Consider the following 60,948-nt stretch of genomic DNA (forward strand, 5'->3'; position numbering starts at 1 on the left):
CAACGCATTTATCGAAACCATTACGAACCTGGGGCGAGAAAACGATCGAGGCTGGAAAGATACAAAAATGCTTCATTCATCGTTTTAAATAAATACTCTTGGTCTTAAATAGCATAAGCTTTATATTTTTTGTTTTGTGTTCTCACAAAAGTATTTTCAAGAAGGTGATAGGGTTTTCTTTCTTTTGTTGTTCCTTCTCACTTTCTTTATTTTCTTTTTTTTTTCGCAAGCCTGCAGTCTCGCCAGTTCAGAGATGCTCGCTGCAATCTTTCGTCGCCGGATCACGACTCAGAATAAATGCACGCGGCACAAACGGTGCATCGTAAGGTCGCAATAATATGTGCGGCATGATAGACCACCACAAACAGTGTGTGAATTCACTCTGACTAGGGGCAGACGGCCACGACTGACGCGATTCGGCCCAGTTCGGGGTCATTTCTATCGGCAGAGTCAGCTGCCGTCGGGCTCGTGCCGTCAGGAGGGATACGCTCACTTTTTTTTGCGTATTGTCAATTCATTACATCACGCTGAGGAATAGAAACACAGTTGTGGCTACCAAAGCTTGAAGAATCATTACGCTATCTTCAATGGAGCCTTCAACACGTTGTGAGAAAAAAAGCTCAGCTAAAATTCCTCTTTACTTTTCGTAGTTTTATCGTGTGATCCAGACGAAATAAATAAATTAGTTAGCTCAGCAATAAAATTCCCGCCAGGCCATTGGTAAAAGGGAGCCGCAAGCTATACGACTAAATACGCTCTATATACGTAAGAGGCCTAATTTTTTATCGCACTACTTACTTTATCAGTTTCACTTGCATCATTATTTCATAGAGTGAGAGGAAGAAAACAAGAGATGAAAGACAGAGAAGTCAACCAGAGTAAGTGTCCGATTGGGCTACTCTGCACAGGGAGATGTGGTAAGGGCAGAAAAGATTGCAAAACAATGAAAGATAAAAAAAGGAACGCGTCAGTTTGCACACGCTATAGTTTTTCGACCAGTCCCGTTTCTTTTTAACAACACGCTGACAGTTGTAATGCGTTTTGGGCCAACGTCGACTGAGACCAGAGCCCAAGAATCCTGGCTTCCGTAATGTGAGCAGTGCGCTCTACTATGTTTGATTGCACCCTATTATTTCATATGTGTTAGTAGCTCCGTATTAAACATTTCTGATGGTTTAAATTGGTGTCTAAAAAGCTGCAGTTTCAGTCCGATGCACGCAAAAAAAAATCTCTCCGTTGCATCATCAAGCAGCCGTCCTTCAAGTGCGTATGGTTGATATCATGAAGCGATATCAAAGAAAAGGCGTTCCGGCAATAAAGCAAATTTCATATGCGTTCTTAAGCTTCACTATAGAAAGCTTCAAAGCCGCACTTTCTGCAATAATCATGCGCAAAAAAAATCATTTCCAATAATACAAAGTAAATGAATACGCATGCACAAAGCACTTGGAATGGATTCCAAGGGAAGGAAAGCGTAGCAGAGGGCAGCAGAAAGTTAGGTGGGCGGATGAGATTAAGAAGTTTGCAGGGACAACAGGGCCACAATTAGTACATGATCGGGGTAGTTGGAGAAGTATGGGAGAGGCCTTTGCCCTGCAGTGGGCATAACCAGGCTGATGATGATGATGATGATGATGATGATGATGATGAAGCACAAAGAAATGCCAAGTATTCATACAGGTGCACGTGCGAAATACATTTCACATGCTTCAGCTGCAGTTTGTCGACCATCTTCATCGTCATAAAATCCGCAGTATCTGAATTAAATACTTGTGCCTTCCTGTGGTCGCGGAAAAGTACATCATTTTCGAAGCTGCTGTCACAGGTGGTTAAAAAAAATTAAAATATGGGGTTTACGTGCCAAAACCACTTTCTGATTATGAGGCACGCCGTAGTGGAGGACTCTGGAAATTTCGACCACCTGGAGTTCTTTAATGTGCACCTAAATCTAAGCACATGGGTGTTTTCGCATTTCGCCCCCATCGAAATGCGGCCGCCGCGGCCGGGATCTGATCCCGCGAACAAAAATGCATTCGAAATTTCTTAAAATTAGAGAAGCAGCCCATATAATTAAATAATTTCCTCTGGATTAGTTTTACCACAGACTAAGATCTGAAAATGATGCACTGTAGTAATCATACAAGTAATTGTGCAAATTCGATTATTAACTTTCTAAGCAAAACAGCCATGTGATTGCTGCCGATAGATCGAAGACTAGAAGCGCACCATCCGAGTACATAGCCGTTTCAGGAAATAAAATAAAGAACATGGCACTGCTAATTTCACAGAAAGGTGCAACTGAACAGCTGAAGACGGCAACTGTTCTGCTTTTAGTAGGCGTCCGTTTATGAGCGACGTGACTCAATTGCGTCTCACTGCCTGGCGAGCATGAAGCTAGCGCGATTGCGGCTTAATAGTGACGGTCGCTTGGTGCTCGCCCGACGTTGAGGCGCAAGGCAGTCACGACACTCATGAATGAGCATCGACTAAGAAGCCCTCGTACCGCTTCACTGTCCTCGTGGACAGTTCAGGACAGGGCATTTTAAAGGACATTTTAAATGTTTGGGAGTAGTGGAAATCCGTTTTTTTAAAGGACGTGACCTGTTTTCCTTTTCCAAACGGAAAAACTCAGGCTTAATACTTTATCACGCATCTTACTGCTTGAAAGAGTATATTTTTTATCCCTGCTTTAGAGGACTCAGTATACGACCATACAATTTGCAAATGTCAAGGCATAGTGACGGACACAAAGTCATTTTATTAATTTCAAATTGCGCCTGTCAGCCTGGCAAGAAAAGCTGAAAGAAGTTAGGAGACTTCGCTGCTTGAAATTTCTTAACAAGAAATATCTGAAGAGTGAGAGCCTAGAGGAGATGTTAAAAAAAAAATAAAGCAGCACATCGTCGAGCACATGTTACACAAAAATACTGCATCACGCATCAAAGCAACATCTTCTCAACGAATATATATCTCTTATATGGGCCAAAAGTAATTAAATAAGATAATATTTATTTCATAATTATTAAGGTAATATTTTGTGTGTGTTGTGTCGTTTAACGGCGATTTACCTCGCAGCACGTCAACTAAAATCAAACTTCATGCAGATGACTGTCTGTTATACAAATTTATTAATCCACTGATGACCAACCCCGTTTTGCGCAGTCCCTCATGTCTTTCTGCGCCGGGAGCGAAACGTGGCAAATTAACATCTACTGTATTAGACAGTCGTGATGTCATTTGCCAATATATAGAGCCCTCGCTCGTTCAATTATTCTCTGGATGGCATCCAACTTAAGAGAGTGTCTGAATATAAATACTTAGATGTCGTTTTAACATAAAATATTTTTGGTCTAAACTCATCGAATATCTAAATAGGAAAGTCCTAAAAAATTAGGTTATTTCCGCCACACTTTACTTAAGACCCCTCGCGATACTAAACTGCTATTACATAAAACGTTAATTCGTGCTGCTCTAGAATATGTATCTGTCGTTTGGTTCCCCCCCAACAATGTGAAATCAGCTCACTCAATAACGTTTCATCTATCCGTTTCATTTGCCAAAATTACAGCCGCAGTTTCTCACCAACACAGGCTCAACAATATTTGCATTGAGTCATTACTTTCACGTTATTACAATGAAGTCTTAAGACATTTATATGCAATTATTAGGTTGTACTCGCAGCTCCCACGCCTTGAACCTGTTTATGCCCGTACTAAGACAATTAAAATAGCGTTTTTTTTTCACGTGCAATAGAGCTTTGGAATTCTCCACCCGGTAACATTCGTTCACTATCACTAACATATTTTATAGCTACCACTGGTAAGCACCTGGCTAGCAACTAAAACACTTCTTTTTAATCGTTCATCTTTTTGTGTATGTATGCGTTTTTAATGTAATATAATGTATGATGTTCGATTTCCTTCTATAGCCATATATTGGGCTGCAGTATAAATAAATAAATAAGTAAGGGCGGAAAGGAACGACATGGACAAGACAGGCACTCTGTCCTGTCCACATAGTTTCTTTCCGCCATTATTCCACGCAGTGTCACAACATGATGCACCAACTGGTCCAACAGTCAACGCTTCTCTCTTAATTGGTCTATTAAAGCAAGACATTAAACAAATAACTCATGTTGCTTTTGAATAATTCTCGAAATCACGTGTCACTATGAGCGACGTCACTGTCATGTACATAGGCGCAATCGCGCGATATATGTCGACTCTCTGGCTAGGAGCACGGCGCCCGCGAGTAGAGCAAAAGGCGTTTAAGCTGTATTCGCGACACGTAGGTGTGTAATAGGAGGCACGATCGTTAGTGTGCATTGTGTGCACTACGTTTGTCAGTTCAACATGGCCAGACCTACTGGCGAGAAGCCCCTTAAGCAGGGGAGCCAGGAAGCCGCGGAATAACCTCATACATACCCTAGCTGTACTGGCAGCTTAACCGCCGTTCAACTTAACCGTGGTTAACTGATTCAATATAGCCGAGCAAATCGGCGGCAAGGAAAGCGATGGGTCTTGGTTGGTGTTGAGAAGCTATTGGTGCGCCCACGGAGGTGTAAATGCCTGATTGTTCGGCGCAGTCTTCAGTCCTCTTGTCAGTTTGTGAGGTCAATGGCCTCTTACCTTTGTGGCTAGCTTTGCTACCCGGCAGAGCTCAGGCAAAGTTTCAGGACGTGGCAGGGTCCATGGGGGGGGGGGGGGGGGACGTTCTCTCAGAATTGAGGGCAGTTAGCTGGACATAGGCAAGCGAGCTGGAACGTGGCCCAGACTTGCAGCGCTGTATTTCAGGCCTTTCATAGCACTTTCAAACTGCTGCAGTGACTTTCTGCATGTGTCTCGCAGTGCGAAATAAAGACGCATAAAAAGTTTGAATCGCAAGCTGCAGAAAATTGCTCTCAAGCTGCTCTTTCACGACAGCCCTGTCGCTTCGCACTGTGCGCACAAGCCACTCGCATTCCAGGAATAGCTGATACATTGACATTGCATTCATTAAATTCCGGCAAGATGCCGATGGTGCGAAAGACAGTATTTGGGAAATATGAAGCTTACTTTGTAATGGTTCGACAAATAACTGGCTGGTCTTAACAAATGAAAATAAATTCTAGAATATTACGTGCCAAAACCATTATTTGAACGGAATCTGTCGAATTAACCCTATCATATGTACTCGAACAATAATTTCTTCTAATTACAGCCATTCGCAAAGTTTCATTAACGCTTCGTGAATAGCTTTATGCGGATTTGGGTGTCCGTGATGTTTGCTTGTTTTTAGAATCCCAGTGTGTACCATAAGTACAACTCAACATCTGGGTGCCCGGTGATCTGGAACGTTAACACCTCTACTTTCTCATTAAAGTAAGTATCTCTTCACTGAACTGAATTCTGAGGTTTTACGGGCCAAAATCACGATTTGAATATGAGGCACACCGTAGTGGTGGACTATGGATTAATTTTTGCCACCTAGGGATTGTTAATGTGCCCCTAATGCACGGCACATGGCCGTTTTTGCATTTCACTTTCGTCGAAATGCGACCACGGTGCCGGGATTCGAATTCGCGGTCTCGTGCTTATAGCAGCGCAACGTCATACCACTAAACCGCTTCGGCGCATAATGACATGATCTCTCGCTAACTGCTGTGGTAGTTACACTAGAATATGGAATAACGCCCCCTTCCATCCCTATATGAGGGACTACAATTTTTATTCTGATTCCATACCGGGCTCTAAAAAAAAAAAAGAACACAAGAGATTTCGCAATCACTCCACTACGGCGCTTTAAGCCCTGCAACCCAGTTTTCCTTCCCTTGTCCCGAGCATTGGGGCACGTTAAAGATTCCCTGGCGGTCAAAATTAGTCCGGAGTCCCCCGCTATACGGCGAGCCTCATAAGCACATCGTGGTTTTGGCACGTAAAATTCGAGAGTTTCATACGCACTGTTGTTCATTGCCAGTTTCAATGTGTATAAAAGTTAGCTCGATATACGGAACACTTTCAGTATTAGTAGACAACTAATATTCAACTACGATCATCTAACTCGCATGTCGCTGTTTATTGAGTACAATTTGCTGAACAATTGGCCTTAAGTTTGACTTGGAGTTTGCAACAAATATATTGTCAAGTTTTAGTGAAACCTATGGCACAGTTTTGGTACGCTCCGGTTCTTCACTGTTGTAGCGCCTTATGCAACGCTAATGTGTCGCTGTCGTTCCATTTCCAACTCCTTACTGTGTATAGTGATAAACGCATAGTCACACGATCCCGCGGCCATGCAGCAATTTTTATTCGACGCAGCTACCATGCTAAACTTGTTTTGCTTACCTTTACAGTGGCAGTGTTTAGGCTACCATGGTTATCTTTAAGTCCTAGCTTACCTTCATGAACACTGACCCATTGCAAGTTGCGGAGCACGCATTTGCACCATGCATAAACGCGAAACCGCATGCTTACCCTCTTATTCATAGAAAAAGCGCTTAATTATGTCTAGCAGCAGCACTCACACGGCATCTCAGGTTCTCCTGCCTACCTTGCATCTTAGTAGTAGTAGCCGTGACCCCGCTAACACCAAAGAAAGCCTCGCATATATAAACTGATTCCCATAGCGCTTGGGTTCCGCAAAATTTTTTTCTTTTTTTTTTCCTGGTGGATACTCTAAAGTAGTCTGTGGTTTACTTTTGTGGTTAGAGTTTACCAGCAATGGCCTGCCAAGCAATCGAAAGTTCCACCGACGACGCACTTTTTTTCTATAGGCTGCACATGACAGATCCAGTTCAAACACGATAAAAGAAAATTAAGCAGCGTAGATGTGCTGAATGTAATCATTGTTAGTTACCATCAACTTGGTGTTCTACAGAACACGATGCGCATATAGGTCTGAAAGTGAGCAGTGACTTCGCTTTCGTCGTGACTTCGCGTACGGTCTCAAATAATGACAATTAAGTTTATTTTTCGCTTCAGTATAGAGTGTAATGATACGAAGGGGCGTGCAGAAAAAGCTGCCATTTCGACAGGTTCACATAAATACGTTTCACAGCACTGACATAAACACAATAAACCTATAACCTTTGAGAAAATATAAAAATATTACGCGAATAACAAAAGAAAGTTGCCTACAAAGAATACAAGCTTATACAATCTTACAGGAATACATAAAATACAATCATACAGCTTGTATATTCCTACACATACAAATGCAATCTTGTACAGAGACGCAAAAGAAAAAAAGCACGAGATGCACAAATTATGCAAATATATTTCTGCTCGACACAGAGCAAGAACGAAAACAAAGCAAACATATCGCTCTTGTCAAAAAGAAAAAAAGAAGACATCAGAACAAGAACATTTTTCAGGAAAAAAGAAAAATGGAAAGAACTTCGTCTAGTTTTAAGTTGAAATGACTGCGGTTAGCTTCAAAGGCAGTGTTCTCCAATTCAATCACTTCGAATATATTTAGTTATCTTGACAGGTTATCTCGAAGAGTTGTAACCAGCAAACCTTTCTTTACCAGCCGTGGTTGCTTGGTGGCTCTGACGTTTAGCTGCTAAGCACGAGGTCGTGGGATCGAATCCCGGCAGCGGCAGCCGCATCTCGATCGGGGCGAAATGCGAAAGCGCCGGTGTACCATACAGAACCACAGGTGGTCAAAATGAATCCGAGTCCTCCACTAGTTCGACGTGCATCATAGTCATATCGTGGGTTTGGCGCGTAACTCCCCAGAACGTAATTGAATTTAAAACCTTTCCAAACAGGCATGGGCAAAAAGGTACGTCTTTTAAAGAAAGCGTAGAGGATTCACAAACAATGGATTGTTTATTCTGCAAACGGCAGAACGCATCGGGGAAAAGTGAAATTACACTTACAAAGCCAGTCGACCTATAACACACACAAAAAGAAGCAAACTACGAAGATCCGTGGCATCCGTATCACACCTTGGCACCTGCAAGGGAAATACACGATACCTACAAAGGTAGATACCGTGCGGAGGTACCGTGTTCGTGGGGATATTGTTGCTAGAACATAACTTCAAGAAATTGAACATGCTCTCAGGAACGGAGGAAGCCTAAAAGCAGTGAAGAAGAAACTAGGAATTGGCAAGAATCAGATGTATGCGTTAAGAGACAAAGCCGGCAATATCATTACTAATATGGATGAGATAGTTCAAGTGGCTGAGGAGTTCTATAGAGATTTATACAGTACTAGTGGCACCCACGACGATAATGGAAGAGAGAATAGTCTAGAGGAATTCGAAATCCCACAGGTAACGATGGAAGAAGTAAAGAAAGCCTTGGGAGCTATGCAATGGGGGAAGGCAGCTGGGGAGGATCAGGTAACAGCAGATTTGTTGAAGGACGGTGGGCAGATTGTTCTAGAAAAACTGGCCACCCTGTATACACAATGCCTCATGACCTCGAGCGTACCGGAATCTTAGAAAGACGCTAACATAATCCTATTCCATAAGAAAGGGGACGCCAAAGACTTGAAAAATTATAGACCGATCAGCTTACTGTCCGTTGCCTACAAGGTATTTACTAAGGTAATTGCAAATAGAATCAGGAACACCTTAGACTTCCGTCAAACAAAGGACCAGGCAGGATTCCGTAAAGGCTACTCAACAATAGACCATATCCACGTTATCAATCAAGTAATAGAGAAATGTGCGGAATATAACCAACCCTTATATATAGCTTTCATTGATTACGAGAAAGCGTTTGATTCAGTCGAAACCTCAGCAGTCATGGAGGCATTGCGGAATCACGGTGTAGACGGGCCGTATGTAAAAATACTGAAAGATATCTATAGCGGCACCACAGACACCGTAGTCCTCCATAAAGAAAGCAACAAAATCCCAAAGAAGAAAGGCGTCAGCCAGGGAGATACGATCTCTCCAATGCTATTCACAGCGTGATTACAGGAGGTATTCAGAGACCTGGATTGGGAAGAATTGGGGATAAGAGTAAATGGAGAATACCTTAGTAACTTGCGCTTCGCTGATGATATTGCCTTGCTTAGTAACTCAGAGGACCAACTGCAATCAATGCATGCTCACTGACCTGGAGAGGCAAAGCCGAAGGGTGGGTCTGAAAATTAATCTGCAGAAAACTAAAGTAATATTTAACAGTCTCGAAAGAGAACAGCAATTTACAATAGGTAGCGAGGCACTGGAAGTTGTAAGGGAATACATCTACTTAGGGCAGGTAGTGACGGCGGATCTGGATCATGAGACGGAAATAATCAGAAGAATAAGAATGGGCTGGGGTGCGTTTGGCAGGCATTCTCAGATCATGAACAGCAGGTTGCCATTATCCCTCAAGAGAAAAGTGTATAATAGCTGTGTCTTACCAGTACTCACGTACGGGGCAGAAACCTGGAGGCTTACGAAAAGAGTTCTACTTAAACTGAGGACCACGCAACGAGCTATGGAAAGAAGAATGATGGGTGTAACGTTAAGGGATAAGAAAAGAGCAGATTGGGTAAGGGAACAAACGCGAGTTAATGACATCTTAGCTGAAATCAAGAAAAAGAAATGGGCATGGGCAGCACATGTAATCAGGGGGAAGATAACCGATGGTCATTAAGGGTTACGGACTGGATTCCAAGGGAAGGGAAGCGTAGCAGGGGGCGGCAGAAAGTTAGGTGGGTAGATGAGTTAGGAAGTTTGCAGGGATAACATGGCCACAATTAGTACATGACCGGGGTAGTTGAAGAAGTATGGGAGAGGCCTTTGACCTGCAGTGGGCTTAACCAGGCTGATGATGATGATGATGACGATGACGACGATGATGACGAAGACGCCGTCGACGATGACGACGATGACGAGGACGATGACGACGATCTTCGCATTTGTATATTCTATTGTATCTTCGCATTCCGAATGTACACGGGTGAGTCAAATGAAAGTGAGCTAACCCACCTCGCGCAATAATGGTCGTGTTCATTATCTTCGAGGAATGCGCATAGCATACAGGCGTCTCTCATTTACAAAAGTGACATGCAGGTGTGAGGATAAATGTTCTTTAATGCTCTCATACACTGGGTTGAACATGGTTGCGTCCCACAATAGACACTCCGAAAGTTGAACAGCGGGGTTTCGTGAGGATTTTGACAGCTGAAGGTGTTTCCCAAAAAAGAAATTAGTTGCCGTATGGCTGCCGTCTACGTTGAACAGTGCATTTCACTGGCCACTGTGAAGCGTTGGAGAAAACGGCTTCGAGAAGGACGTGAAGTTGCAAAGACGATTCAAGACCGGGCCAAAGCCGCCGTGCAATCACCTCCAACACAACTGCAAAGGTTGATGAGCTGATCAGACAAGAACGGAGGATAAGCATCGATAAACTGGCCGAGCGTGTGAACGTCAGTCACGGTTCGGTTCATACTATAATTCATGAACATCTTGGTTGTCTACCCTTGTGTGCGCAATGGATTCCAATATTATAGGAGCCACCAGCAGAAGACGGAGAGGTTCGGCGCTGCCTTGGCTCATCTAATCCGGTATCTCAATGAGCCTGACGACTTGTTGTCTGCAATAATGACCGGGGACGAATCATGGTGCCACTACTATACGAGCCTGAAACACGACGTCAAAGCTTACATTGCAAAAATTCGAATTCACCACCCCCTAAGAAAGCAAAGGCCGTCATTTCTGCTGGAAAGGTGCTGACTTTTTTTTTATATCGTCAGGGGTCATTACTGATTGAATTTGCTAAACCTGGAGAGACTATCAACCGTTTCCGATATTGTGAAACACCGGATCGGCTGCGTATCACAATCAAGAGCAAACGATGCGGAACATAGACGAATGGGGTCATCTTGCTCCACGACAATGCCCGTCACCACGTCGCTGATGTGGTTAACACAAAGCTGGCAAAGTTCAAGTGGCAAACGCTGCAACATTCGCTATACAGCCCAGACCTGTCGCCCTGCGACTTCCACGTTTTTGGGCAATTAAGAAACGAGCTCAAGGGAATCAGATTTGTGTCGGACGATGACGTGAAAGAGAAAGCTACCGACTTTTTAAGCAGCAACCCGAGAAGCTTTATGAGACGGGAATCACACCACTCGTCAGTCAGTGGTACAAATGTCTAAATGCTCATGGAGACAACTTTTAAATAAAGTACCCGCTTTGTTATATATTCGCATTGGCTCACTTTCATTTGACTCGACCTCGTATTAAATAGAGAGAAAACATGGAAGCATTGATATCAGTTATTTTGGGCACAATTTTCGAGACATACGAATATATTCTTTTGTGATAAAAAATACATATTTTACTTGTCTGGACAGTGCGTATAGCATTCAAGAATTCGTTTGCAGCATCTTTAAAGCCTACCCTTCCTCCTTTTATCATTCGCCTCTTTCTCTACTTTCTTTTAGTTCTTTTAGTTTTCTGCTCACTACTAAGCATTTTTAGTCATTTGTAATCAATTGTGGTCATTACAAGTAGTCGTTAGACATGTTGGTCATATATCATAGTCATTAGTTGTCATTATTAGTCATTACTGGTACACTAAGCATTTTTAGTCATTTCTAATGAATTGTAGTCGTTACAAGTTGTCATTAAACATATTGGCCATTTCGTAGTCATTACTAGTAATTTCACTCACTATTAGTCACTACTGCTCACTACTAAGCATTTTTAGTCATTTGTAATCAATTGTTCATTACGAGCCGTCGTTAGAATGTTGGTCACATCTTAGTCATCAGTAGTCATTACAAGTCATTTCAGTCATTATATTCATTACTGGACATTTCTAGTCATTTCTAAACAATTGTGGTCATTACTAGCCGTCGTTAGACATAGTAATCATTTCGGAGTAATTAGTAGTCATTACAAGTAATTAGTAATCATTATTACTCATTACTAGTCTTTATAAACATCTACCAATCTCTATTCACTCAATTATCATTCACTATCACTATCAATCATTTTTCATTCTTTATATCTTTCTTTAATCTGTCTTCATATGGCGTGATGACGCTTCGGCGGACACTCCGGCGGTCAGGTCTGCTGAAACAAACTTCACCATGAACCTAGAAAGGCTTTCGCCTTAAGAACGACGGCACGGCACCGACTCTCAACTGATATTTTAGTGAAGATACGTTTAACATATATATAGGTACCTGTTCAAAAGCCATGACATGCTCTAGATGCTGCGATACATCAAGGCAACTGTGGCGAACTGATGTACAATCAAGTGTGACAAAGGTAACGAAGTTCCTTGTCATGAAGATCGATAGACGGTTCACTGATATACGCTTTGTCCTTAATCTTTATATTGTAAGACTCAGCGATTTCTCTTGTCAATTGGCTCGCGTGTTTATAGATGGCATTAGCTTTCATTTTAAAGCCAAACTTTTTTGCCTCTTCCTTCCACTTTCCCACTGCTGCTGCTGCTGTCGTGCACACCGCCTCGGGGGGTTGTTCAGAGCGTGTATATAGATGGCAAACGTGAGTAAGAGAGGAAATGTGACGGGAGAAACTCGTTTTCACCCCACCGCGTTGAATGTGCACAATGCCCTCTGGAGCTCCCTAGCCGTCGCCACATTAGCCGCTTGACAGCTGTATACCCGTGACTCCCCTCAGAAGCATTGCAGAAACTGCAGCGCTTCCCTTTCTACTAACGTGCGAGGCCAGACGGGAAGATGAGAAGAAGGAGAGGGAGGAGAAGAGGCAGTTCCCATATAAGAGACGGGGAAGGTGATGTGAGAAGGCAAGGAAAACCCACTACTATACGACAGCGGTTGCGGGGAAACAGGAAAAGCTTAAGTTCAAGGTACGGTACAGTATGTTGCTGCTATTTCTGAAAAATAAACACCATGCAAATATGTCATGCGGGCAATTTATGCAGGGCGCGCAGAAGCAGAACCGCATTAATTAAAACGCACCGCAGGGTCCAGGAGACACTACGAAAGCGCTCGACCGTCAAATCAACACTTCTGTGCCTGCCGCGTCGGCTTTGCGGCTATGGCATTGCTACAGGTCGTGGGTTTGATCCCAATCGCGACAGTCGCATTTCGACGGGGGCTAAATAGAAAACGCACGTGCACTTAGATTTTGGGACACGTTAAAGGAGATCACGGTGTCAAAATTAATCCTCAGTTCGCCACTACGGCGTGCCTCATAATCCGAGTGTGGTTTTGGCACGTAAAGCCCCATAATCCAATTCGTTTAATACTTCTGCGACAATGCGATGTGCCATGTGAGGCAATGACAACGCTCAACCCTCTCAGAGGTTATAAAATATGGCGCACAACCACGCCTCAAGCAAACACCTCTCCCTGCGTGTTCTGTGTACTACGCAGACAAACAGCAGCGGTGCACGCAAGGGAACGTTTAACATCAACTCACCACTCTCGTATTAGCCTAAACGTTGAAGAAATTAAGCTTTAGCCGTCGACATCACCGCTAATTATCGGCAATCAAAGCATCCAGCACGGAAAGTTTCGCTTACGTCAATTCTCTCAGCGCATGGGATCTGCATATTTTTTTTTCCTTTTTACTTAGTCGCTCTGTTGTAAACATTTCGTTTTTACTTTATACTATCTACTATTATTTACGCCTATTCTTTTATCGCCACCCCTCCCCCACTGCTGACCGCTGTTCAGATGTCAGCAGACTGCGCTAGACAGCTACTGCGGTCAATAGCAATTTCCTTCCCTTTCTATCTACGTGTTTATAGACATAAAGCTACATTTACCATTTCAAGCCTAGAACTTTCCTTTAGCGGGCCTGTATTTTGAAGAAAGCTAGAAAAAGAAAAAAGAAAGTAGACACTTGGAAGAAAGAGAAACAAAACTAGTTGACGATCAACGTCAGTCAAGCTTGCGTCCATTTCAGCCTCAATCTGTCTTTATTATAACAAGTGTGTTCCGCCGAGGTGGTGAGCACCGCAGGCCATCTAACGAGATGGTTTTCGAAGCAGCAGCCCGCACTCACATGAGAGCCACGTCGAAAGCGGCAGTGACAAACTACTTTCCATACTACAGCCACCATCAGCAGCACTGACCATTTTACATAAAGAAAGCTTGGAACGAGCCACTGTTGAAAGTTTCAGCGGGGAGAAGACCACTACGCACAGCAACAAATCAACAATGGTGCCAGGCACAACTCGTCCTGAAAAGAAGGGCGGAGGGGGCATTTCCCTCAACTACAGCATATCGCCTGTCTCAACGTCGCACCAGGCACAGCATAGTAACTCTATGAGGCACAGACCGGAGCTTGCTGTGATGGCGTAGAGCAGTCTCTTCTCTTCCCTTTTTCCAAAAATTGAGGTGCTTTACTAAACATGACTGAATGGCGTGGCCTGGTGGAAGAATCTGAACTATACGCAAGATGGCAGCCGTGATACCTTCGCCATAAGTAGCTTAAATTCTACACGGAGTTAGTAACACATTTTTATGCCTCGCAGTTTTTTCTAATATGAACTTGCTTACTGTGATATGTTGCGAGGGGATGAGTTAAGTTATTAAAGACACATAGCACATACCCTTTTTTTTCTTTTGCAGTTCACATTTCTGTGTACTATGCAAGTCCCTATGCAACGCTAATGTCACTACACGTTGCAATCTCAACTCCTTATTGTCTACCAATCATTACCACACTATATGGTGCGGCCATGCAAAAAATTTTATTCGGCGCAGCTACCATTGCAAACGCGTTTCGCTTAAGTGCGCCAGTGTTTACCTTTCCATTGTTACTTTCAAATATTATAGTGCACCTTCATGAACAGTGACCACTTGCGAAATCTAGCGTGCAATAGGACCTGGAACTGGAAACCACGCCCCTCCCCACGTTTTCATAAAAACCGGACTTGGTTCAGTCTAACGGCACGCATTCGGCATCTCGGGCTGTTTGCATTACCTTAACTTATTAAAAACACTGGCTGCGCTAACACACACGCAAAATTATATGAGCCTATTCCAATAAAGCATTGCAACTGCCTTCTTTTTTTTACTTGGCGGAGACCCTGAAATGCTTGGTTTTGTCTGACACAATGAGCCTTTGTGGATTACCCGCCGTAATGTTATTCCCAGCGCGTTCCTGCTGCGCTATCACTTTGCTCGCGGCATTTTATGGTTGTCATCGCTGCGTCGTGAGCCCCAGTCTCGAAAACAGTACAGTTTTGAGACCAAAAGCAGAAAGTATTTTTTACAGCGAATCTGTATGTGGCTGGGTTCTGATAAAGATGTATCAGTGGGCAAGAGCCGTGTGGATTCAGAATTTCTCCCCATACGTGGGCCGATACCGAAGATAGTGCAATACCGGGTCGACCCGCGGCGGAGGTGAAGCAGGCTTTAAGCACTGCGCCAACTTGCAAAATTAGGTTCAATATCTTAGGTGCAAATACAACCCGTATCAGATGTTATGCTGATAAGAACAGATTGGAAATTTCGGTACAAGTAGCATGACGTCATATAGCAGAGTGCCCAGGCCTGCTATAAGTTGGCCCACTTGCAAACTTCAAGTTGGCCCATCCCCGAATTTCAACTTGACCCATCCCCAAATTTCAGTTGGCCCGCCTCCAAACTTCAAGTTGATCCAACCCCAAATTTCAAGTTTGTTTAGTCCCGTGGGTAAGACACTGGGCTTCCGAGCGTGGAGTCGTAGGTTGGAAACTCATTACCGCCAGCGTTCTTCCTTTCGAACATATGTTTTTTTATACATTAACTGGCTGTATATATAGCGATTACCGAGGCGAAGTTAGGATACAGGCGAGAACTTGCGCGGCCATAGAATGCGTGCATAACACCCGCTTCCGAGAGCGATGTATGGGGATTGTAATTGAAGGAAAAGAGTCACTGGTTTCTGCCTTCCATGTGGGGGCACGGCTGAGTGACTAGGGAGTGACTAGGGAGGTGAGAGAGGGGCAGGATGCAAGCATCAGCATGTCCGTGACGAGTGTGTACGCTGGCGGCTGTTGAGTCCGGCTAAAAAGCGTGGCAAGTTCAGCTGAGCCAGCAAACTCCACAGCAGGTCCTCCACTGTTGAAGCCGGAAGGCCTAGTCATTTGCAGGTGCCTAGTCGGTGGTAGGGTGATGTGGCTTCGCGGCAATCCACTCTCCCGTGACCCAACACCTGGCGCGGCAGTAGGTCCCCCTTTCACCCGCATTCTCCGTCGAGGCGCGCACGTGACTGACGTGGCGTCGCAGCCAATGGGACTATAGGTGCCGTTTCGCTGCTACAGGCACCGGCTTTCGCGTTCAATCAACCATTTGATGCTCTCGCATCAATAAATCACGAGGAGGTCGATCATTTCGCAAAAATAATAGAATACAGGGGCAGCAGGCAAGAAATAGGAATTAGATCTCCTGGAAACTGTAGCTGAGCTTAACATACTGAGCTATCTAGCTACTACATAAGCAGTAGTCACCAGCTATTTAGGTATGGATGTTTAAAAAAGATGCAAGCAAGTTGACAGGTACGGCTACCTCAGTGCCGTGTTATTGCTGTCGGTAATGTTTATTGAATATTTCGCGCGAATTACTGAAAGTGGTTTTCGGTGAAGGATTACGTCATGCCCCGCAAGAAGTCCTGCTGATGGTTGCGAACAGATGGAAAGCTTGGCATCCGACGGCGCTGAACGCAACCCCACGATGGAGCCTATTGGACAAGCGCAGGTTGCCTGTGGGGAATAAAATCCAAAAGAAAAAAAGTGAAACGATGATCATGCACTTAGGTTTAAGTGTACATCAATGGGTGCCAGGTAGCGAAAATTAATACGCTGCAAGGACTATATCCCTGATGTGTCTCATAGCGAAGGTTGGACTGGAGACGTTATTTGTATTCAGCCCTCACAGTTCGCGTCCTTGTGTGGGCGGTCCCGTCAACCGGATAGTCAGAATAAGAGCAAGCAATTTGCCTAACTAACACCTTTCATGTCGCAAAACACCTGCGGGCTCTATGGCGTCCTGTGTAGGAAATCCTACCCTCCCATCGGAAATGATTCTGTGCAGAAAATGTCACGCTCAGCTTGTCCCTCGTCGAAGCGTATGGGTTTTCGATAGAGTTTCCTTCAAAAATTTCTAGAGGGAGCATGGAGGTTCAGTTAGCATGGGAATGATGGGCGGTATACTCGTGGCTTTGTCTAACTGGCTTCAAACGGTGTCGTGGCTAGGTAACTTGATCATGATCAACGAAAAATTGCATTTTAAACTCAACAAGTCGTAACGATTATGCATGTGCCAAGAGACATTGCCTTTATGTGCTTAGAAAGTTATGATTGCTTGAAAATTCAGAAAGACAAAGCTTAGTAATTATACCACAAGAATTTATGTAGCCACAAGCTGGAAGTTTAAACAAATCAACATACTGTCTATTTTAAGGGAAAGATCGCAACGCCAGAGTTTTGTCTAATACCTCTACAGTTTTCGTAGAAAACTCATGTTATCAGTCTTGCCGCGCGACACAATGGCTGGAAGAGCGCAGGCGTTCCCATAATTCTGTCAGCTGTATCGAGCTGTACGTAACAGCCACGGCACAGCAATAATGATTAGCGTGCAAAATCAATATACAAATTAACGAACATCTCTAAGAGACCTTACAAGGCGCAGCACAAAGATCCAGCTGGAAGTAGAATGTCAGTTGGCTTCTTTCTCGTTGGCTGCCGACTCCGAAGACGAGGGTTCTTCCTCCTCCTCCTCCTCTTCTTCGTCTCCGGAGCTCTCGAGAAGCGGCGTGGTCTCGTCTTTCCGGCCACCGGCAGTGCTCTTGGCGCCGTCCGCGTTGCCGCTCGTCTCCTTGGCACGCTGCTCACCACCGGCTGAGCAGGACGCCCTGTCGCAGCCACGCAACTCAGGCCGCCGCATGAACAGGTAGCCGATAGAATACGTGATCTGCGAGATATAGCCCCAGGTACCTTAGAGTGACTCAGGGATTGTGGAAGCACGACATTCACAAACTGAAACACACAGCTAGTCAACACAGGACTTGAGAAAAGTAGCACCTTGTTCATTTATTTGCAGTACACTCAGGGTAAGATACAAAACAGAGCGGAAGGGCTACGTATAGACAATAAATGTAATATATATATATATATATATATATATATATATATATATATATATATGCACATTACAAATACAAGGTAAACAACAATAAAAACAATGTCCCCTCACTAACTACATTTCATGAGCAACATTTCTGCAAAACACAAGTAAATAACGGTAGCTGTATTAGTACATAATTTCGAAGAATCAATGTTACAAGGATAATAAAAGTCACAGAATGCGTCATTCAACAATATGGCCCAAATATTATAGTTGTGGTCAGTTAAAGGCAGTTTTAAGTAAAGCGGGATTACTTGCTTATACTAAATATTGGTGCTGGCAGACAGCTCCAATCGTTGAATGTTCTCGGTAAAAATGACTGCGAGTGTATCTGTGTGTTAGAGTGCGGCACGTACACTTTGTACACGTGATCTCGACGGTAGGAGGTGAATGGGGCTGTATTATATGCTGACCGGAGCGCTGCGTTTTGGTAACACATATTATGAAATAAATATAGTCTTGATTGTTTCGTGTGGGTTGAAAGAGAAATTATGTTTAAAGTGGCCTTCATTTGTGGTACGCGTACCGTGCGATTGTAAGTAGTTAATATAGATAGAGCGGAACGATCCTGAACGCTTTGAAGGTGGTTTGGCATGATGAGGGGCGAACATTTGTTGTGCTTAACAAAAGTTTAGGTGCTATGAAGGGGGAAGTTTCTGCGAAGGTACCCTGGTGTGCGATTAGATTTTGACGTTATAAGGTCGATGTGTTGTTTCCTGGGCAGGTTATGGGATATATTGGTGCCGATGTATATGTATAGCTTAATTCTTACTTCCTCTAAAAGAAGGTTATCAAGTAAGCAGGTAGGGCAAGCTTCATTCCCGCGGGAGATTCGCATCGATTTGCATTTCTTAACGTAAAGTTCAATTTTCTATTTACGAGACCAGGTCATCCTGAAAATAGAACACGTCAGAGTCATTAGTAATTTTACGATATATTACGCAGTCACTTGCGAAAAGACAAAGCTTAGATGAGATGTTATTAGGCAGGTCATTAATGTAAATCAGGAAATAAGAGGGGTCCAAGTACTGACACTTGTGAGACGCCGGATGTAACGAGTGTAAAGGATGAGTTAACTTCATTACCATTTACGAATTTCACTCGGAACGTTAGGAAGGCCTTAATCCAATTGAACGCATTAGGGTCAATATTTCGTGCACTTAGTTTAGATAGCAGTAACGGGTGGCGTACTTTGTCAAACGCTATAGCAAAATCAAGAAATATACAGTCATTTATAAATCGTGCGTCTAGACTGGAATGCCAATCGATAGTAAAGCAAAGGAGCTGAGTGTTGCAGGAGAACATCTTTGCGAGAACCGTTTGGCTGGAAGTAAATAAGTTGTTAGATTCGAGGTAACTCATAACCTGGGAGTAAATAACATGCTGCACTATTTTGTGCGGAACTGATGTCAAGGAGATGTGCCTCTAATTAAAGGATTAAGGGTCTCAAGAGATTTATGAATTGGAATTATCTATTAGAAAAATATAACTTCAATAAGATAGAGCAAAATTGATTAGTATTGCGTAAGAAAGTGTTAACTCCATCTACTACAGCACGATTTTAGTTCTAATTTATTTCATCATCAGCACCAGCAGCCTATCTTTATGTCCACTGCAGGACGAAGGCCTCTCCCTGCGATCTCCAATTACCCCTGTACTGCACCAACTGATTCCAACTTGTTTATAGTTGCTTTAATGTCGCTAAAATTAAATACTGTGGGATCCATCTGAGAGTAGATAGTTATTAGGTCTTATTTTGGGAAGAGGAGTAACATGTGAGTACGGTGAAAGGGCTTGAGAAAACTTGCCATTCAGCACTTCAGCGCATGCTTGCCAAGTTTGCATATACGTTTTTGATTGGAATGGTTGATAGCGCCGAGTACAATGGCTGCGGTGTCGAGGAAACTACAGAACATCCATTGTGCTACTGCCCATCTTTTGAAAATGAGAGACATGACCTCTGCACAGCTCTCAACCAGTTAGGTAGAAAACCGTTCCCCTTGAACAAGATCTTGGGACCATTGCCTCGCATATGGCAGCTACAAAAGGCCACAAAAGCGCTGCTGCGATATTCGAAAGCTACAGGATTAAGTCAGCGTCTGTGATCCGGACTGAGTGACCGAACGATATCCCCAATGGATTTTATTTTATTTTAATCTCAAACTCAAAGGCGCTGTCCAGCATTTCGAATTTCACTCCTCAACCACAGCGCCAGTACGTTGATTAATATTATGTCACAAATTTCAATGTGTATTTTGGGTTTGCCTTTGCGGTTTTTGTGCAGAAAAAGTTCACAACGCTCACTAAGTTGAACCTCTCTACTTTTCTTTGTTTAAGTAATCAATAGTAAGAATTAAAATATAGCTACGAGCTATTGACGCTGTCGAAATTTTACGACGTCACAGGAGCTCCAGCTACTTCTAGCACGCCTATTTTACGGTAGCACTGTCGACGTTTTTGGCATTCCAGCACTGTAACTTGCCAACCCAAATGAACGTTCCGCTTTTTTCTTTTTCGTTGCGTAGGCCACGGTGTTGCTATTCTTACACCGTGACGTACGCTGAAGCGGCTTGGTCGAGAATTGCCACAATAGTGCATGCTATTTCAAGCAGGACTTGGGCTGCCACCTGCAGCGAGTGATGGCGAAAAACGTACACGCTCACGGGTTCCTTAATAGCGATCGAGCTTTAGATTAGGGGGGCGCGAGCATTGAGGCCCCCCAAATCTTAAACTCTCTATTATCTGTGTGAGATTTGTATCTGCTATAGTGGAATGCACGGCAGAGATAAGACACTCTTGTTCACTGTTCTAGTTTTGAATATCACCGCGAACGCTTAATTGAACGGCACCGTAAGGTTCGCAAATACCCAGTTAGCTGACACCACACATTGTATTAACAGGTATCTAGGCTCTCTCCCTTGTAAACATTGCAGAGCCTATCCATAGAACAAACAGACCTTGTGGGAGGGCCACACCACTTTTCACTTTCAAAAACACATAAATTGCCACCGAACAAGCGTCCCGGCATCGGGAGAAGTACAGGCCACTCCCTTATACGAACGTTCGAATAAAGTATGGCGGTCGCTTCTGTTCCAGCACATCAAGAACCTGCTGGGCCAGGAGGCCTAAGCCTAAGCCTAGGCCCGGGCTGTGTACCTAATAGTTAAATTAAAAATTAAATTCTGGGAGTTTTACATGCCAAAACCACGATTTGATTATGAGGCATACCGTAGTAAGTGACACCGGAATAATTTAGACCATCAGGGGTTATTTAACCCTTTACTGCACCTTGTTGCATTTACGCAACATTCTGATGAACGGCGTTGAAAACCGAAGCAAAGTCAGTTTGGAGGTGCCTGTACACGTTGTTGCATATCCGCAACATTGGTCTGTTAAACGCGGCACCTTGTGCTGCAATCTGTGCTAATTCTTCGCATCTTCTACCAAAACAAACGTGGCGGAGGCTGCGCGCGCCCGCGAGCAGTGATATAGGTAAGTTTTACAAATTGTAAATGCATTTCTCCATAAGACAAAGCGCAAAAAAAGTTATTGCGCTATGCTCCACATCCTTCTGACTCTGTAGGTTCAAAAAAACATTGTAATTTCGCAATAGTTTGATCTATACCGCTCTGCGCTATATGGACACTGCAGGAGAATGTTCGCCATCGCCGTGGTGTTGCGCATGAAGTGCGATAAGATCGCGTCCCGTGCGCCGTATTCAGTGGGTGCGAGGGAAAGCGTGCGAGGGTGAGAAAGTTGGTGGCTTCATGCGCGCCGTCATCACGCGCGCGATAGGGGAGTATAGATGTATCCACTGCTCTATCCGAGCCGCAGCTGCGCTTGGCTGAGTGCATACGCGGCCCTCTCGCCGTATACGTTGGAGGTAATCTGGGCTGGAGTGATGACTGGTGGCTTCAACGAGGCCGCGTAAACTCAAGTTTTGACGACGCGGTGAAGCGAGAGTCTGCTCCCCGCTGTCGGCGCTCTTCGTCGCGCCAGCGCAACGAGCACTTGCGGTCATCGAGCGAGATTTGCCCATGTTAGCCAGTGCGCGCGTGCCGTGCTCGTTAACTGAACTAGGAAGCGAATGCCTGTAATATATATGCGGCCGATAAAGCTGAGAACCTTAATTACTTCGTGTAGTTGTCTAATATTTTACTATCGCTATGAACGCTATCACGGAACTGAGACTTCTTTTGTCGTAAGGTACATCGGCAAGCACCTCGCATTTCGCGTGATGTAATGTGAGCTGTTATAAATGAGACAGAAACAGCGAGTACAGTAACCTTAACGGCGCGCACATAGATAAGCAAAGCGAATGCCAAGAGAACGATCGGTTACGGGGAAAGCCAGTTGGCGAAAGCACAGTCGGAATAAATTGAACTAATGGAGCCCGTATTGAACTAAATACAACAAGGAAAGCTGCGATCACGTTGTAAGTGTGCGCATGCAGGCGCTACGATGTCAACAAACGTACACTTCATTTACACGGTGCACTCTCCGTATTCACCGCCCAAGCTCGTCGCGAGGGCATGGCCGCGGTGACATGCCTCTAGCTGCGTGAGCTGCCTGTGTGACCATAGGTTAGGCATTTTATCCATCGGCATCGAGCAATCGCTAACGTCACAATATATCTGCCAAGGACCAAAAAAATTTATTAGTCCATAAAATTTGCAGCTCCACGTCACGTTTCGTCATCTTGATGAAAACGCAAAATGACATTTCGCAAAACTTCCGTTTCCCGGCACAAATTTCAAGGCAAGTGAGCTCGCCACAGCCAATCAGAGAGTCAACATGGCGGATAATGGCGGCCGTGCAGCCGCCATGCGTGTCGAGAATAGCACCCCAAGGCCGATAGGCCGCTTCGCAAATCGTGAAAACCGCCCGTCGTTCTGCTATGATGACTAGAAGTCATAGTTCTGCTCTCACAGGAGTGAATGCAACTGTGGTTAACCACCTATATTTTGACAATTTCAACCACTTTTGAAAAGAAAAGCTCGTATAATAAGTTTGCGTTGTTCTATAGACCTTCATTACATTTGTGCCGAGTTTTCCCCAAAGTACACGTGGCTGGCTGCATGGGCCCCGGCGTCGTTATTCTGTCGATAGACGAGACAATCCAATTCATAGAAAACGAGGGCAGCGCCACTTTTCTCACTACAAACGAAAGCTTATATGCGCATATTAAGTTAGAAAAAAAAAACTTATAGAAAAAGTGTACTGAATTTCAGTACTAATAAAAAGACCAGGAACCGCGTAAACTGGTAGAATGCCACGTGACAGGTCACTTATACATCTTCATGCTTTTGCCGCGTGGGACGCCAAAGTAACGCGATAGCGTTAAGGGTCTTTCAGCGAAAAATCATTCCGAAGCCCAACCAGGCATGCCCTCCGCGTGGCGCAGAGAAGTTACTGAACTAACTGAGTTTCTCAAAGTAAGATGCATCACAAAAATCGTAACGTACAACCTAAACGCAACCTACAGACATGATATCGTCGGATTGTAATTTTTATATAACAGAAAACGTAATTCTGTCACGCGGAAACTCAAACACATAAACCCATTTTCCAGCGTTTCTGCCATTCATAGGGCGGCGCGCTGCGCTCGGTTCCTTCCAACTGCACCGTCCAGATGGCGCTCGCCTCCGAGCATCCGTGGCCCAGCGTTTCCTGGTAAAAATTATGGTTACATAAGCTGCAGTTGCCGGGAAGCGTGAGAAGCTGTCATGGATCTTTTCATTTCATTTCATTTATTATATATTCTTCAAGACCACAAGGTATTACAGAGGGGAGTGGGGTAAAAAAAAGTTACAAGACAAAGAAAACAAAGAAGGCAGCAAGTGATGTAGTCATAGACATGTGAAGCCCGAAACGATGGTGTCGATTGTGCCCGTACGAAATTGTGCGTGGTCTTCAATAGCAATCCACGCGCCGGGAAGGTTTGAATGCTATCTTTGAATGCTATCGCGTTCCACTCTTAAAGGCGAAACTTAAGCGTCCTCCAATTTTTGAAATGCCCACGTTGAAGTCTCCAGCGATGGTCACAGGTGTACTGTCATCACGGCTAACCCATGGAAAGTGTGTGGTCATGAACTTCTCGATATACACTTGGGTGTGCCTGGAGATATATACGCAGTGGATATCTCTATTTCCGTCTTTCGTTTGTATGGCATATATATCGCCACAGACGATGCCATTGTCCTCTTGCGAATCAAGGGCGTATGGTTGTACATGCATTTTGTCCTTTGCGTATATGTCCTTTGCGTACGGGAGAGGCAAACCTGCTTGATAATTCAGTGGTGTGCCTTACCTGAACTGAAAACCAGCGTACCCATATATCTCCTATATTTAAGTCATATTACCCCAAAAGTTTCATCACGTTGAGGTCGACACTGAATTCACTTCGTTGCTTCGAGGTTTTCAGCATAAATGTCCCGGGAAGTCGAAAGCACTTCGTTAAATCGAAAATTTTGTCAAATCAGGGTCGTTAAATTGTAGTTTGACTGCATTTTAATCCAGTATAAATCGAGGCTTCTTTGACTACTACAATTGTCTACTGGAAATTCTCCCCGCCATATATATTATGCTATGTGTATGTGCATTTTTGAAACGTATATCAGAGGAATGCACGCGGCACTGCTTATTCCGAGAGATGGCTTCTCTGCGTAACAATATGCTTCAATATGGCGGAGTCTTGCACAGCTCGGCGCCCAGGCCCATACAAGCACATATATAGTTACAACGTGCCCACAAACCGTAATCACTATTGGATGCAACGTGGCGACTTCGATTGCTTGGCTGCTCGTCACATTACACTATAGAGAAGTGACAGGAGCGAAATTTGCGAACTTATTCAACTTGCACTGCTTATTCTTCTACCTCTTTGCAAGCAAATAACAAATATTGTATCGCTTGGCTGGTTGTCGCGTTCACAAAATAAATGTTCACTTACATTTTTTTTTTCCTTCTAACCGGCTAGACAAAAGTGCCTCTCGCAACTCGCCTTCCTTTTACGATGAGTCTATCGATCATTTATGTATACCACTGTCTTTCGGTTGAAGACTTAGGGAAGATAATGCAGCCATGACTTCGAACGTCGTCCTTACAAAAATGGTAACCCTGCTACAGTTCTTATTTGCGCGAATGCCTTTGAATGTGCAGTCAAGGCCGCGTGATTGAGCTACCGTGGCGCAGTGAATGCTTTCGTATAAGCCCTCGTAACTTCATTCTGACACAATCCCGTCTTCCCTATTTATGTCCTCACTCTGCTCTTCCCCATTGCAGGGTGGGAAACGAAGCGCAACCTGCTTGACCTCTCTGTGGCTTTGCTCTTCTATCTCATGTCAACCCGGATGAGTGTGATACTAGAACGAACACAGTTAAAATGCCACCATTTTGTCAGACCTCTGGGCTTCTCTATCACGTCTAAATGAATGCAAGAAAACTTTCAGACAGCCTAGCTTCCATATGCATGGTGCTAGGTTAAACAACGGTGAGGCACGTGCAGCATGCGGAGTAAGCGTTGCTGATCGCATTTGCGGCTATCTAGAATAAACGAGCAAAGTTGCGTTGAAACGAATCATAAGTAAAGGTAATCACAGTCTTAAATTGTTCGATACATTAGTATTATCAAAAAGTTTCAAGACTGGCTCTTTTTTGAAGAAAGTAATTTATTTATACGCGCTCAAACAATTTCACCTTCGAAGTAATCCCCTTGCTCAGCAATACGGCGCCCTCAGCGTTCCTGCCCCTTTCCGAGTATGTCCTGGAAGTCTCTTTTACGAACGAGTCGATTCGAGCTCGATCTAAGCAATCGTGTCAAAAATGCAACCTTTGAGCTGGGATTTAAAATTTTTAAATGGAGTAAAAGCGGGATCGTGAAACCTGACGAACGACCTGTCTTTCAAGGACGAAACTTAGGTGCACGCGTGTACGACCCTGAGACAAAGCAATAGTCGTCGGAGTGAAAAAGCCCTACGTTTTCGCAACCGACGAAAGGCTAGACATGTGCGCAGCTCGACAAAGTGAATGCTCATTATTTTTTTCCGCATTCACTGTATTGCGCATCAGGAATTCATCCCGAATGGTTAGACTATGAATAGCGAGTTTTACTACCCAACTATAGGGCGTCTGAGCGAGGTCATTCGCAGAGAGCGGCCAATCAATGTATACCCCGTTTCATATGCCTGGTGCAACGCTGTGGAAGCTACGCAAGTAGTTCGGTCACCAAAATGTATCATTTCGCGCGTTCCTCCTATGATTCGCTTCGCGCCAGCGTCATGTGCTCCCGCGAGCATGCACATGTGACATGCTGAGTATTAGCTGCCGCGATGGGCTGCTAATAATAAACACGAAAAGAAAAACAAGGAAAATCAAATTTAGTTTTAAAAGAAACGTGTTTAGCAATCGTATAAGTAAATGGTTTGTTTGTTTTCAAAGGCTGAATTTTTTTCATTCAGAACTGATAGCCTATATAAAGAACATTTTCGCAAATATCGGTCAAGAAACACCGAACTATTTCTAAGCGCGAACGCAAACGTCGCAAAAAATGGTCTCCAATCTACGCTGTGAAGGTGGTTGGACAGCGAAACTGTAAACGACAACTATAACGATTACCCATTGAGTCGTAGGTTGAAATCATTCACGCGGCGACATTCACTTGTACTTTAACTAATTATTAGCCTAAGACGTTTCGACGGCCTGCAACTTGGCTTGCGCCGCTACTTCGTGCATCTACAAAGAGTGGACCAGAGAGAAGAGAAATTCGCCGCGCCTCGTATGCTCTTCAGGAGTCCTCAATATACGTGGGATTTCCACAGCCCATTCACAGCACAAATCAGTTGCTTCGCGGGTTCTTCTTTTACGTGCGAAAGTGTAGTTACGTCACTCTCTGCTTCGTATGCTACAGTCAAGCTGCCGTCGCCGCGGCAGCTTGCGCAACAGTAATCTTTACCGGGAAACGAATGCGGGGAGCGCTATACGTGCTTCGCATTGCATGTAGGCGGAGGAGCACCTTATCATCAATTATGTGGTTCGTATGCTTGTTTTGAGCTTGTTCTTTCTTGAACCATATGCTGTTCTCTATGCTGTACGCATGATTCCAAAGAATGTATGCACTGTTCTCTTCACTTTGCTGGGTGATTGTAGCCTCTGCCTCACGGGGGTATTATCGAGCCATTGCATTTGGGGGTATGAGGCATAGATGATGGTATTTTCCTGTCGACGTTACGCCACGAAGAAATCCCGGGATCCTAGACATAGACAGTTTCGCTGTAAACGTATCTCTAGCCTCCACAGCGTTGCAGCCGATGTATGAAACGGAGTACTATAGGCAACGCCTCCTAGATAGCACAAGGCCGGTGCACTTCGATCCGTGACGTCATGCTACCTCGTCCGATTGGATTGGACAAACTTTAATAAAGGTCCTGCAGTCGGACCTTGTCCGACTGCCATAGAACCTAATGGAGACGCTCCCGACTAAGCCACGGTGATTTTGACGTCACCGCTTTCGTCGTGCCGGGCTTGGCAATGGAAATATTGATTCAAGTAGCTTGGTGTCATAAAGCAGAGAGCACAGGTCTGCTATTTAGGAGGTGCTGGTATAGGGCGCAGGAGGAGCTCGACCTGCACGACGATAATGCACCCTGTTGCAGAACACTCCGAACACACGAGTTTCTCGCCGGAAACAACCTGGTTTGTTTTCCACATTCGCCCTAGTCGTCAGATTTGACTCCCGTTTATTTCGCTCCCTTCCCGAAATTAACATCAACAACAACAAAAAGCCCAGCTCAAATGCGCTTTTTTTACACGAGATAGCTCAGATCAAGATCGAATCCTTCCGAAAAAGAGACTTCCAAGACATACTTACGAAGTGGCAGGAACGCTGGGAGCGCCGTATTGCTGGGCTAGGGGATTACTTCGAAAGTGAAAGTGTTTGAATGCACACAAATAAATTAATTTTTTTTTTTCAAACACAGCCAGTCCCGAAACATTTTGATACCACCTTATTTCGTTATAGCACAAGAACAGTGTAGTGCTGTTATCAATCAAAAATAGCCACACCAAAAACGTACTTGGACTCACCACAAAGGCAAACACCAATATCAGCAAAAGGCTAGCATTGGTGCTCCCAATTGTCTTGAGGAATAAGCTGCCAAATGAAGACCCAAACAAGGCACTGTAAAGAGACGTTTATGGAAGAGACAGTGCAGTGCTTATACTGCTCAAACGATTCCCATTGCATTAGCACATAAAACTCTGTTGCAGAAAAGATTGTATTGATGGATGAATTGTTGAAAAACCATTAGGTTCAGGAAGCAAACTTACGTTGAAGGCAGAACCATCGCATACGGCTTCATGTGGCTTTGCGTGGAAGTTTTATTGCCTTGATTACATGACCTAGGTAGTGCTTCGCATCCAGGTTCGCAGGTAGTCAACCTAAAGAGGGAATTAATCATGCAAAGTATGTATCGCATGCTGCCCTGCCCCCCCCCCCCCCCCCCACACACACACACACGCACGCACTTTTATTTTATTTTTCAATTTATTTTGCGGGGAGGTCTTCTTTCAGCGTTGTGCTTTGTGAGCCCCTTCTGTATCTTCAACTCAATAAAATATGATTCTGATGAGCCCAAAGCAGGATTCACGCGGTAACATTCTATTTGTCGTCCCCAATGCTCGCTCCACCAGCTTTAGCTCTTTAGAAATAATTCCTGCGATGTTGTACAAACACTGCCGTTTCGATAACATCCTGGAGTCTAACACTGTTCTCTTTGTTCTTTCTATCTCGTTCTTTCCTGCCTTTTTTTTTTCAATTCTGGGGGGCAGTCGATCACAAAGTGGCGATAAGACTTCTTCAGGCAACATTCTATCTTTGGTTCACTCCTCTCGCAGCTCTGTAACCTTGAGACAAAGACATACCTTGTCGAGAAATTCTTAAACGCCCCGTTTGTGAACAACTGCAATTAGGGGCAAATAAAAAAATGCGAAAAGAAGAGGAAGGCGCTCACGTTCTTTCCGTAGAGCTGGTTTTCAGACCATAGAGAAAGCGGCCAGAAATCCAGTAACGACTGTGCCAAATAAAAGCTACACTGTTATGACGGTCAGTATGCCGCACGCTACTTGGACAGTGTGCGCGTCCGCGTGACACACATTGATTGTTTCCCAAGAGAATTCATCGACCTTAGCTACCGTTGCTATAGGCGAAAATACGAGAGCGGTCGTCTCGAAATCAATGAAAAGCCCAAAATATAAACGTAGAGCACTCTGCGTTGCGCGCATACGTCAGCTTGCTTTGAGGGCCGTTAATTCAACACAAGCGTCTTTCAAGTCCCTCCCGGCAAAATCAAATCTCTTTCTTTTCGTCACACTCTTCTTGTGGAAAACATAAGCGACTTTAAAGGTGTTTAATAATTCAAGTTTCCCGCCAAGGCATAACTTGGAAACGAAACTGCGGTTCGGACCAACAAAAACAAAAATATATCACGAAAGACACGTGTACGCGTGGCCAATGGCGTGGCAGAAATAATGGCGTTCTCGGGTCAAGTTTGTCCCTATATGTAGTTAGTGCTAGCAACACTGGCAACTTTCCCGACTTTCCATCAGCTGGCAAGATGGCCGACTGGAAGGAAAGAATCTTGCACTACGGTAAACGACTAGAGAAAAATCAGAGCGATGAAAAGGCGAGTTCCAGCTTATTTTGTACCGGTTGTCTTACTCTGTGTTTTCTAAGTCTCTAGGCGTTGCTTTAGGTGTGCTTCAGCTGCAGAATTTTGTGGGGAAAAACGTTTAAGCTGCGACCACAACAGGCAGCCTTCGCCGCAGTTCTAGCGGTAATAAACAAGAGACGTCAGCTATCGGCTTGCTAGTACATTACTCCAAGACGTGGGGGAACAACAGAATAAAGAAAGCGAAAGCAAAGGAGTCGGCCTCTCGAAGCCTGCCAGAGTGCCGCCGGTCGGTGGCGGGATCAAGCGAAACCGTACTGCTTAATATCGCGTCGTACAACGACGTGGAAAAAGTGAGACAATCTGCGCGCTGTGGGTTGCGTTGAATTTGCGTTGCGCTAAATGTGCGCAGCTGGCTTTTCCCCGCCTGACCTCTTTGTGTAAGAGCGGTCTCTTAGGGGCAAATAAGTTATGCGCGGTTTGTTTGATTGGTGGCTGTACGTGGTGCTGGGGATCCTGGGGAAAATAACTTGTTTTCTTGCGCAGGTATTGGAAACGCTTCGGAAACTTCAAAAAGTGCCCATGACATTAACGCTATTACAAGTGAGTGAAATATGTTAAACTTTTCTCATGTTTATTTTGTGCAGTCGTAAACGCGAACGAGGGAACCCTGCCGAACAAGAGAGTGCATACCGATAGTGAGCCACGCAACACGATCGCTTCGCAAACTCTTTTGAATTATTTCTTCGTAAACTGTACGTTGATGTGCTCCGGGGCATCGTGTATTCACCGTTTCGTTCGCATGTGCCTTTGCGTGCATAAATGTCGGCGTGAGATGCCTTTGCAGCTTCTTCACATAAGCTTGCACATACTTTCTTAGTAATTTGTATACTCTCACTTTTCGTTGTGAACAGGAAACTGGCATTGGACGAACTGTAAACCACTTGAAGAAAAGCAGTGGTGTTATTGGAGAATTGGCCCGGGCTGTCATCGGCGCATGGAAACAGGTATACATTGAACACTTCCTTCTACTTGTTGTTGCAGCCTGCTTGAATGAGATTAAAAATAATAACACGCCAAGCATTGTCGTGTGCTGGGAAACGCGCATATGCATCAGTCGTGCTATTACCTTGAGTTAATTAGGATGTCAGAACAGTCGAACATGACTTTTCTGCGCACAGCAACAGGCATGCAGTGCACAGACTGCAAAGGTTTCTGAAGCAAAGAAGTCGCGTGAAAGTTTGATTTCTGTTCAACGTGACTGCTGAGTTTGGAATTTGTGTGGTCAATGTTGTGGTCACATGGCAAAACATCTACTGTGCCTACCAATTTGAGAGCAGATGCATTGGCTAAATGAAATTTCATTTTTTTATGAAATTCTGTGCCATTGCTTTTGGGGACACATTGATGCTTAAGATTACTTGGTCAATGCTTTGTGCCAAATGCAAGCCTTCGGTGAATAGACAGCTCATTTACAGTTAATTGGGAGAATCCTTACTTCTGCATTACGTCGAGGTAAGCAAATGGTCAGACCTTGCTTTTGCCTAATAGGCACAAGGCTCTAAAGTGGCATGTGGTGCGTCATTGAAGAAACCTGTGAAAAATGTAGCCGTGAGCACTTGCTTGACATTATAATGCTTGAGTTTGTTTATATCAACGCAGTTGTTTTCTTTAAGGTGTTCTGAATGGCCCATTAAAGCACCCCATTGTTTAACAAGATTTTACATTCTTCCGAGTGTGCCTTTCCACTGAACAATTTTTAGCAGAGGTCAGACCCTATACTTTTACAGCACAAAAAAGCTTTGCACTTGTTCGCATTGACTGCAGCATGTGCAGGTTTCCTTTGTGCCTGTATGTTGCACACCTTCAAAGTGTTCTCTGCAGTGCTTTAGCTGCACTTGCAGTACATAATAACGTTTCGCCGAAGTTGATTTCCTGTATACTGCTGGCTTGGAATGTTCTCAAAGACCTGTTCCCTTCTTCCAGGTAGTCTCAGACAGCACGGCTGAATACGCTGAGCAGCAGCAGCAGCAGCAGCCAGCCCCGGCAGTGCCATCAAAGAGGCACCATGAGAGCAAGCAAGATGGCCCGCCACCAAAGGCTAACAGGACATCAAAGCTGTACTCTATTGAAGTCGAGACATCTAGCCCCATTGAAAATGTTCCGGCGCACTCTCGGCATAAACAGAATGGGGACAGCCATCAATACAGCAAACATCACCATGACCACCACCATCAGAATTCATCACGGCATCATCACAGGGAAGAGCGTGCAGCAACACCACCTCCACCAAAGGTATGAGGTGCTCTCCACGTAAAGCAAAGGAAGAGGCTTGTGTTTCAGCGCCGCAGTCGATATGAGAAGTTATCTTCATTGCTCTCTGACAAAGTCACATATATTGCAAGAGAGGAACCATAACCATGACGCACGAATTATGCATGTTAGGTGCAGAAAAAAGAAAGAGTTTGTCAGATGTTCTTATACAGTCGACCACAATTATTAAGTGAAAGTCAATTACTGTTAAGCAGCAACAACACAAAGTGTATTTTCGAATGAGTGGCATTTAATGTTTGTGCACCTTAATGTGCTCTGGGATGATGACCATGCTGTAGTAACAATCGAAGCATGTCCTTTACAGAAATGTATCCTTTATGGCTGTTGAGCAACATGAATACTCCATACTATGCATTTTTGCTGTGATAAAATCATGGTATTGAGAGGCATGAAATAGATATGCTAATCTGTACTATGCTGAAAATATCTTTTGAAATATGTTTATGCTTTTCTCTGGGAACTTGTAAACAGTGGTTTACCTTTCATGCAAGCTGAAATACTGTGAACAAGAACATCACATGTACTTTGTTTCTTGTGGAATGTTGCTCATTGTGTTTAGACTCTACTTTGTAGTGCAAAAGTGGCACATTATTTTAGCATTACAATAGACTCCTGTTAAGAAAAACCCTGTCAAGATGAATCTTCAGATATGGCAAACAATGTGTCATTGCTTGGTTGTTTTTCCATAGACTCTATGTAAAAAATATCCACTGAACACAAACCGTCCATTTGTGGTCATCACTGATGCTTGCTCTGCTCAGCAGGATGCCTATGAGCGACCTGTCACTCCAGCAAAAGCAGATCATGTTTCTTTTAACATAAACTGCGACAGTGTCAACGATGATGTGAAAATGTGCACGGCTAGCATCATGAAAATTTTATCTCCGACAAGGTCCTTGAGTTGTCTTTTTATGCAGAAAACTATGACAAGGGCACTGATGGGAAGCCACAAGAACAAATGGTGCCCACATTTGATGCATCTAGTAATGCCCTAATACTTTGGAATGTTGTTTCAACGTGAGGATAATTAAAGGGGCCCTGAACCACCTCTCGGGCTTGGTGAAATAACATAGTCCGCGGATAGCATACGCTGCTGTGGACATCTCAGCCAAGTTTTGCTGTCGTACACGGTGAGTGGAGCTCGCAAGTGGATTGTGAAGTCACCTTTCTCTCAAACGCTCTCTTTTCAACAGAAGGCCGTGTCCTCACTCTCGTCTAGACACTATTTCGTCATTGGACGCACTATTTCATCATTCCCTTATATGACTGCTATTGGCTGATAGTGGACATCAAGCTACGGTCGGCTACATGGCGTAGATACTGTGGTCGCCATGGGGTGCCTCCGCGAGTCCACTGGCTAAGCGCACTGCGGCTCGCTGAGGACAGCCGTGTTTGGCTCATGTTTAGCGCATCATAGGCACAACAGGCGGAAGTCATAGTGTCTGTGTTAACGTCCAGAATAAAATCTGAACTGCACCACGGTGACATTTAGAAGGCGGAGCATTGTGGGCGCGCCCCACTGCACCATAGCCTTTGCAGTGCAAGGCATTGAAGAAGGAACCGGAACCCAGCGGAGGCGATGTTTGGTTGCCAATAACTCTGCTTCTGCTGAATGCATTGAAGTACTTCTTGCGGCTAAGTATTTCTGAAATAGCCTACTTTCACTTCAAATGCCTTTCTCCACTTCGATAAAAAGTGGTTCAGGGCCCCTTTAGGGATTCTTGGGCTAGCAAGTAAAATGTGAGTTTCGAGATAGCACACAGGCTTCCAAAGCGCCACACAACAATATTACTGTCTCCCAAATAAAAGCACCAATGTTTTGAATCAATCATGTAAGTGCAATAAATATCCTTTTTATACAGGCGCCTTTTTATTTTTATACTCCTAATACTCTGCTGTGCCTAGAATGATTAATTTCTTTTCTTTGATAACTTCTGTTAAGACAAACTTCTGATAAGACAAGAAGATCCTTTTGGCTGCTTTGAATTCGTTTTAATGTTAGTGTACTGTGTTTGCTCTGGCATTGATGCATGACTTTGTGTACTGCATGCAGGTCGAGCCACCTCCAAAGAAGAGCCCGGAAGAAAAGGTGGACAAGAAAAAGATGAAGAAGCTCCTCAAGAAGGCTGGCCACAGTGAAGGGGGCCTAGATGGCTCGATCGCGTCTTTTGAGGCTTGTCTTGGCCTCAACGATACAGTGACCTTGCCCAAACCCAAGAAAAAGTCCCAGCCCATCAGCCCTAACAAGAAGCAGCAGCCATCTAGAGTTGAGCCTGTGAAGGATGCAATCAAGCAACACTCTTCCAGGGGAACCGAACACTCTTCCCGGGGAACCGAACACTCTTCCAGGGGAACCGAACACTCTTCCAGGGGAACCGAACACTCTTCCGGGGGAGCCGAACATTCTTCCAAAGGAGCCAAATCATCTCGCTCAAAAAATGGTGAGAGCGGTGGCAGCGGTGGCCACAGCAGCAGCAGGAGCAGCAAACACACACACAAAAAGGAGCAGCTCATGCCTGAGGCTCTACGAAAGGTGGGCTGCCCTTCCTGGCTGGCAGCTGCCTCATTCTTGCTTGCACTTTAACCCTTTCGCTGTCGGACCTTTCTGGCTGTGATGCACCCCCAGTGTCGGCTTGGTTTCAGGGAACGAGCATAACAGGGAAGGAACATAGCAATTGATTTTTGATTATTATTGGTATACAAATAACATAGTCAATGCAATATGCACATTTCAGTGTTCTGCAGCTGTTAGTAAACATCATCGTCGTCATCAGCCTGATTATAACATCCGTTCAACATCCGAATCTGATGATGCGGAACTCACCTCTAGGTGTCATTTCTAGGTGTCATACTTGACTACAGACTCACTTTCGTCCCCCACATTAAACATCTAAAAAAAAATGTCTAAAAACAATTAACATAATGAAACTTCTATCCCAGACTACATGGGGTAGTGACAGGAAGTGTTTAATGAATCTCTATAAAAGCCTCATTCGATCACGACTAGACTATGGTGCCGTGATTTATCACTCTGCCGCCCCGAGCGCACTAAAGATGCTAGACCCAGTCCACCATCTAGGAATCCGACTGGCCACTGGCGCTTTCAGAACGAGTCCCATACAAAGTCTATATGTAGAATCAAATGAGTGGTCACTTCATCTGCAGAGAACATACATCAGCCAAACATATTTTCTGAAAGTCCACTCAAATCCTCAACATCTGTGTTTTAATACCCTTCATGACATGACATATGCTACACTCTTTCGCAATCGTCCCTCCGTAAGACAGCCTTTCTTGCTGCGTGTGAGGGAGCTTAGTGAAGAAATGCATGTTCCACTCCTCGAGCTCCGCCTAATGCATCCAGCCAAGCTGCTACCTCCTTGGGAGTGGCAGCTGATACAATGCGACACATCTTTCACGCAAGTTACAAAGCACGCTTCAGACATTGAAATCCGAATGCATTTCCAGGAACTCCAGCACAAACACTGCTGCATGGAGTTCTACACAGACGCATCGAAGTCACACGATGGGGTGTCCTATGCAGCCGTCGGTCCATCCTTCTCGGAATCCGACGTACTGCATCCGGAAACTAGTATCTTTACGGCTGAGGCCTACGCAATATTGTCGACCATGAAGCATATAAGGAAATCAAAACTCAAGAAATCAGTTATATATACGGACTCCCTAAGTGTTGTGAAGTCTTTGATATCGTTCTGTAAGCACAAAAATCCTGTTATAATTGAACTCTATTCCGTGTTATGTAAAGCTTATGTATCTAACCAGCATGTGGTCATATGCTGGATGCCTGGCCATAGGGGCATCCAAGGTAACGTTCTAGTGGACCAGATGGCCACATCAATTTCATTGCATGCAGTTAATCCTACTGCTTTGGTCCCTCTCACAGACCTGAAGCCTTTCTTAAGAAGGAAACTGCGAAACCACTGGCAACGTATATGGGACGCAGAAGTAAATAACAAACTGCACTTGATAAAACCACAGTTAGGTTCTTGGCCCTCCGTAACAAAATCACGGCGAACAGATGTCCTATTCTGTCGCCTCAGAATAGGACACACATTTGGCACGCATAACTTTTTACTCACTGAAAATGATCCTCCAACCTGCAGTAGATGCGGGGAGAGGCTGACCGTCCTCCACATCCTCCTGGAGTGTCGGGCAGCCGAATCTGAGAGAAAGAAACATTTTCCCCTGGCATACCAGCAGCAGATCCCCCTTCATCCTGCAATGTTACTCGGCCCAGAACCGCTATTTGACACCAACGCAGTCCTAAGTTTTCTGAAAGATGTTGTGTTGCATGTTGTTAGTCCCACATGTTCGTAGCGCCTCCTCTCTTCAGAGGATGCCGCTGTGATAGTTCTGTCGTATAGCACATGCCTCTCGGCCCTTGTGTTTCAAGGGCTCTGGCGAGGCAGCAGTGCTGCAGGTAATTTTACCATCTCATATATCTTCTATTTTGCATCATTATTTTACGATGGATTTTAATGCTCATAGAACACGTCATTTGTCATCTACATAATTTTATTACACGTACATTTTACGCACTTTACAGCGGCTATTTTTAGGCCCCTTTACAGCCAAGTCACATCTTCACAGAACTCATCATTCCACCGCGAAATCATTAACACTGTCCTGGCGCTCTTTGGCCATACCTGGTCCTTGCGCCACTAAACCACACACATTCATTCATGCGGAACTCACCTCTTCCTCGCATGAGACTCTGTCCGAGTTCGAGCTCGGCTCGTATTCTGAATCGGAAGAGCCATCACTCCAATGAGCAGACGAAGGTCCCGCGTGCTCAGCTCTCCGAAAGTAACCGCGCGCAGGGAGGATGCGCTTTCAGTCACCCACACAATGGAGAGAAATGGGACGATGTGTGATCAAGAAGACAGAGGGAGATGGAAAAAGGCTAAAACAAAGTTCGAAGGGCTTTACATTTACTGCTGCAAGTCGGAAGCGAGGGTGCGGCGAGAGAGCGAAAGCAGCAATCGAGTCACTCTTTTCGGAAAGGCAACGGCACGTGCCCCTGAACTTGAAGCACCGTAGCAGACACACCAACAGAAGAAAAACAAAAACCTTCAAACCAGCGGAGATGGCAGAACAACCCTTGAACCCACAACCACACGCGCTCGACGCATGATCCAGCGAACGCGGAGCCACCGAGCCACTCAGCAAAGAGAGAGGGGCGAGTGGCAGTCGCACCGTACTCTTCAATACATGTACCAACACAGGTCGGGGCGAAAATACGAACTTGTAGAAAGAGTCAACAGATGGCGTGGCCAGTCCAGGAGCGCCTATTTTGAACGCACGATAGAGAACGTACCGGTACGTCAGTGACACTGTGGGGGGGAAGCACGAAGACGTACCGGTATGTCCGTGACAGCGAAAGGGTTAAAGAGACACTAAAAAAAGAAATGCTTCATGGATGTAGGCCAATCTAACAACAGATAAATGAAAGACAGCGAAGCTGTATAAGCCAGTTCTTGCACCCTTCCAAAGTACTGGGGGTCTGTTTGCTGGCTTGCGACCTTGCTCAAACGCAGCAGCAGTTGCTGCCACATTCGAGCGTGGACATGGCTGGCTGTTCTCAGTGATGGCTTCCACTCAGACTGCGTTGCAGCACCACGGCATCAGCTTTCATTGCCAGCTGTACAAACTCTTAAGTGACCTCCACTGTGGAGTCGATATAATGCGACATGAGAAAAAAAAAATTATGAATTACTGGTGAGGAAATATGCACATATAAGTTGTTGTCTGTTGTATAAGTCGTTGCATATACATTTGATATTGACTATGTCATCTCGGCCTTCACCGTCATGCAAAATACCATTACGAAAGTCCCCTTGACAGCTTCGCCGTAAAAAGAATTCGCACTGTGCTAGTAAATTACTCTTCTGTACAATACCGGAAAAAGCTAATCTTGCCATGAGAACAGACTTGGTAAGCCAGAAGATGACACAAAAGTGAAAGATGGGCGAAGACATCACCTTGAAAGTTCCTGTGCCAGCTTGCCGTGACACCGTAAATGTTGGTGCCGTCTGCTCAGGCCTAATTAAATTTTTATTGGTAACAATTGATTACATTGCATTCTAAAAAAGCCAAAGACTAAACTTAGTAAGTCTGAAGGGGTCCTGAAACATCCCTCGGGCTTGGTGAAAAAACATAGTCCACAGATAGCATGCGCTTCTGTGAACATCTCAGCCAAATTTTGCAGTCGTGCGTGGCATGTGGAGCTTGCAAGCAGAGTGCAAAGTCACCTTTTTCTAAAATGCTCTCTTATCAGCAGAAGCCTGCTCCTCACTCTTTCCTGAACGCTTTATTTCGTAATATAGCAGGTTTCCATACACAGATGCTATTGGCCAATAGCTGACATCAATCAAGAAGGCTGTTTGGATTAGTACACTTCTTCCTACTGTTACTGTATTTGTTTGTTGGTGCAGTTCAATAAACAGGCTGAAGTAAGGGAAAATATGCTTTCAAAGTTATATAAGAATTACGTACTCCCGGAAGAAGCCGTCTATCGTCAGCTCATGCTCGGCCATGGCTGCCCACGTAGAAATTAAACTTTGGCTACCTTGCCTATCGGTGTGGTAGCCGGCAGGTCTTGCCAAGTTTGACTAGTTTTAAACACTCAACTAGCCTTGAACCATGCAAAAATGAGGTCAGACCACACGCACGCTTGCCAGCGCGCGCTCACTCCTGACTGCACCTGGTTAGACACCTTAGCAGACTTCGCTTCCTGTTAATGGTGATTCAAAATGCATAAGTTGGACGTGGCTACTATTCATCAGTCAAGCTGGTGCAGGACAAAACTGGCCTGCACCACATAGCACGGCCAAACTGGAGCATATGAGTGCAAGCATGCACTCAAGCCCTGTGATGCACAGAGCAAATGCTGCGCATACGCATTACATTTGCATGTAGCTGGGGTCTGTTACACAGAATGGATACTGCGGCCGCCGCAGGGTGCTGCGACAAGTCCAGTGGCTAAGCACACTGCGGCTCGCTGAGGACAACTGCGTCTGGCACGTCGTAGGCACCAAAATCGGAAGTAGTGCCATCTACACGAGCATCCAAAATCAAATTTGAACTGTGTGCCACAGTGACATTCAGTAGGCGTATCATTGTGGGCATGCTCTGCTGCACCTTAGCCTTCACAGTGCAAGGCATTGAAGAAGGAGCAGAAGCACCGTGAATGGGATGTTTGATTGCCAATAACTCCGCTTTTGCTGAATGCATTGAAGTACTTTTTTCAGCAAAGTATTTGTGAAATAGTCTAGTCTATCTGAACTTCAAAAAAATTTCTTGGCTTTGATAAAAAGTGGTTCAGGGTCCCTTTAAAAAAACATTTACTGAGCCACAACAGCTCAAATATAAGATATAGTTAGAAATCTCTGACATTGCACTGGCATGCCAGCGATGGGGCTTTGGTGCTAAATTTAAAAAAATTGAAGCTTCGACTTTTATTTTCTCTTTTAATAATGAAAATATTACTGTGAACTTTGCCAAAATGGAGTTTGGAAGTATACTTTATCAGTCCAGACTGATTTAGTGTTTCTGCTTAGTGTCCCTTTAATCCCTCACTGCATAACCTCATATCGACACAGTATGTTGCGCAGCATGTCAGAAAGCTGGCTGCTCTGACTTTAGGGATCTTTTGGAACCTGTCGGAAACTTGTTGGGTACGCAGTTATTGGTATGGCTATTTTCACAGCGTATTGCGCACTGAAGTGTGCCTCGGGTCTTCTGCTTAACGACACAGATTTGCATGGCTCGTGTGATACGGTGACATTTTTGGATGGGGATTCTGCTCAATGTCTGTCCTAAGAGAGGAGAAGTACCTAGTATATATCTTATTGGGGGAGAGGGCTTCCCTATTTTTGAGTGTGTGGCTTGCACTGCCATCACCACATGTAAACAGTGCCTGTTGTTGCATGCTGCAAGGTGGTTTAACCCACCCCCTCTCTTGCCTTCTTAAGTGTTTTGCATTTTTTATCTGTGTTAGTTTGTGCCCTTTTTGGCACCGTAAACAAGAATGTCAGATCTAATGGTACATATGACCGGTTGCTTTCAGGCACTCTAGCTTTTTACATTCCACTGATCTAATTTGAGTACTCGCACACACACTTGTCTGGTTCATTCAGAGCACTCAGAGGCACTCTCAACTTCGTGCTGGGAGTGCAATCGAAAAAGAGCTTAGTCGTGCCACTGCCAGAACATCTGCTATTGGCACGGCGACTGCTGCTGCCAGTCAGGCAGCAGTTTCGCACGTGCGTGCCTTATACATTTTCAAGCAGTTTTCCCAGTTCTGACTTGTGGGCTGCACAAAAGTGTGCCTAGGAAGCTCGATGTATTGGCATTAGCTGGGCTTTTAGCACTTGTGTCTGCCAATGGGAACTTCTGCAGCATTTGCTCTGCAGTACCCTGCACAGCCTAACGTTTGAGACTTGGGCTAGCTTCCTCTGGCTCTGATCTCAAGTACGCTCCATATCGTTGCAGTCCGAGTCTATGTGCTCAAGGAAACAGCTTGATTTGCCATGAAATGCCAGCTAGTCAATAAAAACATCTCTAATCCAAAGTGTGATCCTGGCATTTAGGATGTACTCAGAGCAGCAGTCTTATAGGTCTTCATTAATTGGTTCTCATTACCATCATCTTTCACATCATTCTAATTACACATCTCGCTTACAGTCGTCATCTAGTGAACATACTGTGCATCTTTAAGCATAAACCCACCCGCAGCTTCCTCCCCCCCCTCTTGTTTTTTTTTAGCTAGTCTTGACAGTCTCGTTTCGGTGCAGATTTGTGTACGTTCTCAGCATTCTGGGCTCTGTATCATTCCTGGTGATTGGTAATGGTGGCATTTTTTCCACTTGCGGTATCAAAAACATTTATTTTGGGAAGATTTTCATAGTGCATTCACTCATACTTGAAACATAAAAGCTTGAATGGAGGTTGATCTTTAACTACACTATCTGAAACTAATCCTTTACATGTGAACAGAAAATTCTGCACCAGTTAGCGTACGTTCATGGCTGCAATGGTGAAAAAGGAAGGTACACCACATGGTACTGACTATCAACTTGAGTTTATTACAGTAAGATGAACAGTACAAAGAATAAGTGTCCTGTGGTCTCGAACCCCCCCTCCCCCCCACTTTCCCCAGCATGCACAAAGCAACTCCATCAAAAAGCAATTCTCTAGTTAAAAATGCAAAATTTCGAAAGTGCCATGCGCTTCAAATGGGAAAGACCAAACCAGTCAAAGACACTTGCGAAGGCAAAAAGAAACAGCAGTAAGGATAAAGCAGCCCCCATAGTAAGGCAACTTCACTTTTTTGCAGCAATGTATGTGGCCGATGTTGCAGTTGGCCTTTCAGGGGAACCTTTAAGCTCAGGGCCAGCTCCAATGCCATCTATTCAAATACATGTAAAAGGCAGAAATGGTTTTATGAGAAAACAACTTGGCCGATTTGAATGAAATTTGTTGAATATGGAAGAGCAAGTTAAATTCTAATAACTGCAAGAAGCAGAATGCTGATTTATGGCCTGAAAATCTTTACGAAAATTCCTGCAAATAGGTAACATAGCAACATGAAGTTTACAAGTTGGCAACTCCACACCTAATACACATATTGCACTTCCGTAAACTGCATCTGTTAAAGCATCTAATGAATTTGACATATTAATTTATAGCTTACATGTGATGGCTACAGTGTTTAGCAGGGTTTCGAAAAAGTCCTACTCATAAATTAGTGGTGTATTTCAGAGGGGCATATAATACATCAATTTTGTCTGCTTTAGTCATATTGTTAGGGGCAGTTTACAGAATTTTGATATTGGTGCTTCTTGCTGAGTTAGAGCTGTGAAATTGAAAGCTTTGTATTTTAATATTTTGCAGTTTTTGAGAATTTTCCTTTAAAAGTTGAAGGCCTAAATAAAAAATCTGGTCCCCTATAGTCACTCGAATTTAACTTTTTCTTCTAAATGCAAAAAAAAAACTTCCTACACTTGGTGCAGTGCTTGCCGAGAAAAATTGTTTCTCCGTTCCCATGTGTTTAGAATTATGCTCAAGGGGCACTGCATTCAGCAGTTAACCTTTTCAGGGTCGATTTTTTTTGCCATGTGGGACCGCCCAGGGTCGATTTTTGTTATTGTAGGTTCCAATTCTACTGAGGGACCTATATCGAAAAAAATTTACCGTAATTTTTCTAGGGTGACCGTAAGGTGAGAAAAAATATTTTTGCCTTGGTATATATGTACTCTTTCTTCATGAATAACGACAATAACAAAAGGAAGTAAACTCATAAGAATTAAAAATTTGATGCATTGTTATAGTTCAAGGCTTAGAGTATGCGTACACGAGAATTTTCGCAAGTCTGAAATGTTTGTGCTCTTACACTAATACGTCCATAGCGTAATCAAACTGCGTAGGTGAGCGCATTCAAGAAAACTGTGTGGTTGTGTGCCCGTCAAAAAAGCAAAACGTGTGATTATTGCCAACCAGAGGCAATTAGATGTCGCGAGTCTTCCCCCAAGAAAGAAAAGAAAAATGGAAACGCATGCACAGCGGCATCCTTCCTATGCGCACCCCTGTGAGCACTAAACGAGCGAGAAACAGGCGGCCGCCCTTTGAGCTATTAGTAACAAGATAGCCGTTAGTTTTACAACCACAAGAAGCCGAAACCGCCCGCAGAACAAAACCTAAACCGCCGCTCACCAGCGAGCACGCCAATGCGTGAGCGGTAGTATATAGACGCACCGGAGAAAACTAGCTCTAAAACAAACCATTCAACGAAAACCGATAGAGGGAGGCGCAAGAAAAAAATTTCCTGTATTCCCACATAGTGACAGCACATGCCAGGAAAGAAAAAATGAGGAAATTGGTGCTCTTTTTAAATGTACAGACGGTGCCGTAAATATATGGCATCGACCGTTTTGGGCTTGTTTGCGACGGCATATATTTACGTCATTGACCCTGAAAGGGTTATTGTTTTTTATGCCAATGCGGTACAGGTATTAGTTACCTGACATTTTCTGTCTTTGTTGTTTCTTCTTGATTGTGATTGTTGATGGAGCAGTTAGTTATTGGACATTTCTTATGCCTTTACAGCCTGACTTGGCTCCCTTAGACAGGGACGAAGTGTCATCAATGCTGCCAGAGATCCAGCCTGTGTACAAACCTCTGCCCCACAGGTTATTTGATGAACCACCATCAAAACCACCAAAAAAAAGTAAGAAGACCTTTCCTTCATTTTGTTTGTTTCTTCAATGCCTTGGGTGCACTCGAGTAACAGCCCCATTTATGTTTTGGAATGTACAATCTATGCTCCTTCTGTTCATTCAGGCTTAACGAATGAGGAAGCCATCATCTTCACATCTTCACGAAAGGACAGAACTCAAGTCTACTCCGGGCGACGCAATTGTTTTCTGCCTGGTGGGTAAAGATTGTTGATAGACTTTGCAGTTCCATCTCCATAGTTGTATGTCTCATTTAAGCTGCATTGCAGTGAAAATGAAGGCATGTCTGGAACAATGACCACTTTTGGTTGAGCTTAATCTAGAGCATATGACCGTCTCTTGGTGCACTTCGTGCCAATCCTGTCTTTTTTTCCATCTGTACCTCGAAAGTGCACACCAGCTGTTGTGTTTACATGTTATGGTATAGTGTATGGCATTGCAATTGCGTATAAAATTGCCTCTATTATTTTTATATCAGTTAATGCTGCCAGGCAGAATATCACCAAGGCACCAAATTCAGCACAAGTGGCACCATTAAAATGGCTTCTCAACTGCTTTTATCATTGCAAACAGTTGTTCATGGTGTGTAGAGCGTGTGGTGACGATTGCACCTGCAAATTATCATGCCATTGTACAGTGTGGAAACAGTTGAAAAATTAAAAGAAAGCCTGCACCCTCTTCTCCTTGAAGGAGCCACTTGAGCAAGATGAGGCCACAGGCACAGTGATTCCGTGTCATGTGCATGCTGCCTGAAATGCAGCAATAGCCAGCAGCAATGGGAACATGTTGGAAATATCCGCGAAACACAGAATGCACAGAAACACCTTTAGAAATGCACCACACTGCACGAGAAGAAAGTATGAAAAACGAAAGAAGAAAAAGGGGGTCATTATGAGAGTTGAATGTCGCTTGTAGACACTGGTTAAGGCAACAGGCGGCCTCGGCACTGGAAGTGCAGCTCCCCTCTTCTCACCACTGCTTTACAAGATTTACTTGCTTCTCTCTCGGCTACTACTGAACCCTTTTTAAAAATTCCTGTGGTAGAATGTTCTTTGGGTGCCCCTGATTTTCAATGGGGCTTAATGAAGAGTCCTCTAAGATAACAGCACGGTTCTTACCTTTAAATGTGAAGGCATGCTCCTTTATGAAAGTCAGCTTGATGTGAATGTAAGATGTTTTTCTTCTTCTTCACGGTTTGTGTTTTTGTTTCTAATTCAAGTGTCAACAGTTTCAAGAAATCATTTTAGTTTCTCTTTGCAATTGTTACTACATTAAAATCTATCCAAGTGTAGAGCTGCTATGGTGGCTCAGTGATGGCCGTTGTGTTCTGCTGCTGAATACTAGGTCTCGGTTTCAACTGCTGATTGTTCTAGCAGCTGCATTCCAGTTGGGGGAAAATACAGAAACACTCTTGCCATGTGTTGGGTGCACATTAAAGAAATACCCAGGTGGTCAGGGTCGACTCGTCCTTAGCTGTGGCATCTCTCATGGCACCTTCATTGTTTTGAGACACTTCAGAAGAACACCCAATCAGTTTATAGTGCTAAAGTATCCTTCAAAATTTGTTATTTTCATTAATTTTATGGTATTAAGTTGATAATGAGAATAGAAAATGAAGGTCGAGGTTTTATTTTCTGAATTTTGCTCCAAAGACCCAATCGGGGTCAGTACTTCAGTGGGGTGTCACAAATTTCAAAGTATTTTTTCATATCTGGGCCTAGCAAAAGTTCTTGAGATTGCTAAGCGCCATTTTAGGCTCTTCTATAATACAACTTGGTCAATCTTTACTAATGAAAAATTAGCTAGGCTGAGGCAGACAGTGTCAAACAAAATCCATTACATCATATAACCTGGTGTGGGAACTCCTAAGCTGCTTTGTGTGTTTGCTTTTCGCTTTTTGATCTTTTTTGGCTTCTTATTAGCCTCTCATTATCATAATTATTTTTATTGTCCATTTAAACACCATGAAGCATTCAATCATAATCTTCAAGCATGCAAGGTCATCAAGCAGTTTTACCCCTTCTCAGGCTGCTCTGCTGCAAAGATGCATCATGCTCTCAACAAATTTTTTTCGCACATAATGCTCATTAATTAAGATCACTGTGATGTATTTACATTCTTGTCTTCGAAATAATCTGAAATGCATTGATCATGAACAGATCATATAAAAACTTCACCAATAGATCTTGCTGGTAAAAACTGAGTATGTGGCATTATGTGCTTTCTGACATTGTGCTAGCAATGACAGGATCTCAAACAGAATGTCATTCACATGTTCTCTTCTTTTCCATCTCGTAGAGGTTCCCACTCTGCATGAAGCTTGCATCAAGGTGCTTATAGAAAACGTCGAAGGTAAGAATAAAAGTGTGAGCTTTTTATTCACTCACTTGTAGGGGTGTTTGAATTGTGCAATTTCCTAATTCAATTGAATACGAATGCTTAAGACTGTCCATCGTATATTGAATCAAATATTAAATATTTTCTCATTTCTAAAAAAGTGGGAAGAAATTATGTGGAGTCCATTTGGCAAAAGGAAAAGAATGCTTGTTTACATTATTTGGTACATATATGCCATTCAGAATTGAACTTCCGCTCAATTGAGGAGCTTGTAAGTGAGAAAGGTAATCGTATCCAACACATCATCACAGCGATAGCAATGAAACGCAGGAACAGCGCATCACTTGATGCACAAAGAGTGCTGTGTTCGTTGAAGGAGGAAAGGGTAATTGTAGTATACAACACTCACATTGTTTTAAAGGGATGCAAGCATGATGAAGTAGTACAAATCATAGATTTATGTCTAAATTGGGAAAACAAGCTCATGAGCTGCCTAAAGGCAAGGCATTCTTCTTGAATGACTGGAAATTATTGAGCATAAGTTTAGCCTTACTCCAGTCGCTTTATCAGAAACTGGTACCTCCATGCAGCAACCACTGTTCTCCTGCCGCAGGTTTGTCCACGTAGGTCACTTGCATCTGTCTTCTTTCCTGTAGACTCCAATAAGTGTTGTTATCCGTTACATTAGGCGTGAAATGAATATTCAACAACATTGAGTAGTGAATTCTCACATTGAACACGAATGGGATAGCAAAGACTACTCAGTTTGTATTCAAACTTCAAATATTTGCTCAAAGTTACTCATTTGTTTCTTGCGTGGGTGAACCCGCCATGGTTGCTTAGTGGCTATGGTGTTGGGCTGCTAAGCACGAGGTCGCGGGATCGAATCCCGGCCACGGCGGCCGCATTTCGATGGGGGCAAAATGCGAAAACACCCGTGTACTTAGATTTAGGCGCACATTAAAGAACCACAGGTGGTCTAAATTTCCGGAGTCCCCCACTACGGCGTGCCTCATAATCAGAAAGTGGTTTTGGCATGTAAAACTCTACTTTTTTTTTTTTTTGCGTGGGTGGCAAGTTGTTAAGCATATCTTGGTGTTGTTGTTAACCCCCCCATACCCCCCTTTTCTCCCCCTCATATTCCAGGCATGGCATACACAGGAGGAGTTCCATATGACATTCTCAAGCCTGTTTTAGAGAGGTGTACCCCCAAACAGCTGTACACTCTCGAAGACTACAACCCTGTAAGTTCTGATCACAATTTATGCTGCTTTTGCTAAATCGGAGTTCTTTGCAAATTTTTTATGTATTCTTTTTAAGTACATGACAGACTCCTCTTGGAGCATTTATTAATGTGGAACAATTAAAAGATTACAACAAAGCATGAACAAGAACATGGAGAAGTAGCTAATGACAAAAAAGAAATGGCAATAATACACAATTCTAGGGTAAGAAATGAGGCTGTAAGTACTAGAGGAAAAGTTCATAGTAATTATTCCGAAATGCAATAGCTCGTGGCCACACAGATTTAAAGGAAGAATCTGTTCTTTTCCTAATACACATTTGTTACTGAAGTGGTTATAAAGGTGCTGAGAGGTATATCAAATGTATATAGATCGGCAGTGTCAGTGGCATTACACCATATATATTTGTATATTAAACTTAAATGCATTGCAGAAAGCTGTGTGAAACAGTGCACAGATTTGTTGTCTTTCAGCAAACTGCCTGAATCTTCAAGTGTCAACACCTGGTTTTTCTAGTGATGGACGTGAAGGTTTGCAATCTATAAATTATAATCGTACGTAAAAAATTTTTAATGATCTGTTCAGAAGCATTACTTAAAGGGCCCCTCACCAGGCCGCATAGCAAATTTTGGTTATATGCTGGAAGTAGTTACAGGTCCTCTAGGGAGTGTTCTGCCACAAAAAATTTTTAAATCCACTCATTAATAGCCGAGATATAAATATTTCAGTGCCGCGAACCCGTGATTTCACACAGCGAGCTCCACTGCATAGCGAGACACTCTCTCCACTCACCCCGTCTAGCCTCCGCAAGCGAAATTCCTTCCCTGCGTTCTCCCATAATGGACCTCGAGGATCGCGTGACGCCTATGTCACGGGCCCCACCTTCATTTTTTTTTCTCCTCGCTTTTTCTTTCTTTCTTTTTTTTTTTTTGCCCTTTTTTGCTGATGGCATGTTCGCAAGCTGTTGTGATGTCTCGTTACGTGCAGCGCACAATTTTGTGTGCTGTGCACAAGGACACATGACTAGCGGTATAATTCAGTGCTACACAAATACTGAGGCAGAACAAATGGATCGCAGAGCATGATCACGCACACGCTGGAACACGGTAGAAAATGGCATAGTTTCGGTACCTGCACACGTGACTGCACAACCGTAGGAACAAACAGACGAAGCGGAAGTACATCTCTCTTCCTTCGGTGCGAAGTGTTTTATTATTTTTCTAAACGTCGATTCGTCAATTCAAGCAACAGATCACACAAATAACAGATGTTGCCTTGAATAATTCTCGAAGTCACATGTCACCACGAGCAACGTCACACTGCGGGCCCAACTACGTAGGCGCAGGAACGCGACTACGTCACCGTCCGGCTTGGAGCGCGGTTGCCGCAAGAGAACGGAAAAAACGGCGTTCGGATTGGAATTTCAGACCTTTCCGCAGCGCATAGCGATGTAATTCTTGGAAAACACGGTCATTATCGCACATTGTATGCTCTGCGCTTGTCAGTTCAAGATGGCTAGACCTGGTGAGGGGCCCTTTAAAGGTTGTTTATTCATTCCAGTGGCGAGTTTTTTTTACAGTACAAAAATGCAAAATGCCTTCAAGCTTCATTTGCCAATGCCTCCAGAGCACTTGCACGCAGATATCTTTTATCACATTTTCCTTTTATTCAAGGATGCTGCTAAGTGAATTTGTTTATGCAACACACTGCTGCACTGCTGATATCTACATATGTGCAAGAATTGACAGCATTTTTTTGCAACATAGTTTTGGTTTCTCTGAGCTGCAGGATATATGGTAATCATCAAGAGCGCAAAATATGTGCACCTATGTTATGTATACTTTTGTTGCTTCATGGTCCTGGTCTGTGAACATGAAGCTGTTCAGCTCCTTTTGATCCTCACATATCTTATATAGATACAGTAATCACCAAACACCATAGAGCTTTGTAACTCGCTTACTAACGAAGCGAGGTTGACGCCCTTGCATAACTCTTTGAATGGCGTAAATGATCTGTCAGACTATTATTTTGGATCTTCCTGTTAAAAGCATACATTTTTGTACTTTTGCATTCTTGTGTATTCCTAGTGTAACATTCTTGTTATTTCTTGCGCACTGCATCACCACTTCTGTTATAGCCCCAGTGAATGGTTCATGTGAGAATTTGTAGCCTCTTGCAATGCACACGAACACTCACAGTGACAGCTGAGCGCATGCTTTATGTGAACTGCTTTTATGCATATGTTCAGCTAACATTCCTTCATCAGGGGTAACAGGCTTTAACCAACATTACCACATTATGCAGAGCCATGATGAAAGCTATATATGATGTTGATACCTGCCGAAATACAGTCGCCGACCGTTTATTCGGACCTGACGGGGACTGCGGAAATTTCCGAATAAACAGGTGTCCGAAAAAGCAGATTAAGAAAAAAAAAATTCTTTATTTCCACGCACTTATTCGGGTTTGGCAGTAGGTTTGAAGAAATCGTCAATGCGCCATTGCACGCTGTTCCGTTTACGCACAATCAGATAAGCCTGAATCTCAGAGAAGGTCATACGGTCACTATAGGCGGCTGAAAGCGGTCATTGCTTGTGCATGCTCTGCATGCGACGGCAACGTAGCACATGGTGCGTCATTTTCCGACTCGGAGTCATCGTCCGGCGGTGCAGCAGAAACCTGACGAATCATCTTGCTGTCATCGAATTCTGCGCATATCAGTACAGCAGTGTGAGCACCTGTGAAACTGTCAAATGAGACGGTGCCTGGAACCACTGCACAGGTCTCGGCAGAACACTTTTGGCATCAGTAGGGTGCACATCGGAAGGCGACAAATCCTACGCCTCCCGGCACCCGCTTACCGGCATTCCCAGCGCTGTCTGCGCGGGCACTGTCGGTGCCATTAGACACTTGACGCGATGTTTCCGTATGCCCCGTTGCATCACCACAACCTCGACACAGCACACAAAGCAAACATCACCACGCCGTCACGCCGATACCAGTCGCACAAACGAAAAACGTGGCCTACTCGCAGCGTCGTGCACGAAGAAACAAACAAATCAACTGCTGGATTGCCTTGACATGGTTTACTGAGCTGAGTCCGGAACTGCTGTAGCAACAAACCAGGCAGAAACGATGATGATGAGCGGGGATTTGCAGTATCGCCACTTCGGGGGCAGAAAGGAGGCTCCGTTCAAAACAAAAATGGCGTTCAGCAAGTCGAACCATGCACCGGTCAGAGTCGGTGCATGGTGCTCTCGAGCACGTTGGCTCAAGGAGTGTCCGAAAAACCAGACGAGAGGTTGCAAGGTGTCCGAACTTTCGGCAGTTGTTTTACATTATGGTTTATGGGGAGAATGGTGGTGCCGCGAAGTAGACCGAATGATCGTCCGAATTTTTGGAGTCCGAAAAATCAGTCGGCGACTATAAGCCTTGACATTCTTCATCACTGGAGAGCCAGGCAATAATTAGTATGCAGAGCTGTTAGCCAGGTAGCCAAGCCTATCCGAAGGCCACAAAATGTGACACAGGTAATGTAGAGGGCTCTCATGGAAAATAAATTTCTGCAAGTCACTAACACCTTGCTTCCAGAAACATGTAAAACTACATTGAAAAATACTAGGTTCTAGGAAGATGTGCTACCTCCTAACCGCTGCTAACTGAGCTTTGAAACTTTGTGTGAAACATCTGTGCCAAGCCATGCTTAACTTGCAAGACATGCAGCCTTCAGTTGACAGTGCCCCACATCAGTGAATTAATTCTTGCAGAAGAAAATGCAATCAAAAGGTACGTAAGAAAGAACACGTCTTGTGAACATGGATGTGGTGCTCCTGACTATGAATGTAGTACATAAAATGGTGTCATGGCTCTGTAACCATGTACTATAGACAGTTCTTAACCCCTGAATGGCCAACATATAATTTTTATGCACTCAGTTTGATACATTAAAATGATGATTTAAGCATAGGAAAGTTAATGAAAGCCCATAGTAGAATTTTTGACGTGCAGAAGGGATGCTTGGGTTGTGGGTAGCTCTGAAAACCAATCAGTAATTAATTAATTACTGTACTAAATAATTTCAACTCAAATAACATTTCATTGTTTTCTTGGTGTGTGTACTCTCCATCGCCAGAAATAAAGGTGACCAAGTTCTAATTTTTCATCTTGTGGAATGGTGTTTGGGTTTTGTGGGGCTAATTCACCTTTTCTTGTTTTTTTCTGGTGTTCTGTGACAGTTTAAAATTGCCCATTTCAGACTTGCTGTAAATTTCATGTTAAATTCTCATTACAATATTACACACTTTAGCAAGCCTTTTTTAGGGGGAAATGGGGTTGTAGGCTTTGAATGTGATAAGATTGCAGATTAGGCGCACTTGGTTTGATTGGCCTCACTTCAACCAGCGATAAAAGAACTGAACTTCCTTACAGTTACCTCTTTTGGAACCCAGCTGTGCTGCAAGCTCCTGTTTGAGAACCACTGTGCTACCTTCTTGATGCAGTCTCATGGAGGCACAGAATATTTCATGAAGTATTCATTTATGTTTCATTCTGCCTTACTATATTCCTTTAATTTTTTTTCATTTCCCAGTACCTCCTCGATGACACTGACGAGTTGTGGCAGGCACACTGCACTCGAGAATTCAAAAGCAGTACTCCGGACGCAGGAGAGACATGGCGCGAGTTGTACCTGGTAAGAGTCCTAGCCATCAGTGTTAGCAAAATATGTTTTGACACCATGTTATCTCCATGGATTTATGGCATGCCTCGGCTGCTAAAAATGTAAGGATTGATCATTGATTTTCATCTTCTAAAGCAATGCTTGCACTATGAGAGATTCTGTAGTGATGGTATTCAGAATAATTTTGACCATATAGCATTGACATGTATAGTCGAGCCCGGATGCTACACCAAACACCTTCGTTGCGCAACATGTGTTCCTTATATCAACAGTTCGATATAATTTGACTTGTCCTAAGATCTAATGATAAAGAACTGAACAAGGTGCAGAAGGGGTGTGCTTTATAACTAAAAAATGACATGCACTGTACTTTTTGGAACAAATCGGTGATAGAGGTCTGGATAAGTAATATAAACTAGATAATGGCGTTCTACATGTTTTTCAAGCTGATGATGTCATTGTAGGTCAAGCTTCTTTGCATATGCAAGATTAAGGCAGCCGATATCAAAACCACTAGAGGCGCATTCGTGGAATCAGTAGTTTCCTGGTTGTACCCATTGTTATTGGAGCCCTTCATATGCAGAAGTTGTCACACTCCTCCAAAATTTCTTGATCTGGGATATTCTCAGAGAGAGAGAGAGAGAGAGAGAGATGCAAATGAGAGAAAGGCAGGGAGATTAACCAGGGTTAAAGCCTCCAGTTTGCAACGCTGCCCTAGGGGAAGGGAAAGACATCAATGCCGTAGTCAGCTGCAACAGCCTTCCCATATTAGCCCAAAGCCAGCAACGCCTGCAATTACCATCTGTCTACAATATTGAGTTGATGCCTCGCATTATTTCTTTGTAGACTTTGAGCAGAAGGAAATTCCAACTTTCCAAAAGCACTTTTTTTGCAGGCTTCCATAAGAGAGACTAATATCCTTGACTTGCCAAGTATTACAGGACCATCGGTGCGACTTTCAGTGCTGGTCCTCACAGACCATTTCAAGAGAGTATCTTCAACATTATATGGCCTAACATTAACCACTTCTTAAATTTCCAATCGTTTTCTTTGCTTATTGTGGCCCCTTGCTCTCTCCTTCAAAGTGTTTATATATCGTTGGGACATTGCTATGTGCTGAGCAGCCGCGATTGTTTGTGCAATCTAACAACAGTGTCGGCGCATCTGTGAGTCGGAAAGCTAAAAAAAAAAAAAGTTAAAGATAAGGTTGAAGTGCAGCCATTTGCCTTCCCCCGGCTTACCGAGGCGTGGCAGAATTTGCTGTACCATGGTTCATTCCTTTTGTTGTAACAGAACTCAGCAGGATACAGGGTCGTTGTAACTGGACGGCTGTCTCAGACTCCTTGCCATATTTTCTGGGTGTTTATAAACTGTTCGTAGTAGCTTAAAGCTCGCTTTCATTGGGATCATTGTAAGTGGGCTTGACTGTAGCTAATCTAAGACAGCAGGTGTGGCCACCTTGGCTAGAAATGGAACCTATGACCTCATGCTCAGCAAAATGCCATAGTCACTGAGCATCTGCATTAAAAAAGCCCTGAACCACCCCTCGGGCTTGTTGAAATAACATAGTCCACGGGTAACATACGCTGCTGTGAACATCTCGGCCAAGTCCTGCTGTCGTACACAGTACATGGAGCTCGCAAGCGGATTGGCAAGTCATCTTTCTCTGAAACGCTGTTTTTAACAAAAGGCCCTGTCCTCACTCTCTTCTAGACGTACTATTTTGTCATCGTACGCACTATTTCGTCATTCCCATAGATGGCTGCTATTGGCCGATAGCTGACATCAAGCTGCAGTCAGCTACATGGCGTAGATATCATGGCCGCTGTTGAGTGCCACCACGAGTCTACTGGCTAAGTGCACTGCGGCTCACTGAGGACAACCGCGTTTGGCTTATGTTTAGCACGTCATCGGCACCAAAGGCAGAAGTCGTGGCGTCTACATTAACATCCAAAATGAAATTTCAACTGTGCACCACAGTGAAATTTAGAAGACGGAGCGTTGTGGGCGTGCCCCACTGTGCTGTAGCCTTCTCAGTGCAAGGCATTGAAGAAGAAATGGGAGCACAGTGGAGGCAGTGTTTGATTGCCAATAACTCTGCTTCTTCCGGACGCATTGAAGTACTTTTTGTGGCAAAGTATTTCTAAAAGAGCCTACTTTCACTTAAAATGCCTTTCTCTATTTCGATAAAAAGCGGTTCACGGTCGTACACAAACGAATCATCTTCCCAACTTAAACACACAAACTCTGGCATGACACGCACACAAGCACAAAAGTGGTTTGATAACAGTTCTGTAATTTTTATGCTTGAAAGCTCAACACAACAGATGTGTTTGCACTGTGAAGCAGTTTCACTGTCACCTACCTGTCGGGTGGTTCAACGCTTGTCACATATACTTGTGCTTTTGCAGAAAAAGTATGATGAACGGGAAGAGAAGTTCAAGTCATTGACCGCTACAATCTCTGCTTCCATGGCCAAGGCTACACCAGGTAACTCATGCATGAAACAATTTTCTTTGCCTAGATACACTTGGAGGTCAATTGAAGATGCCTTACTGCGTGAAGAATAACGTTATGTTACGCTCTTTGAGAGAGTCACACACATTTGCATGTAGCTGAAGGTTTCGTTGAATGTTGTTTGCTGTTGTTGTCGTTGTTGCTGTTCTTTCAAGGCAAAGGAGCTAACTACCAGAATTTTACCTTTTGCTGCATCCTGTGAGTGTCTTCATTAAAATTTTAGTTCTACCCCAAAGACGAAACACAGACACTGTGGCACCCAGTGAAACAGACAGCATCTGTTGTTGTTTGACACTCTGGTGAGGCAGACTTTTGGTATACAGTAGACTTTTGTTAATTTGACTCAGTTCGATTTATTGTTGCGATAGCAACTATATGGACACTCCAGGCGCATTTCTGCAATCGCCGTCAGGTTCCGTATGAGTGAAAGCATTCGAGGGTCAGCCAGCAAACGCGGTTCGATCTCGCATGCGTGAGCGAGGAAAGCAGCCCGGATGCGTGCCCTCTCCTGTGGCACGCGAGGCAGCGGGGTGAGGCGAGGGAGGAGGGTCGTTCTTCTTTGGCAGCTGCTACGGTGCCTCAATATCCTCGCCCGCCGCTCCATACAGAGTGGAGACAACCGCGGCATCTACTACGGCATTGGCCACTTGAATCACAGACGCCATAGTAGACGCCTTTGGCGGACGCCGTAGGGACGCGTTGCTGGCACTGTTGTGTCTTGAAAGCAGTCTGTGATGTTACTTACTAACTAAATTAACAATGATAAAATGTGTAAGTGCGACTGAACAAGGACGTAGAAAGAAGCAGACACACATCATGCACCGTGACATCGTGCACAGAAAACTTGACTGTTGACTTTGCCACTTGAAGCTGCTTAGCACTGGCCATAATTGGCCTTTCAGGGCTTGTGCTCATTATGGCCTCCACATGCTGGAGAAACTCAACTGCCTGAATGGTGTCTCAGATAATAATTGACGAAATTCGAAAGGATGGCGATCTTCAAGTCACTCTGGTCTGCGTATAATGCAACTAGGACACCTTACGGTTTTATCTCGTTTCAGGCTGGAAGCTGATTCTCTGAAATAAGTGTGCTGGGTAGTTGACAGAGGGATTGGTGAAGATAGCATGGCCCTAGATAGATGGATTGACAATGTTGATGTCTGTGGTGTTTCACAGCTGAGTACTGAAATATGTCATGCATCCAGTATCATCATCATCAGCCTGGCTACGCCCACTGCAGGGCAAAGGCCTCTCCCATACTTTTCCAACTGCACCGTTCATGTGTTAATTGTGGCCGTGTTGTCCCTGCAAACTTCTTAATCTCATCCGTCCACCTAACTTTCTGCCGCCCCCTGCTACGCTTCCCTTCTCTTGGAATCCAGTCTGTAACCCTTAATGACCATCAATTATCTTCCTTCCTCATTACATGCCCTGCCCATGCCCATTTCTTTTTCTTGATTTCAACTAAGATGTCATTAACTCGCGTTGTTCCCTCACCCAATCTGCTCTCTTCTTTAACCTTAACGTTACACCCATCATTCTTCTTTCCACAGCTTGTTGCGTCGTCCTCAATTTAAGTAGAACCCTTTTCGTAAGCCTCCACGTTTCTTCCCTGTAGGTATATCTATATAAAAATACAATACATGCCGCTAGCAGATGCAAGGAGCATCGTGACAGTCCACATTTCACTTCTTCACTGATGTAAATGTGTAAGAAGTAACGAAATCATCATGAAGGTATCTCTGCTTTTTTTTTTTTAATTTCTTATTTAGTTTGACATCCACTGTCTCAGATGAGCTAAAGGCAGATGAGCTCTGCCTACGGTCTTGCTGCCCTTACATTGTTCACGAGCAGAAGAACCTTGCAACAGATTGTACCTAACGTCCTATGGTTGATCGAAGCATTACAAGATGTTTGCTCCCCTGAATGCCTTTTTATGGGTGCATGTATGTGTGCATGTGTGTTTGGGTCACAAGTTTACAAGTTTTGTGTTTTCAAGTTCATTGCTTCAAAGCGACAAATTTGCAAAAATGTGCCTAAGCGTCTCTGTGAAACAGGATTTCAATGTGGTTAATTCACAGTATCTTTAGAAGAGCTTCAAGTAGTAACTAAACATGTTAACTTATCTTGAAGTAGGCCTGGCAGTGCTAAATGAAATGACTTTCTGCCTTAAAAAAAGTGGGAAATTGATCGTCACCAATGTTGCTTTTCTTCATAATTCTGCAGCAGCTAAAATTTTATTTCCTTTCTGTTTCTTTCTTTCTTTGTGCATTAGTCATCTTACAGAAAACAAGATAACCCTGTGTAATTGCGGTGACATCGTGCTAATCGTACCTTTTATGCCTTTGTAGTGCGTCAGACCAAGCTGGCTTATGTCGACACGGTGGCCAAGCCTCCCCGTAATGTTGCCAGGCAACAGGCCAAACACGGCACAGGTGTGCAGTCAGCAGTTCCAGTCAGGCCTTCTGATCGTTTGTCGTCTCGGCCCACGTCCTCCCCGAGCATCAGTGCCAGCATGAGTACGAGCATCAGTGCCAGCGTCAGTCGGTCACCCTCGACTGCAGTACCTAAGAGTGAGTACTGCAGATAGTGTAGTTTTCTCCCTTGGAGGCAACGCATACATGCAGCTGATCTCAGTACAAAGCTCCAATATGAAAGTTGAACAGCTTAATTTAAAGGTCACTGAATGGAAGCAATAAATCACTTCAGGTAGTTAGAGCATGCTTTTAAAACTTTATTTCTGTGTATTTACATGTGTACCACATCGTTAGGAACTTGCATAAAATCACAGTACCTATCAAAAAAATTTTTATTTCCATCTCTTTGGTGAAAAGGATGTTTGAATACGGTAAGCTTCCATTATTTCTACTCCCGTTAATTCAATTTTTCGAAAAATTAATCCAATCCCAGTTGAAGGTCCTGGCCACTGCCCATGCATTTCTATAAGCCAAAACTTTTTTGTTATTATGATCCTAAAATTGGCTTTTGCCAGATAACTCAAACTTGTCCAGTCAGCACGCACATGCCAGGCTCGTATGGTGTCCCTGACAGCAACCCCTTTAGTGGCAGCGTCTGTTTCAGCAGAGCTTAAGTGACAGTGAATGCATTGAACACATGTCATCTCTCGTTCAAAACGCCTTTTTTCAGCCTACTGTAGAAAGATTTTCAAGCAATAACAGTAGCTCACAATGTTTGATTACGGTATTTACCCAGTTATAATGTGCGCTGTTTTTGGCAGAAAATTGAACCGAAAGTTGCCTGTGCAGTGCAATTGGGCACAAGACCGAAATCGTCTTTGCAATGTTTATGTGCTTTGCCACATAGCATATTGCGGCAAATCTGACTTTAAGAAATTGTCTGACGAAGTTGATTTTGGGAAACCGGACCCCATTGTTTAACACATTTTCTTGCTAAAAGCACAGATGCACGTTAGGTTTCCACTTTGTTTAAGAGTTTTAATGCTATTTATACATTAGTTTACTACTTTGGTCACATAGAAAGTGGGTGCGCATTTTTATTGGGGTGTGTGTTAGAATCAGGCAAATACTGCCAAATGAATCAGCAGTGTGTTTTGGTACTTCTTCTGCATCTCGTTTAATTTGACCTGCTAGATAATTCAGTCAATTTCGTCGGTCTCCTCAGGATCGAATTAATGGAAATGAACTGTATTACTTGTTAAAGAAAATCAAGGGCAAAGTTTCATACCTGAATTTCATGCCCAACCAATTGTAGCCACAAGGTCATTTGGGATGTCACAGATATCACTGTAGTGCTAATTTTGCTTACTAGGCTAGTTTTCTTAAAGAAAGGTTCTATAAATGTAATCTGTTATTAGTTCGACATGCAATGTAATTCATCAGCATTAAGAAACAGTTGGCTCACCCCAAGAAGGTGCCGTCAAAACCCATGACATACAAGCAGCTCACGCAGCAATGTTATGTGCCGTCACCACCCTAACTGATGCGGCCATGAAACTAAAACATGTTCTGGCGCCTACCGACGCCACCAAGCAGGGACGCTGAGGTTGACGCTGTCGGCCGGCACCTTGGTGCCGGCTGTAAAAGACAACAAAAATAAAGTTCGGCGGCGCATGCTCAATGCACAAGTAGAGCGCATGCATTGTTGTTCTAGAAGCCTGCTACGCTGGTACTCTTATTTTTGTGCTCCACTGCGACACCTCAGTTTGCGACAACATGAATGTAATGACTCCAACCCCTGTGCATGGCTGCCGCATTCCAATGAGTGGTGCTGTTCTAAGACCTAATGGTCAGTGCTTCGTGGCAGTGGCATCTGTGTGCACTTAAGTCAGGTTATAGCTTGAGACACATGGTACAACGCGGCATCCAATGCAGGGTACAGCACCTCTGAAACATAGTTGCTCCAACTTTCGCAACCTTTTGCAAACTTATTGGCCGCGGTTGTTGATGCGGCTACATTACGTTGGATTGTATGCTGATTTATACTGTGCACCTTCTGCATAAGTCTGTAGTGGCAATATGTGCCACAGTGCCCAAGCATGTAATTCCACCGTCAAAGTTTGTGGAGATCAAGATGCCTTTTCGTACCTCATACCCAAGCTCACATACGTGATGATGGCCACCGTGCCAGAGCTGCTTTTTTGTGCAAGCCATGCCTGTCCCTCCCAGAGACGAGAGAACCCATTTCCACAAGTTATGCAGGATTTAGGGTTCATGGCAGGCTTGGTCTGCCACTAACCAGACAGATTGGGACAATGTCAAAGTGATTTATGTAAATGTTCGTATGAAACAGTTCTAGCTTTCTGCTTCCCCCCTTTTATTTCTTTGCCTTTCAGAACCAAAGCACGCACCATTAATGCAGAAGACCCTCAAGTTTATGAAGCAGCGTTTCAAGAGGTAGTGATGCCTCAAACATCATCTACCCTGTACAGAACCAGAGAGAGACCTGATGTCACTGCAGCTGATGATGAACACACATTCAAAGCAGGACGACGTTGGTCTTATCTTATCACCAACCTTACGGAAAGGAATGCCTGTAAAAAAAGAAAAGTTATTTAAAGGACATAGCATCCACACACTAAAACCTCTAATGAAGTGTGCACTGCACACATCTGGAATAGCTCTGGAAGACCTTATTCTCTGTGTTGTGCATACATTTGCTGCCATCAGTGTCGCTCAGAGTGCAGCACTGGAGCACTTTAAGCTTTTGTTATTACTTTTTTCCCCCGTGAGTGTAGTAGCTTTTATTATTTAGAGCCATGAAGCATTACGAAATTGTGCTGATTCTTGAAAAAGAGGACGGTAGATTGCATGTGCGTTTCAATGTGGCCAACTTTAATGCGATGTAAATAAGCCCAACACCTGCACCTTGTGCACTAAACGACGAATTGTGCTGCCTTTTACAAGGCTAAATTGCGAATTTTTTTTGGATAAAACATTCATTTATGATTCTTTTATCGTCATCACCTTCCTGTGGTTCTTTACCTTTACGAGAACTTTGCAAAGCTTCCAGAAAGATGGAGTGTTCATTTCTTTAGAGAACCCTTTTCACACACAGCTCTTCTGGTGTGTATATATGTCTGTGTGCATGTATGATATATGTTGATGTGCCTGGTATGCTGAGAAGGATGCATGAAATAAACTAGAATGTGTCTGTGCCCTTTGTGTCTTTTTTCCCTGCTGGTTTATTTGTCAAGGAGGCAGACCACATGAGAGTGTGTCTGTCTTCAGTGTTGACGGGGTGTCAGAAAACTCAGTCAAGCACAATTTTTTAGACATCAAACAACAACAACAACAGCAATAAAGGATTGAGCTTTATACAATGTGCATAAACTCACAGCAATAGCTGAACATGTGCTTCTTATGAACTGCTTTTGTGCAGTTGTTCAGCTACCATTGCTTCATGTTTAACATAATTGGTCTGCACAAGTGCTCTACACGGAGCAGTGATGAGTGCTGGAGTCCTCATTGCAAACTTTTATGATATTAGTTTTATTGTTAGATGCCCCAGTTTTTAGTGCTTGTTTACGGTTTTCGCATCGACACGAATGATTTTATTATTTTTCATTTTCGACTAGTTTACGGCAAAACTGATTTTAAGAGAATACAAATATAGTTGGTCACTGACTTTTTGGACCTGCACAAATATTTTGTTCTACCCACTCCAACATCAGCCTAAAATGGTAGAATCAAAGTTTGATGGAAACAAATTTTGGCTGCTGTTACATAATTATTTCATGAAAAACTGTTAACATTTTCGTTCGTTGGGTGTTGCATTTCATTCTTTTGTGTGGCCATAAGGCAGTGTACCAGCGTCCCTACAGAACAGAAGCCTACAAATTCCTTTAAATACATTCAAAATGTTGAGTGATAAAACAGTTTTTAGTATTTTCCACCAACTTTTGGTATCCTTTTGGTTATGACTGCAGTAAATTATTCAAATTCTGAGGCTGGCAGGTGTGCTGTGCGAGGCCTTGCGAGAGGACCTCAACATATGTGGTCATGGGAGGGTCCAACACCAAGTATGTCATATGTATGCAAAAAAGAAAAAGCTTAGAAACCCAGCTTTAGTAGAGGCAGGAGAGCATTGGTTGAGCATGTGCGACAGTCTGCCGTGAAGTCAAGTCGAGCCAACCCACCACATGGCACAAGTGAAGAGAGCTCTTGGCTATGCTGGAAGGTTTTCTTAGCAAATGAAGTTCTCTATGTCATTTCAACACAAAGGCCGCACTTCTACAAATATATGTAAATATAGATTTTGCACGAGGGTCAGCTCATAAAGACCATACCAGCTATAAACTGCGTGCACTCACATGGGTCATCAACTTCGTGCTTTGTTCTTTACCATGCACTATACTCTGTTTCACACTCAGCATGCAATGCTGTGGACACTGCA

The 60,948-nt window shown here is 43.9% G+C and overlaps 2 protein-coding genes and 1 pseudogene across 3 annotated transcripts; 1 reads left to right on the forward strand and 2 right to left on the reverse strand.

Annotated features, from left to right (window-relative positions):
- Nucleotides 1-15,227: 15,227 nt before the first annotated feature.
- Nucleotides 15,228-15,402, reverse strand: LOC126537220 (U2 spliceosomal RNA; annotated as a pseudogene).
- A 1,037-nt stretch (nucleotides 15,403-16,439) lies between these two features.
- LOC126536223 (uncharacterized) lies at nucleotides 16,440-29,283 on the reverse strand. 2 transcript variants are annotated; one of them, XM_050183117.3, is made up of 5 exons: nucleotides 29,054-29,283; nucleotides 28,371-28,481; nucleotides 28,128-28,194; nucleotides 17,541-17,831; nucleotides 16,440-16,621 (listed from the first exon to the last, which is right to left on the reverse strand). In XM_050183117.3, the coding sequence occupies exons 2-4, from the start codon at nucleotides 28,400-28,402 to the stop codon at nucleotides 17,577-17,579; spliced, it is 354 nt and encodes a 117-aa protein (XP_050039074.2). In that variant the 5' UTR covers nucleotides 28,403-28,481; nucleotides 29,054-29,283; the 3' UTR covers nucleotides 16,440-16,621; nucleotides 17,541-17,576. The 2 variants fall into 2 exon arrangements, with proteins under 2 accessions (XP_050039074.2, XP_050039073.2); XM_050183116.3 differs by having other exon boundaries at nucleotides 28,128-28,221; nucleotides 29,054-29,282.
- Nucleotides 29,284-29,619: 336 nt separating this feature from the next.
- On the forward strand, nucleotides 29,620-59,710 carry LOC126536219 (uncharacterized). The gene is made up of 13 exons (XM_050183111.3): nucleotides 29,620-29,725; nucleotides 30,257-30,313; nucleotides 30,625-30,717; nucleotides 31,697-32,005; nucleotides 34,098-34,577; nucleotides 43,172-43,292; nucleotides 43,406-43,495; nucleotides 45,598-45,651; nucleotides 46,783-46,880; nucleotides 51,469-51,570; nucleotides 53,970-54,048; nucleotides 56,427-56,648; nucleotides 58,889-59,710. The coding sequence occupies exons 1-13, from the start codon at nucleotides 29,657-29,659 to the stop codon at nucleotides 58,951-58,953; spliced, it is 1,839 nt and encodes a 612-aa protein (XP_050039068.2). The 5' UTR covers nucleotides 29,620-29,656; the 3' UTR covers nucleotides 58,954-59,710.
- The last annotated feature ends 1,238 nt before the right edge of the window (nucleotides 59,711-60,948 follow it).

This window comes from Dermacentor andersoni, chromosome 4 (assembly GCF_023375885.2).
Source record: "Dermacentor andersoni chromosome 4, qqDerAnde1_hic_scaffold, whole genome shotgun sequence".
Taxonomy (NCBI): domain Eukaryota; kingdom Metazoa; phylum Arthropoda; class Arachnida; order Ixodida; family Ixodidae; genus Dermacentor; species Dermacentor andersoni.

Coding starts and splice junctions, on each gene's coding strand:
- LOC126536223 (XM_050183116.3), bottom strand. CDS start 28,402: ATGAAGCCGTATGCGATGGTTCTGCCTTCAAC. Junction 28,222..28,370: donor GCGATGGTTCTGCCTTCAAC/GTAAGTTTGCTT, acceptor GTCTCTTTACAG/TGCCTTGTTTGGGTCTTCAT. Junction 17,832..28,127: donor TATTGGTGTTTGCCTTTGTG/GTGAGTCCAAGT, acceptor TATATCTCGCAG/ATCACGTATTCTATCGGCTA.
- LOC126536219 (XM_050183111.3), top strand. CDS start 29,657: ATGGCCGACTGGAAGGAAAGAATCTTGCACTACGGTAAACGACTAGAG. Junction 30,718..31,696: donor TCATCGGCGCATGGAAACAG/GTATACATTGAA, acceptor CCCTTCTTCCAG/GTAGTCTCAGACAGCACGGC. Junction 43,293..43,405: donor ATCAAAACCACCAAAAAAAA/GTAAGAAGACCT, acceptor CTGTTCATTCAG/GCTTAACGAATGAGGAAGCC.